The following is a 72,089-nucleotide window of genomic DNA, read 5'->3' as shown; positions in this document are numbered from 1 at the left end:
CTTGAAAGTCTTGTCACAATACAATTTAAAAAGAATCAAGGTGGCCTCATATAGAAACTATGACTGATCATTCAGTTTCATCAGCAATGTCCCTACTAAATTTGTATCCAATTAACTCACACATTTGTAATTTTATAAATGCTAAATATATTTCATGCATTTATATATTCATGGAGTATAAATATATTTATGTTAAATATATTTATACTAAATATGTTTCATGAATTTATATTCTGCCTGCCATCTAAAAATAAAAGTTTATTTGAGAATAGATGCTGAGTCTTCGCTTTCATTTGTGGTTATACACACTCAACATCAATCATTTATTTAATTACCATGTTGACTCACTGGTTTTATTTTACTTTTTACATTCTGTTTTACCACAGTTATGTTCTGTTTTACCACAATTCAGAATCTCTGTCCACTTTCTGTGTGTGTGCTTTAAAACAACAGAAATGTATTGTCTTACAAATGTATTTGTAAGACAAATGGAGGTTAGAAGTCCAAAATCAAGGTGTTGCCAGGGCCACGCTCCCTTTGAAATTTGTAGGAGGAAAATCAATCCTTCCTTGCCTCTCTCTCCCTTGCTTCTGGTGGTTTGCTGGCGATCTTTAGTTTCTTTATCCATTTTTTTTTTGATACTAAAAGATACTATATACTCTAAGACAATAGATGATTTTAGCATACATATAAATTACATTAAGTAAAATCACGGTTGATTCAATTCCATGGCTCAGTATATGAATAACAATTCTAGGACTAATGAACACATGATAATAGGACAAACTCAAGTTAATCAGGATGAAATTTTTAGTGCCAGGTCTGATTTAGCCATGGATATATACATTTATAGCCTTTTTAGCCAACCATAATTGAGCAACTTATGCTTGGAATTAAATCATAGAACCATTGTTGCTAGCTCATTTAATATTTGTTCACCAAATAAAGTCAGTTACAGCCATTAAGAAATATCATTACTGACATAAAAATGAACAACTTAAAGCATCATAGGTAGCTTATACCAATTGATATTTGTCTTTAAGTCTCCAAACTATTCACCAGTGTTAAAGGAGTAATTTGATTCAGTCTTGAGGAGCTCAAATGACCTGTTCTCCATTTTGTTACAGACAGTACAAAACTTACTGTTTTTCAGTAACATTTGTCATTACCAGATTAGTATACTGTTTTCTCTTGAAAATTACATTTTCTCTCCATTAAATAATACTCCAGTGACCTAAAAGCTGATATTCTCTTGTTCTTCAGACACTACCATACCCTGAAGTCTTGATGGAATTAAGGAAGAAAACCAGTGAAAATTAAAGCTGTTTCCTAAAAGGAGAATTTTTTTCTTCTTTTGTTGCTTCATTTCTTTATCTTGGTTTTATAATAAGTATGGGTAAAGATAAATTTTATGACATAAATGTAAAAGTATGAAAGCCTGATCAATTTTTCTTGATTTTCCTTTCTCACTCCCTATTAAAAATAAAATATATAGGTAGAAATGAGATAGATATGAAATATTTCACTTCCATGTTTTGTGAATTAGTCAAACTTTTTACCAGTAAGGTAAATGTTACTCCAAGTCATTAACTGACTTAACAAAAATATTCATTAAGTTTTTGTTGTGTGCATTGTATTGCTGAATATTGCTAAGAAAGTAACAAAGTACAGGTTAAGTTCCTGCCTTTGAAAATGCTATTAATCTGTTGGGAAGACAAGCTGTGCATATGAAAAGGTGTAATAATAATTCTAAGCAACAATATGTGATAATGGCGATGAATGATAAAAACTGAGTTCTATACTAGTTTTCTAGGGCTGCCATAAAAAAACACAGACTTGGTGGTTTAAATAACAGAAATTAATTTTCTCACAGTTCTGGAGGTTGAAGTCCAAGATCAAGGCACTTGCAGATTCAGTGTCTGGTAAGGGCCCATTTCCTAATTAGTGATGGATGCAGAATATGAACAAATTTCCCTTCTCATTTGCAAAATGGTGACAGACTCAATCATGTGCAGACTCTATAGACAGAAGAGATAGCAGTGCTGTCAGTGCACATTCCTTGGACATGACAAAGGGCCAATATAACCAGTAATATTGAGAATAGTTGCATAATCATACTAGACAAAAGTTTGACCAACAGCATCAATGCCCTTAGGCCCAAGGGGAAATTCTGGAAGGTAGGAGGTCATCATGCAATGATAACATGACTAGAACTCGTTGTCTATAATCTTACCGTTGGAAGGTGTCAGAAGAGAAAATGCAGATTTCTAGCTCTCCCACATGACAAAGAATCCTCACAAAAAGTCTTGGCATGATGAGAGCTAATGTACAGAAGTATGAAGTGCAGAGAATGCAGTGAAACAGATGACCAAAAGAGCAGAAACAAGAGTACAGAGAGCTTTTAGGGGCAAAGCACATTTGAATTGTCTAATTCTTTGAGCATCTGTCGAGCAGGCTGAAGGTATCAGATGCAATGCAGGGTGTGGGGAACATAGAGTTAAATTAGACATGGTCCTAGGAGTCAAAGATCTTACAGTTTAGTGGGGCAACGCTAAGTATATTATAGATTTAAAAGTGCTCTAGTTTCTATGTTAGAATTGTATAGAGGTACATCAAAGAAAGAGTGGTCAAGTTTAGGTATCGACAGAGACTCTCCCAACATGTTTTGTGTAAACGAAAAAGTATGCTGTTAAAAATTAAAGGATAGGGCTTCCCTGGTGGTGCAGTTGTTGAGAGTCCGCCTGCTGATGCAGGGGATGCGGGTTTGTGCCCCGGTCCGGGAAGATCCCACATGCCGTGGAGCAGCTCGGCCCGTGAGCCATGGCCGCTGTGTCTGTGCGTCCGGAGCCTGTGCTCTGCAACGGGAGAGGCCACAGCAGTGAGAGGCCTGTGTACTGAAAAAAAAAAAAAAAGAAAAGCATAAGCAAATGCTGTAAGAGTCTGAGAATCCTATGTATCAGAAAAAATATTGTGGCAGGAGGAAGGGCAGTGTATGGAACAGCAGGGCAGTTAAGGACTAGTACCAGAACCATGGCCAGATAGCGCAGGGGCTTAAAGCAGGAGATATGGAGACTGAATGGCTCCTGGAACTCTGGGTTTGCCATTTACCATGCTGGCAAACTTAGTCAACACCTCTGTGCCTCTGTTTCCTCATTTGTTAAATGCTTTCGTAAATATTAAATGATTTGATATTTATATGCCGTCACAGTAGAGTGACCGGTTAATCTGGGATTGCTCTTCTCAATGAGAACAGTCACTGTGGGACACAGAGGAGGAAGGTTCACTAAGACACCAGATAAACACTTCATTCCTTCTGGTGAGGCAAGTTTATTCAAATGTTGGGTAGTATGAAGTGAGGGAGTACTACAAGCTGCATAAGATTTAAACATAATGCAAAATTCTCTGGATAGTTGCCCATTCTCCTTAGCTCTAAGTATTTTTTTGTTGGAAAAAATAAAGAATCACAGCACTAACCATGTTCTGGAGAGACTGATTCTTAGTATAAAGGAACTGGCAGTCAAACAGGATCAGGGCTGTATAACAAACATTTAGTTATGACTACATTTACAAAAAAGCATATCTGTGTAGGACTTCCAGAGTCTTGTCTGGGATGCTGCATTATTTTCTGAAGTCTCAGATTAATGAATTCATCAGATACTTCAAACCAAAATTAACTAAATTTAATACAAGCAAATGTAGGGAATTTTTCCTGTTATTCTGGAAATTTCTGTTGAGCTCCAAAATTGTGATTATCAATAGTCACAAAATAACTCCACAGAATGTCAAGGAACTGCCAAAATACTTCATCTAGGATTACTAAAATGTAGCCAAGCTAAGCCCTTACACGTCACCCTTTCAACTACAAACCTTCAGCCTATATAAAGAAGAGGCTAGGAAGATAGCCATTAAATAAAAGCAACCGGAATGTTAATATTAACTCAGTGTTTATATGCACTGGTGGCAACAAAGCTCTAAGGCCATAGTTCACCTATTGTCCAGGACTGATTACAATGTGTTGTCACATCTCTGCAGGGAGTCTGATGTCAGTTTCTGAAGTATGCAAACGGATAGACTGGTGCTAGCTAGTGAACAAGGACAGACACCGGGATAATTTCAGAGAAACAAGGACAGGCACTGAGATAATGAAATGTAGAGATGGAGTCAGGGTCAGAATGAGAAGATAGAAAATTCAATGCCCTCTGTGGCTCCATAAAAATGTAAAATAGGGAAATAAAATTCATCCAACAGGGAAAGTTCTTAAGCGGTTTCATAATTTCTGTCTCGGTATTTAATCTGACCTAAAAGTTACTTAGATGGGATCTCACATTCAAAAATAATAGGCTAGACTGTCTGAGACTGTAGCTCATGCTGAGAATATTTCAATAAACTGGACAAAATATGTTTTTTAATCTCTTTGGAAGCCTCAGGAAATTATTAACAGTGAGAATATGCTGGGCTAAGAAGAGAAGAGAAGACGAGAGAAGTTAACTCAAACCTTGAGGCCACTTTTTCCCCTTAAGCAACTGCTGATTCTAAAAGTGAAATTGGTGTCAGAAAAGATAATAAACCAAGTGGAGTTTTTAGAGGTCTCATAGGGCTTGAGAGAAAAGTCAGAAGTCTGAGAAGGAGAAGGGCCTCTGGTAAAAATTGCAGGCTTCTAGTGGGAGCCCTAAAGGAATGAGGGTGAACCAGAAACAGACTAGCTGTCAGAAGGAGTAGAGTACGTAACCCTCTCAGTCCATCTGCGGACTGAGGATAATTCGCCTCGAGAAGTGTTTCAGGCCATAAACAAAAATCAATCTTCTCTCAAGGAAAATATTATTGATCAGACTTGCCAGGAAGTTTTACACATTTTATTAGTACATCCTCTCTTTTGTGTGTTTGATGCTGTTTCATTGATTGCTGCCTTTATTTATTTTTTTGGCTTTTTTTTTAAACTTAATTTGCTGGGATTATTTTTCTTAACTTCTTGAGATTGATGCTTAGATCACTGAATTTCATCTTTCTCCTTTTCTCATATATGCATGTAAAACTAAAAATTTTTCTCGAATCATGGATTAAGTTTAAATTTTCTGAGTGAAAGTTAAAAGTTCACTATGATATTTATAAACATATATATATACACATACAGTTAAAATCCAATAAATCATCTTTATTAATTATATAATTCTAAGCCTTTATGACTTTTCTTATTTCATACCTACTTGAATTGGCCAAATGTTGAGAGGAATATATTTAAATTTCCTCCAAAATTACTCTATACCTCTTGATTTCTCTTTTATATGTTATATAGTTTTTGCTTTACATATTTTGTTCTGGAATTACTCTTGCCAAAACTTTGTTGGCACCTATATTGCCATTGTTCATTTTGCTCTTGGTTATGATAAAGTGACTTTCTTTGTTTCATTGAATGTTTTGTACCTTGTAGACAAAAATTTTAATACTAATATCACAACTGTTAGCTTCTAATATTAAAGTATTTACTTGGGTTATTAGCCATGACTCCTACATTTGCAAGTACCAAAATAAGTCTAACTAGTTTAAGGATAAAAGAAAATTTCTTGGCCTAAAGAACTAGTGAAATTCACAGGATTGAGGAAGCAGCTATCAAAATGTAGACTTGGGGCTTCCGTGGTGGCGCAATGGTTGAGAGTCCGCCTGCCGATGCAGGGGACACGGGTTCGTGCCCCGTTCCGGGAAGATCCCACATCCCGCGGAGCGGCCAGGCCCGTGAGCCATGGCTTCTGAGCCTGTGTGTCCGGATCCTGTGCTCCCCAATGGGAGAGGCCACAACAGTGAGAGGCCTGCGTACTGCAAAAAAAAAAAAAAAAAAAAAAAATGTAGCCTTGATGACTAAACTAAGATTCAACTTAGCCAGTACTTCCTTATATCAACTTCAATCACTCCTTAGCCCTTCTTGGCTTTATTTCTTCTCATTTCAGGAGCTTTTTCCCACATGACAAGTAATATAACAGACCCCAAATCATATTCCTACAGCATGGACCGCAGAGGCCAAGCCCGCAAATCTGGACAGATAATGAAAGGGCAGAGCATTCCTGAGCCTGCCTTCCTGATATTGCCTGTAAATTTAATTTTTATAGTGTGGCTAAAAGAGCTAAAAAATTATGCCACATCCTTTTTAAAAATTTTAAACTGCCTAGAATTTACAACACTCTATTATGCCCTCACTGTGGATGTATAAAAATGTGAGATACCACTGACATTTTTATATTTGTAAATGATCTGTTTTTTCTGTCTAGGTGTTTATAGTATTCTTTTGTTTTTGTTTTAATGTTCAGTAAATTCATCAGGATGTCGTGTTGTTTGTGGTTTACTGTTCCTTTCATTTTTTCTCATTTCTAATACACATTAAACCCTTTAAATCTCCTGTAAAACTCCCTCCTAAGTTTGCAAAAAGTATTCTTCCATTATATATTTTAATATCTCTTTTTCATATTTTATTCTTGTTTTTAAAATTTTTTATGCATTAAATGTTTATATCATTGTCTGCCTTCCATGTATCATTTTCTCTACTTTCATTTTGAGCTTTTCGTACTTCTTTACTGAATTTTGACAGCTTTTTGATCTTTTCCCATTTTTCTCAAAGTTATCTTCTATGACTAACTTTATTTTTACCATGTGACTTTACATGTTGCTGCTCCTAATTTTTCTTTTATTTAATTTCTGGAATGGTTTTAATGTTTTCTTCGTTATGTTTAATTTGTACCACCAGCTATCATTTCATTCCATTGTCTTTTCATCTGTCCTTTTCTATTTTATTTTCTTTTATGTTTTGTTTTGTTTTACAAAGCCTGTATTATGTTAAAACTTATTTTAGAAAGTAGAAAAGTTTTAATCTAAAATTGTTGTTAATTTCCTAGACAAATTCTTCTTGCAAAGTAAATAATTTTTAGGCCTTTGATGCTATTATATTTCTCTACTTTTTATTCTGTGTGTGTGTTTTGTTTTAAAATGCGATTTATGATAGACCCCATTTTGGATTTATTTCTGAGCACTCTTTATCTTTTAATGGGGATGGCTATATCCAGATATGCTATTTTCTCTGTGACTTTATGTGTGTGTTCTACTTAAGTTCTATCTTCATTTATGGAAATGCTTTCTTAATTTTATCCTTGGAACTTGAGCAGGAAAGTGAGCACAGTTATCTGATCCTTCAGCATTGGAACTGGTGAGAAGATAGGGAGGGTTAAAGAGAAGAAGAAGGCAGAAGAAATATGATGTTTAATAATTGAATGTTCCCATGAAGTCTGATGAATACTCTGCGATTAGCCCTTCTGGTTCTATGTGAGAATACTTTTGGATTTCAATTCTGGTGCCAGCTTTAGAACAGAACCATTTTTAGTCTGTTGTTATAGGGAAGCTGATTTTAAAAAAACAAGTGGCATTGCATACTCCCCCTTCATCCTAGTATAGTATGACTGTCACTCTGCTCTCAGTAGTAACCTGACTCATTGTGAACCAAGTTTAAGAAAATTTAGTGGGACCTTTTTGTAGCCCTTTAATTCTGTTTCCAAAGGTATGCTGTGCTCAAGATATGAGATGGATGCCATCATCTTTTAGATCCAAATTTTGATCTATTTATGCATTTATTATATACAAGCTTGTTGTCATGCTCATACTCTCATTCTTAAAAAATTTTTAAAGATATTTTCATTTCTTTGAATGAAAAAAGCAACATAAACACCCTCATATTTCTACAAAACTAAGTATTTACTTTCTTATTCTTAGAATTCACAATTTTAATATATTTATAATTGCTTTTTTAATTTTCTTAAATTTTGCCATAAACATGGTGACCTTCAAACTAACGACCCGTATTACATTAGAAAAGCCTTTCCCCCCTATTTTAAGTTAGATCATTGTTTCTGTTACATTTTTTTCTTTTACTCTCTTATGAAAAATAAGGGAGTAAAGATTTAAAAAAAAATTACATGCATTTTGTTTTCTACTTTCTGTTTTACTTTTTCAATTTTTATGTTTTCCACAGTCTCTTATCTCTGTCTGTTGATTAAATATTGTAGGCATTCTTCTCAAGTTTGTTTTCTAAATCACTGATTACCTTTGGAACATTACTGATTCTATTTTATTTGGCTTCCAGCGATCTTTTAATTTAGGTAATAGGTGGGCTGTTTTCCTTAGAAACACCTGCTTATAGGGATGGCCCTTTGCTCCCTGGGACATTGGCTTTTGAACAGTTTTGGGCACTAAACACTTGCTTTCCTTTATGGGAGTATAGAATTGCAGTAGTTATGGTTGATTTTGTGTCTGTGTAACCAGCTCCCAGTGAAAACAATAGAATCAAACAGCTTTTTCCTGAGTAGAAACACGTGCATGTGTTAACTACATTTTGCTGCTGGAAGGGAGCATGCGCTCTGTGAGGCCCTCTCAGCGAGCGCTTGGGAAGTCGGCCGATGAATTCATCCAGACTTTGCCTGATGTGTCTTTTTCCCTTACTGAATCAGCTATGTATCCTTGCTGTGTCACTGCAATAAATCTTAGCCATTCAGTATTACTATATGCTGAGTCCTGTGAGCCTTTTAAGCAAAGCACTAAACCTGTGGCTGGTCATAGAGCCTCTGTCATAATTCTCACTCTAACAATTTTTATTTAGTTCATCCTGTTCTTTCTTCATAATATCATCTTAAATCTTTTCAGGAGCAAGGAACTAGTATTTCCTAAAATGTTCGATCCTTTCCTAAATGTATTTTAAAGAGAAGTTCAAATATTCCAGAACTTAAATAGTGTTTTGTCATCAGAGTAATGATTTATTGTTGTCATTGTTTTGTTATTGATGGGGGCAGTTCTTATGCTATGGTTCTTTGCCTATTCATCTTATAAAGAGAGATGAATGCCGGTCTAATGACCCTAAACTTTGTAAAAAAAAAAAAATTGGTGATAAAGAAATTTATTCTAGGACACTGAGCAAATTTAAGGTACATGACTAATAAATCATTATGCCAGTTCTGAGACTAGACCTCAAGGGGTCTAGAGCTCTTCTGTTCTTTCTTGGAACATTGCCTCTGCCATGAGAACAAACCCAGACTATTCTCCTAAAAGATGAGATGAATCAATCATCCCAACTGAAGTTCTCACTGTCCAGATGTCAGATGCATGAAGGAGGAAGTTTGGTGATCCAGCCCAGATCGGCAGAACAATACAGTCAATATGTAGCCTCGTAAGTAATGACAAGCACTGTTTTCTTCTTTTTATTTCTTTTGTCTCTTTGTTTTTTCTTCTTTTTATGTATTTTTTTCTTCTTTTCGTTGTTTTATTTCTTCATTTTCTTTGTTTATTGTAATTTAAATTTTAATATTGTTTCTCTTATTTTACTTGCTTAGTTGCTTTTTTTTTTTTTTTTTTTTACAGTACGCGGGCCTCTCACTGTTGTGGCCTCTCCCATTGCAGAGCACAGGCTCTGGACGCGCAGGCTCAGTGGCCATGGCTCATGGGCCCAGCCACTCCACGGCATGTGGGATCTTCCCGGACCGGGGCATGAACCCGCATCCCCTGCAACGGCAAGTGGACTCTCAACCACTGAGCCACCAGGGAAGCCCTAATTGCTTTTTTTTTTAAAAGCCACTAAGTTTTGGGTAGCACATTATAGCAATAACTAATATGGTCAGGAAAGGTATCAAACACATTATTGTGTCTAGAAGATTGACTAACAATTTTATGAACTGTAAGTCAAAGAAGTTAGTCAGAAATATGTTTTAAATTTGAGGTATTTTAAAAAAATTGAAGAACAATTATCAGTGCATCAAGTCAGGAATAAATCTCCAAAGAGTGGGGGTATAAACAATCTCACATATCACAAGTCCTCTCATTCCTCTTTATACTGGTATTTCAGCTGGCTTTACTAGTCTCAGTAATACACTACCTGAGTTAAACGACATATGTAAGTATGTCGGTGAGGAGTTCAGCTGAAATATTTGGACTTAAGATATAAATTCTGAAGTGGTAAGCATGTAATTAAGTCCATGGAGACAAGAACAGGAGACACAATTCCCTTTGAAATCAACTGAGGGTTTTTATCTGTTTCTTAGCAAAGTGGAACAATATGATAACATTGGAACTCTATTGTTTATACTTTCCTTTTATGAGCTTTACTGCAAGACACTTACTGTGAGAGAGGATAACAGTGGGTGAGGAGATCTGAGGACAACTTCTAATTCTGCAACAAACAACTTAACTGTTGAACGTGACACATCACATTGCTTAATCCAAGCCTCAATTTTTCTCATTACATTAAAATTTTCAAATCCTATCCTTTATTATTTAGGATGGCTTTGTGTGTAAGTAACAGAAAACCCAACCCAAATTGGCTTTAAAATTAGAAATTTGACTCTTTCATATAACGTGAAGTCCAGAGGGATAGAAGATCTCAGTTTCTGACTCTAGTTCCTATGATTTTATTGAGTTTGCTCTCTTTGCGTATTGGCTTTGTCCTCACATGGGTGATAAAATAACTGCAGCCATTTTGAGTCCCACTTTCATGTATAACACCATCCAGAAGAAGGAAAAATAGAGAGGATGCTTCAATCTCAGTGTTCCAATCAAGCATCCTTAACTTTATATGTTGCTCTGGCCATATGCCTCTACTGAACCTGTGACTTTAAGGTAATGCAATGATTAATTCGCTGAAACCATCTGAGGCTAACTCCTGGGGCTGATTTCCCCTGAGCCAAATAGATTCTGCATGAGAAGAGTAGAAATCCAGAAAAAGTCAGAGTTCTGTTAGGATGGAGGAATGGCATATGGGAGCTTAGTTGGTGAGCCAGAGTGCGCACTATATGGTTTATGTAATTAACACTCCATTTTTGCTTTAATACAGCTGTGATTGACTATATTGTGAAGTATTATGAAAACATCCTTCATATTTCAAAGACTGAGTCAGCTTTTAAAGAATTTCTTAAACAATGAAGAACATAATATTTTAGCTGTCACTGTTGTTACTGGACTTACGGAGGATAAAGAAAATGGTTGCCCTTTCAAACTCTGACCAACTCTCATACTGGATTTTTCCATCCCTTCTTTCCTGTGAAATGGTTTTGAAGAATAAGTATAAAGGCAACATATAAAGAAGGAATAAAAAGCAAGAAAAAAGGAAAGTGATAGAGAAAACTCCCTGTAATGGGTAGCATATGTTTAAAGTGGAAACCGATTTAAAAAGTAACAGAATAATGATAGTAATTCTCCTATTTCCCTATCCTCTAGTCACCCTGCATGAAATAATTTAATATTTGAAGTAGGCATGACTTTTTCCTTTTCACAGATGATAAATCTGAGACACAGAGAGGTTAAGAATTTCCCACTGACCCATAATTCTGGAAAATGTCACATGTATGTGATATACCATCCTTTCTCAATACATTTAAAAACTAATACAAAGCGCATATAATAATGTATAATTTTTTACCCAAATGAATATAGTCTCAGGAATTTTCCTTTTCAGACAATTAGAAGGTTTCTATAGTATTGGAAAAGTTTATAGGATCATCATAGTATACTACTGAATGTGAAACGTAGAGCAAAGTATTGGGTTGGCCAAAGAGTTCGTCCGGGTTTTTCTGTAACATCTTACGGAAAAACCCAAATGAACTCTTTGGCCAACCCAATGTATCATACTGATTTCACAAATAAGAATAACTGCTGTTGCAACATAATGTAGCAGTGTGTTCTTTAGCCCATTTGAATATTCAAATCAATCAATTTTTCTAAATATTTAGCATTTAGAAAAATTTACCTCAGACTCTGAAATTTATGTTAGGGAGTGGGGGGAGTGTAAATATTTTATCAGATGAGAATAGACTTCACTGGATATTTCAGGGTGTGTGTATGTGTGTGTGTGTGCCCCTATTGTGCCGGTTTCAGCCTATCAATAACATGCTGTGGTTGGACCAGCTCTTGCAGTTCTTATTATGATTGTGAGATGCCCTTCAGTAAGAACCATCAGGAAACTTTGAAAAACAAATTGAGATTTACTACTTACAAGACCTGGAAATTACAGAGCACACCTGGGACCACACAACAAAGTCAAGGGTAGAGAGAAAGAGAGCACATAGGTCTAGAGTTCTGCTTTTATTGGGGTCCAGGGTGGTGGTCTAGGGTTTCGTGACCTCACTCTTTATTGATGAATTTAAAACATAAGAGCGATGATTTAATGTGTGGGAAGAGAACCAAAAACAAGTAGCCCAAATGGTCTGTTAGTAAAACCAGCCAAGATCTCTAAAATAACAGAGGCTCAGATTGGGGAGGCAACCTGCCCTTTATCTAGTCCTGTAGCCGACAGGATGTTCAGTCTTTGAAGGGGCTGCCCCGTTGAACAGATGCATCTGCAATCAAAGCCTAAGTAAGGCACTTGTGTTACAAAAAAGAAAAAAAAAAAAAAAACTGTCAGGGGTTACGCTGCAGTGTGTGTGTTGGTTAGTTCTGGTAACAACATAATACCAACCATAATATCACCATAATACAATTGCTTTTCTTATCCTAGCAATATATCTGGGGAAAAAGCTAGAATGGGCTTGATCTTTTAAGTTTAATGGTTAAAATTCCCCTAGAAGATATTTCTAATTCGTACCTATGATAAGATCTTCTGATCATAAATATAGCATATGATAAAACATAAAAGAAAGGTAAAAGAAAATGGAGGGTAGTGCAGTAATATTAAGACCATCTTGGTCTCTTTGAGAAAAAGAAGGAATAATATAGATAGCTTATCAAAGCAATGGGCCTGATAAAATGAAATGTACTTATTCTCACCTCTGCCTTTAGGGAGCATTAGGAATTCAAAGACAGCCTGTGTAAAATGAGAAATATATTCAGGAGATCTAGGTTACCATTCCCTCACCAGCACAATTTTGAAACTTTTTTTTATGCTTTCTGATTCACCAATTAGCATCATTTTTGTCATCAAACAAACAATCATTACTTGAGATGGTTGAACGAATATCCTTGGATTCTGTTTTGGTTCACTAATAAACACCATGGACTATGTCTATGAAAGGCAAACAACACATTGCGAGGCACACACACAAAAAGATCTTAATATATACTTGTTGATTGACTGAAATATTTTTAACATTGCCATTTATTTGCCTCAAACCTCAGCACTTAATCCCCAACCACACACAAATACTACTGACAAATAGTGGAACACATGGTATTCCTGGCCAAATAATGATTCTGCCAGGCTATAACAATTATCTAGAATTCACTCACAAACACTTCAGATTTGAGATTTCTTATTTTACCACCAAGTTGAACAAGTGCAAGACACTGAATCATATACAGACACTCAATAATGTGTGTGGTTTAAAATTATTTCCTTCGAATTCCTTAGAGTCTGAAAAATTAAAAGATATTTATAATTATTTTGCCTCATTAATTCTAATTCTTTATTGAACAGTACAATTTGTATATTCAAATTCCTTAAATTCAACACACCTGCTACCTCAATGTCTTAAACCAAAATCATTCTTTTTACTGTCAAAGTAGTAACCCTTTAAGATTATTTCTCCTTTTGCCATAAGTCTCTTATTTTCTTAGGTTTTTAAATCTTGATATAACATCCCTTATCACATCCTTCTTACCCATCCTTTCCTTTCAATTCCCTCTTCAACCACTGCAGTCAAGCCTTCCAGTTTTGATGAAAACCATTACTTTGCCTCTCTAGCTCTTGAAATATACTCTTGTAGAATCACCTCTTCTTAATATTCTACTTTGCACTCATAATATGTACCTCATTCATTTATTAGTTCATTCATTCAACATATATATTTAATTGCTATAAACCAAAAAATAAAATATAGTAGCTTACAGGAGACCTGATGGTGAGGGAAGACTTTACATAAGAGATAATATTAGAGCCGAGATTTAAAGAATGTGTAGCAAATAAGTACAGGAACAATAGAATTAGAAAAGACCCAGAGACTCAAAGGGGCTTGAAAATGTTGAAGCACACTCAGAAAAAGAGAGAGTGATACACAATGAGGCTTCAGAGAAAGCAAGGAATTTCTGCTTCAGGTTTCCCCATTGCTTTGCAGATAAAACCAAATTCCTTAAACTGGAATCAAAGGATCTTCTACATTTTACCTTCTGGCTCTTTCTATTTGTACTAAGATAACATGGCATAGTTATGAAACAAAGGGGGATCTAACAGAGCTGGGCTTGAATTGTAATTTCAATACTTGCTGTGCAATTTGGGGCAAGTAAATTTACCTCTTTGATAATTAGCAAGTTACTTTACTTGATCCTAAACTGTAAAATGGAAATAATAATATTTTGCAAGGGAGCTGAGAGTATGGAATAATTCAGCATACTTAAGGTCTCTCACTTCTATTATTATTAAGTAAGATAATACATAAAATTAACAAAATTTCTGAAATAACAAAGCTCAATAGAGGTAATATAATTTTTACTCTATTTGCATTCAATGTCAGAGCACCAGAGAGCAATTTTAAAATAGTTCATGGTATTACAGTTGGAATGACCCACTAAGAACTTAGACACTGACATCAGACTCTACTCCTGATCTTGGAAATTTAACTGAAAAAATTAGAACCATAATCAAGGGTCCGTAAGCCCATACTTTAGCAATTTTTGAAAAGAAATTAATTGTATTCTCAATGAATTCTTTAGCTTACCTTTAAACATTTTCAAAAGGAAGCAATTCTATAATACTTAGCAATAATATTCAGATATAAAATGGCCTTAGAGAGGCAATGAATTTATTAAATTATGCTATTTCACACCACAGTTTTTCATAACACTGTCCTAAACTTATCATTTAATATTTTCCAAACAATCAGACTAACTACATAAAAACCAAGAATTTAGAACAATTTTATTTCTGTCATTTTAACAATTTTACTCAATATCAATTGGCTAAAATTAATTATTAGGGCTACATATGCAATTCTCTTTGTATCTGGAGAAGCATCCAACACGAAGCCCACGTAACAGACAATTTATTTAAAACATTATGGAAGAACATGTGGTAAAAGTTTAAACAGTATAGTTAATGTTGCAGTTTGAAGGCCATGATGGGGGGAAGCAATGTGATTAAGAAAGGCCTACCATCTGGCCGTGTCATGTTTCACAGGGTGGCATTACCTTGATGAAACCATTATGTCCAAATCTTGTTCTGGCCAAGCAAGGCCTACAAAAGTAAATCAATGCCAATAAAACCCACAAATAACTGCCACAAACCAAACCAAAACAAACCAGTAAATAAACACAAAACAAAATCTGAATTTTGTCATTTATACTTTGAATATTTCTTTCCTGTGGCTAGGTTACTTACAGCTGTTTTCCCAAGTGTGCATTCTGAGAATACCACACTTGTAAAGGCTAAGGACTTTGATAGCTGGAGTCAGATCAAAGGAAATAGTTAAAATATTTAAATTAATGACAGTTAGGCATAATTGCAAGGGAAAATTGTCTCTCACTACAAAGCATACACCATGAGCATATAATTTGTTGCTCTTTTGATTTGTAGATATGCCCAGACCCTAGAATAGTGCATTTTCTGGTGCCTGTTAAATATTTTAATCAATTAATAAGTATTTTAATTCCTGTAGGGCAAGCTTAATGGAATAATTGAGAGATAGTTTGTAAAATAACAAAAACAAAAAGCTTTATAGGTAACATTAAATTTTTAAAAATATTAAAGGAACATAAAAACAAGAGTGATGAAGAAATATTTTTATACAGTGATGACTCACTAAAGTATTGTAAACTTTGATTTAAAAATTTTTGAGTTTTTGATATACAATAATATACCATAGAGCCATGTTTCTGAAACAGTCTGTGCTATTGTCAATCCTCTCCATTTACATGCAGCCATATTTTGATTACACTGACAAACAGAAAGAAAATTAATCTCCCAAGAAAACCCTTTAAACCACTTTAGGAAATAGGTGAAGAAAGTAATAATCCTTACTTGCAAAAAATATTTTTAAAAACCTACCACATTTACCTTTATATTATATTCTTCAGTCATAGAAATAGAAAATAGACAAACATATTTGCAAAGTAAATACATATCATCCTCTTTGCCTTATTATATTTTAATCTTGCAAAATTGCTCTTCTGATATCACATTATTGGGATGAATAATTCCACTGGTATTCACTTACCCTTAACAATTCAGCAATATCTTTATGTGCTTTGGGATTCAGAAAAAATACTACCAAATGTAAAATAGATAGCTAGTGGGAAGCCGCTGCATAGCACAGGGAGATCAGCTTGGTGCTTTGTGACCACCTAGAGGGGTGGGATAGGGAGGGTGGGAGGGAGATGCAAGAGGGAGGAGATATGGGGATATATGTATACATATAGCTGATTCACTTTGTTATAAAGCAGACACTAACACAACATTGTAAAGCAATTATACTCCAATAAAGATGTTAAAAAAATATTTAAAAACAGTGAGAAAAGAAGAGCCATGGGTTTAATTCCTGGCCTGCAACTTACTGTATGTGTGATCTTGTGCAAATGATACCCTAATATCTCCTGGCCACCATTTTTTCTTCTCTGTAAAACTGGACAGTACTCAATTTAACAATTTACTGCGTGGATTGGATAAAATAATGTAAGAAAAACATGATATGGCTCACCATGTCCTCAGTAGAAAGCTTATAATCTCTCAATTTTCCTTCACATTATTAACAAGTCATGAAAGTTTCCAGCCATGCAACAGATGCTTCCTTTATTTTCCTTAATTTACTTCCCCCCTCTTAATATGATTTTGCTTTGTGTGTTTTTGAAATGCACTAGGTATTTTTAAAACTGTGATGCAACAATGCAAAATGGAATAGTAGCTATATGAAGAGATTTTCTATTGTGCTCCAAAATTGCAAAGTCATTACCACATCAATATTTTTATAAAGTACTTTTTTATTTTTCAATTTTAGATGCCCATTTTAATAATGCAAGTGAGGCTTTTTACAAGGCCTGCTTTTTCAAATCTATTAATTTTCAGAGAAAAAAATGAGATAATTTGCTTCCTACAGGGAAGATTAAACTGGTAACTATATTTTATTTCATTATTGATACCTTTTGTCAAAAAGAAGCATTATTTTTAATGCAAATCTCAAGATTTGGAAAATACTCAACTGAATTTATATGGTATTCCTCAAGAAATCATAATTATAACCCTGTCCTTAAGATTTTAATTACTTTTCTAGAACTTATGTAGTACTAACCTTGCTAAAATTTTGAATTAAAAAAAAAAGAGACTGATGAATATCCCTTTTGAGATTAACAACCACATTTTCTCCTCAGATGCATGCACACCTCACCTAATGGCTTTAGCAGTTAAGCCAACATGTAGTAATAAATTGTAAGACGGGAAGATGACATCAAGTCCTGAATGTATTAAACTTATACATAGACAAAAGGAGACAGACAAAAGTATGCAATAATATAGGTTCTGTTTTGAATTGGGATAAAAATAGAGGAAATACCTTCCTGTAATTTCTGTGTCAGAGTGTGCTAAGGCGTGAATAGCAGATAAAAGCATGCTTGGAAATTTGAATGGAAGACAGCTATGGATCACTGAGGAAAAAATATACATACTAGGAAATTTGCTCAACTCTAGAATACCTGGGGGTCTAAAGTTAAAGAGACCATGAATGCATGAGATACATTATGCATATCTTATCTTTGTTTATTTCTGTTAACTACTTATTTGACTCAAAATGTATTAACTGATACTTAATATTGATGAAAACTCATCAAACATCATACTATTATTTAAAGAATCCTGTAGATAATCCAATTTGACTAATCTTACCAGTTTCTAAAAGTATTATAGCAGCCAATTATTCTTTTTCATATTTGCTTCAGCACAGAGCACAAAGCATCTGCAGGGTGGGCGAGAAAGATGTCTAAGGTCTCTGAAAAGGTGGCCTTAGAATAGAGATTAGCATAATCACAAGTAATTATGATATAAACTATCAAATAATTGCCACAAAAAGGTAAAAAAAAAACAAAATAGTGCTTTACAGGAGGAGCCAGCAATTTTTTACTCTGATTAGATAGGAAAAAATCTGTGGAGTCAAATGGCAAATGAGTTGGTCTGGGAGACATATACAGGATTTGATTATCAGAGGCAGAGAGGGAAAGTCTGGGAACTTTAGGAAATCCTCTACTTTATACCCAACATATTCTTGAAACTCTGTCTGAAAGCCAAAAGTATAAAAGTTGAACAACAGATTTATATATTATAAAAATGAAACAAATATGTGTACATATATAATAGCATTTAACGTACTATTTTAACAAAATAATTCTGTTTCAGCAATATTTGAAATGGCTCGGCCAAACTTAAGCAATAAGGGCAGTGATCAGAAAGCATCCCCACTGGCTAGTCTTATAGATTCTGTTAACTATTCCAAAAAGGGGACAATCTCCCCTGATAGGACACCCACACTGCTTGGACATCCCTCTCCCTTAGTGAGGGTCCTTCTCCTTCCCTCTCTCCAGTCTGCCCTAGAAAAGGGATATGGCTGGGTACTGCTGGGATATAGGAGAAAAACAGATCATGGAAGATGTATATGATGAAGAACAGAAAAAAGAAAAAGAAGAAGACAGGAAGAGGAGAGTATGGGGAATGATATGACTTCCAATTTTGATGCAATCTTTTTTTTAATATCATCTCAAGGCAAAATACTTTTCCCTTTAAAATTCAATAATTACAAGTAAATTTATGAATGTGTGTATGTGTATGTTTGTTGTAGTGTAGCTTCTTTATCTGCACTAGGACAAAGGTCACAAACTGGCTGGACTCTGGAAGCATTTGTCTTGTAGATAAAGTTTGAACTGGCATGAACAATTATATGGATGGATGGCTAGGTAGATACAGAGGTAGAGAAGCAGAGATACTGAGACACAGAGCTATAAATTTAGATGGATCCTCCACTCTCCAATATGCCTTTGTTGCCAACACTCCATGTCATATCATACTGGTCTACTGCCCTCCATTATATTATTCTTCTTATCCTTGAAAACACTTGTGTTTGCGACCATTGATCTAAATAGTTTTAATATAAGGCCAAAAATTCCTGAGGTTTGAACCTATCTACTCAGTTTGCTGATGTGAATTTCTAGACCATTGTATGGAACTCCTTCAAGGCACAATTTTTTTGTTTTGGTTTTTTTGTTTGTTTGTTTTAATTTCCTTTAGTAAGGGAAACCTTACACAGAAGCCTGATATATAAGCTACATAAATATGCTCCTATCCCTTCAGGCCACTGGAATGTGGTCTGAACAGGAGAAAAATCTTTATTTTATTATGGTCTTGAAAATATTTTGAAGATCCAGTTTAAAAAATTCTGTAGAATTGTTTTTTTAAAAAGGAGAAAAAACCCAAAAACCTGAAAAACATAGGCATTCGGACTAACAGAAATTTACTGACCAGTAGTCTCTTTTAAACAACTCAAAATGATTGTTGGTCAGCTGACTTACAGAACGACTAGTTTTAAATTGACAAAGATTTAAACACCTTTTCACTTTTAATGTGATAAAGTAGGAATTGTACCAAATGTAAGAAAGTCAAGGACTACTTACCAACCAATTTAGTGAAAGTATCACTTTTGAAAGGGGCATTATAGGACATCAAGCTGGAGGAATGGGTAAAAGCAGGTTAGGGAAGGCCTTGAACATCAGACTAAGACATTTTCAGTAAGGGATGAAATATGGAGCAAAGACAGAAACTAGTACCGATTCACTGCTTTCAATGTGGCAACCAATTCATTTCCTTTTATCTTAACCTCACAAGAGGGACTTCCCTGGTGGTGCAAGTATTTAAGAATCTGCCTGCCAATGCAGGGGACACAGGTTCGAGCCCTGGCCCGGGAAGATCCCACATGCTGTGGAGCAACTAAGCCCGTGTGCCACAACTATTGAGCCTGCACTCCAAAGCCTGAGAGCCACAACTACTGAAGTTCACACACCTAGAGCCCGTGCTCTACAACAAGAGAAGCCACCGCAATAAGAAGCCCGTGCACCACAAGGAAGAGCAGACCCTGCTCCCTGCTACTAGAGAAAGCCCGCGCACAGCAACAAAGACCCAAGGCAGCCAAAAATAAATTAATTAGTTAATTTAAAAAAAAAACCTCACAAGAAAAATACGAAATTCGTGTTATCCCATTTTGCAACTAGAGAGAAATCAGAGACAAAGTTAAGCAACTTACCTAGAGATGTACATCTACCAAGTGGCCAAATCAAGATTTGTCCTCACGTGTATTTGTCTTCAAATCCTAGAATTCTTCCCACATTGGTGAAACTAGACTCATATGACACAATTCTTGTCACTATAACACTCTCTTGTGGATTAGTGCATATGCATACACATTACCTTAGATTTAATTTATCCATACACTTTCTCTTTTCCTTTATCTCTGACTTGATTTATTGTAAACTTTTATATCCAACAAATAAATTAACTTGTTTCAGAAAGATAGATCAATGGAACAGGATAGAAAGCCCAGAGATAAACCCATGCACATATGGTCACCTTATCTTTGATAAAGGAGGCAGTAATGTACAGTGGAGAAAGGACAGCCTCTTCAATAAGTGGTGCTGGGAAAACTGGACAGCTACATGTAAAAGTATGAAATTAGATCACTCCTTAACAACATACACAAAAATAAGCTCAAAATGGATTAAAGACCTAAATGTAAGGCCAGAAACTATCAAACTCTTAGAGGAAAACATAGGAAGAACACTCTATGACATAAATCACAGCAAGATCCTTTTTGACCCACCTCCTAGAGAAATGGAAATAAAAACAAAAATAAACAAATGGGATCTAATGAAACTTCAAAGCTTTTGCACAGCAAAGGAAACCATAAACAAGACCAAAAGACAACCCTCAGAATGGGAGAAAATATTTGCAAATGAAGTGACTGACAAAGGATTAATTTCCAAAATTTACCAGCAGCTCATGCAGCTCAATAACAAAAAAACAAACAACCCAATCCAAAAATGGGCAGAAGACCTAAATAGACATTTCTCCAAAGAAGATATACAGATTGCCAACACACATATGAAAGAATGCTCAGCGTCACTAATCATTAGAGAATTGCAAATCAAAACTACAATGAGATATCATCTCACACCAGTCAGAATGGCCATCATCAAAAAGTCTAGAAACAATAAATGCTGGAGAGGGTGTAGAGAAAAGGGAACACTCTTGCACTGCTGGTGGGAATGTGAATTGGTTCAGCCACTATGGAGAACAGTATGGAGGTTCCTTAAAAAACTACAAATAGAACTACCATATGACCCAGCAATCCCACTACTGGGCATATACCCTGAGAAAACCAAAATTCAAAAAGAGTCATGTACCAAAATGTTCATTGCAGCTCTATTTACAATAGCCCGGAGATGGAAACAACCTAAGAGCCCATCATCGGATGAATGGATAAAGAAGATGTGGCACGTATATACAATGGAATATTACTCAGCCATAAAAAGAAATGAAATTGAGCTATTTGTAATGAGGTGGATGGACCTAGAGTCTGTCATACAGAGTGAAGTCAGTCAGAAAGAGAAAGACAAATACTGTATGCTAACACATATATATGGAATTTAAGGGAAAGAAAATGTCATGAAGAACCTAGGGGTAAGACAGGAATAAAGACACAGACCTACTGGAGAACAGACTTGAGGACATGGGGAGGGGGAAGGGTGAGCTGTGACAAAGCGAGAGAGAGGCATGGACATATATACACTAACAAACGTAAGGTAGATAGCTAGTGGAAGCAGCCGCATAGCACAAGGATATCAGCTCGGTGCTTTGTGACCGCCTGGAGGGGTGGGATAGGGAGTGTGGGAGGGAGGAAGACTCAAGAGGGAAGAGATATGGGAACATATGTATATGTATAACTGATTCACTTTGTTATAAAGCAGAAACTAACACACGATTGTAAAGCAATTATACCCCAATAAAGATGTTAAAAAAAAAAATTAACTTCTTTCTTTGCCTGATACCAGAAAAGGATCCAGAGTCTTCAAATATAATTGGGAATTATATTTCATTTATACAGAGTAATCTTAAATCATGAGTTTCAGACTCGTGCACGTCATCTTTATATGTTGTATTCCCTTTACATTTAAGATTATTGCTCTCAAGTTTTTGTACTATTCATTAGTGTACTACATATAAGTTAATAGACTCAATATTGATTGTGTTCATAGGGTTTAGAGCTGGTCCTAAAAAATATGAATCAATATCTTCCACTCCATGTTCCCCTCCAGTGTGCTTTGTCTATATGCACTTTAGTATAAACAGCCACAGGCTGGTTATAAATCATTCTACCTATCTTCCTACTGACAGTCTGCAACCAGGTTGGTGGATTTCCCGAAGGGAAAAGAAAGCAGGGCAACTATCGGTCATGACATGCATTCCAACTGCAAGTGCTTACGGCTGGAATGTGCCTGCCTTTTAAGGAACATAAAGAAATGTCCACAGAGAGCTATTTTAAAAGATGCAATTCAATTTTAAATGTACTCATGCATTTCTGTTTAGGGACTTTAAATTAAATTGCCATTTAAAGTTAACATAGATATTAATGGCATTGAGATCATCAGCTTTTGAGTACTTAAAGAGCAGGCCAAGAATGTTTAAGCAAAGCAGTGTATATAATTGCAGTTGTGGGCAAATATAATTATACATGCCTATCACATCTCACTTGCTAAGAGTATATATTTTATCAATCCTCTAAGAAAGCAAGACATAATGATGATAAAAAGCTATTCTATAAATTGCAAGTGTTAATAAACATTAGGCTAACCAAATGTGCCATCTTTCAGATATGATATAACTTAAAATTGCATACAGCTTTTACTTTTTTTATTGGCCATACCACACGGCTTGCAGCATCTTAGTTCCCTGACCAAGGATTGAACCCAGGCTCACAGCAGTGAATGCACTGAATCCTAACCTCTGGACCACCAGGGAATTACCAGTTTTTACTTTTTTAAGTACTTTCACATCACTGGGACAAGTACTCTGGTTGTTTTAAAGGTGAAGTGCACTTTTGTCAACCTGGTCTGACCTTTGACATGCATCTTTAAGGATTAGGGATACCATCTCTCACTGAATAGCGTTTTCTTCTGGAGAAGCTAATAAGTCAAGAAAAGATCAGATGCAACCTTGATCTCAATATAACTACATTCTGAGTAATCTATCCTGACTGCATAATCTACTGTAATAGAAATATACTATGCAACTGCATCATTAATTAAATAATCAACCTATGCTAAGGTAATCCAGAACATCAACTTCCAGGAGAAAATGGTTTAAAATGTAGTATATGCAGAGATGAAGCTTACGGTAAACCAACTTTGACTACCTGGATTCAAATTCCTTCTCTGACATCATCTAAAGTAAGCTTGAACAAAATTTTTATTCTCTAAGTATTAGTTTCCTTATTTTCAAAACAAAGATAAAAATTTTATCTACCCAAGTTTGTGGTTGTGTAAGTTAAACATGAAAATGTAAAGCACTTAGCATAGGAACAAAGTTAATGTTCAATAAACGCGCTGCCATCGATGAATTTCCATGTTACATTTGTAAAGAATGAAAACCAAAATAAAGTTGGTGTTTTATTGTTTGTTTAGTTTAGATGGGACATATTTTGGTATCTTATTTAATGAGGGCTTTTGACTGTCAAAGGCTATCATGTGAATGCTTATTATCAAAGTTCCCGAGACTGCTGTCTTTCTCAAAGGCAGATGGTAAATCTGTCAGCAGTAGCATTCAGAACAGCAGCAACCCAGATGCTTCGAAGCACTGTGTGTGAAGCTGCTCCTCCCACGAAGAGTACATTGGGCAAGATGCCAAAGGAAGGTCCCCAAGGCAATTAGCTGCTTCTGAATCCAACTCTGGCTGTCTGGGAAGTCAAATGAATCCAGCCTGCTTAGCTATACACCATTTAATGCAAAGAGCATGCTCCTCATTTATAATCAAGCCAATCTTTCAACCAAGCTACATTCTGACAATCTACGTTCTGTACATTCTTTTGTACAGGAAAAGGGACTTGACCATGGCCACAGAGCTTAGCAAGTGCTAGAGGGGAATATTTGAATCCTGGGAGTTTTTTGTTCCAAAGACAGTACCCTTTTGATTATACCATCCAAAGAGGAAACAAGACATTCTTAACTTTCACAGTGACGTGTTTCTCACGTTTGAAGGCTGAGTTCATTAAAAAGAAGAAAAAAGAAAAAAAAAAAAAGACAATCAAGAAAACTAGCCTCATGCTGAAGCTGTGGGAAGAAGTCTGGAGGCATTAGAAGTAGACAACACAACTTTAATTACTGGCTCCGTGACGTCTCTAGAGTACTCTGTCCCCCTCTATGAAAAGAGATAAAGATACTTATTTTAGAGGGGTGTGGCAAGGACTAAAGAGGACAAGTAAGGGTTGTATGGTACCAGGAATATACAGATTGCTCAGAGGATTTAAGTAACTCAGTTATGGTCACATGTATTAGTAGCAGAGCTGCCTTCAAAGCCATATCTTCCAGGTGCCTTCAAACTGAGAAATTATGGAGGGTAATAGCAGATTATAAAACTTGAATATATTATAAACACATTAAACAGTATCCACTATCATAAGCATGACAATATTATTAAAAACAATAAAATAATAAAAGGAAACAATATCCCACAGAATAGTTAATAAAAGTATTATAATGTATGATATCACTTGTGCTATATGGGTACCATTATATAGCCAGTAGAGATATCATAGCAAAAGAAGAAAAAAAAAGAAGTCTGGAAAGACATACCACATTATAGCTTACTTTTATTTCTTTCGTATTTTTCTTATCTGTAGTTTGTATCCATATATTTTCCATAATGAAATCATATTACTTGGATTCTTGCTCAAGGAACATGATCTGAAAGTAGTTACATTCTGAATCTCAAATTCATTTCTCTAAATATGCTTTTTCATTACATCCTGCTCACTTTACTTTGAAAACACTGAAATGTTCTTAAACTTTTAATTTGCATTGCAAGTTAATTTTTTGTTGTTGCTTATGGTTGCCATTTACCAAAAAGATATTAAGGCAAAGCCTCGGAGTAACTCCTGCCATGCCCCAAGAAGGAAACTGAGGCCAGGACTTAGCTATGGAAATAAATTTTGCCTTCTACTATGCATGGCATTAATTCTCAAACTTTACTGTATGCAACACTCCTTTAAGGTATCAGTGAATATCAAGATTCAGAGACCTCCTCTCAGAGATTTTGATCTGGTAGATTCAGGGTGGATTGCAGACTCTGTAGTTTTTTAAAAGCTCCCAGATGATTCTGGTAAAAGGGTCCTCAAGTCTCTCAATTCTCCATAAGAATTGGCCTTCCAACTATTGTGGCATATCAGTGAATAAAACATTGTAATCATGTATCTGTCCATAAATAGATTGCTGTTCAAACAAGAAACAGGTAACTGAAGAAAGAGGCATGGAAAAAGATCTTTTACAAGAAGAAGAGTTTCTTGTTATATCAGGATGGACTTGGTTAATTTGCAGTAATAAACAACCCCATTATGTCAGTGACTTACAATAATTTTTTTTCCCCATTCATGGTATAGGCACAACATAGACCAGAATTAGGGCTATGCTTATTGTAGTCACTCAAAGGCTCAGACTGACGGAATTTTCCAAAATCACGTCAGCAGTGGTAAGAGAACATGACAGATCACAAACTGGCACTCAAGTCTTCTGTAAGAAGGGGCACCATAGCTTCTGCTTATGTTTTATGGCATAGGAAATCACATAGCCATGCTAAAATCAAGTGGGGTGGGAAAATTCAGTTGGCTCATGTGTCCACAAGGAAGACGGCTAGAATGATGAACATTTTAATGACTATCTCATATGCCCAACTCAAGCAGTTACAACAAAGTATAGTATAATAGTTACAAACCCTATATGGGGAGGCTTAAAGTTCGGGAATTAAATGCTACTTGTACCACACCCTGAATCTGGACAAGTCTCTTAACCTCCATAACCCTCATCTTCCTTATGCTTTTGAATCTCCCAGCTCAGAAACCAATGCAACAATGTGTATGGTGTAGTATGCTGCACAGAGCCTGATGTAGTACGAACTCATGATTATTAGTCTTATTCACAACTATAAGTTATAATAGATGCACAAAAATATCTATATTCTAAAGTAGGTTAGCATAATAATGTAAATGATACTCTTTATCACTAACACAATATATATTTATTTAGCTCTGACTATTCACAAGGCACTAGGTGAGGAAAAAGGAAGGATACAAAAACAAATAAAATATGGTCTCTGATGTGAAGAATCTTAAATCTATTTAGGAAGTCAGGAAATTAGGCAAAAACACTAGACAGATAGTCTAGTATGTGATATAATGGAGGAGCCATAGAGAAGTAAGGAGATGAAATAAGACTTGAGGAGATGGTAAGTCTTTTCTTGAAAGAGTGACATTTCTTTTAGTACTATGCAGCAAAACATTAAAAAACCTTTAACGATAAATTGGTAGCTAGTAGAGGCAAATGAAGAGACACTGAAAAGTTTTACAGGAGGTAATTCTAAGGAAAATAGATTTAGGTAAATAGATGATTGATAAGATATAGGTAGGTAGGTAGGTAGATAGATAGACAGACAGATAGATAGATGGATGGATGGATGGATGGATGGATGGATGGTAGGATGGATGGCTGTAGGATATAACCTGCAGACATTCTTATTGAGAGAATAGTTGGCTTAATTAACATCATGTCATAAAGAGGATTGCACTCACAACTTGGCTAGAATATCACCTACAGAAGCAGTAAAAACTCTAGATTTCCATATTCATCTTTGAGTATAAATAGATAACTGTTGCAAGTGCATTGTCTTCACTTTGTAATAGAGTTATTCTGTTTTCCAAATTCTATCAATATTTTCATGCTGAGTGGTGTCTTGTGCAGTCAGACCACACTCCCAGTGTTACTGTTTCTTTCTGCTGCACTCTCTGCACTTGAGTTAGGAGAAAGCGGTCCTGCGGAGGGATGGAAGTTGCAGGACAGTGTCTCAGGGATTCAGATGTGTGACAATTTCCACAGATGTCAAGCATGGCAATTTGCCACAGGGAGAAACGAGGTCATTTTGTGCACCATTATCAGGATGTGGTGCACAGACTGTGAACAGACAACTTAATGCTTCTCTGATTCAACCAGACATTCTTCTTGTCTTCTAATTGCTTTGTATTCAGTCATCGCTGAACTCTATGAAGTTCTTTGAATACACAGAAACTATTAAGTTACACTATCTCCTTTATTAAATTGAAAGATTGAAATCATTCAAATTCTACGCATAAATGTCTGCCAGCCAGGGAGCTATTTAACTTGATATATAACTTAAATGAGCCCAGACACTATCAGATATGAGATTGAAGCCTCAAGCTATCTAATGCAGGAAGATAAATTCCCCCTTTTCAGTAGGTGAGGTAGTAAATATAAAAATCTTTATTTTCAATTATGGCACTTGAGCTCCTGATTGAACCCTTTCTATTGCTGCCTAGGAGACATGCCAACCTTTCCTGTAATATAAGTCAATCAATTATATTTCATTTTGATGCTTTTTATTTCATGATTCTTGGGGTTCCTTAACAAGACATTCACATTATAAACTCCAGTATTCAAAGAGTGAACATTAAAAAAATAAGGCGAAGCAAAAATTCTGATTTAAAATGAAATGGAGGATAGGAATTGCAAAAATGTGGTGCACAAGACTTACTAATTGAAATAAGCATTTATAACTAAAATGTAACCATTTTTCTGTACTTTCATTTTTTCTGTAAACCTAAACTTCTCTAAAAAAAATAAAGTCTATTAATTTAAAAAACATGCAACCATCAATTGCCTACAATGCATATCTAGAACTGTCAGATCTAGAAAGTTAGCTGAAAAAAATGGCTACTCCTAACCTCCATATTGCAGGTTTACTTGTGCATACACACAAATGTTAAATATATTCATGGTGTCCGAAAAAAATGGAAGAAAATGGTGAGGAGAACTGGAAAAATATTAACAAAATGTTTCCTTCCTCATACATTTTAAGTAATTTGAGGATTTCTAATGCATCAGAAAAGTTTCAGGTCCAATTATCTTCCCCTCAAACTCAGATCTCTACCTTTGGTGATATTTGCATGTTTTATTAAAATAATGTGATTTATTGAAACAAATGAAATATCTAGCATTACTGAATATGGTATTCAGTAATGTATTTGCAAATATTTTCTGATACCTTCCTTTTGAAATTTTCTGCGGGGAAACAAAGATGAAAATGACATATTATGCACTTTAGACATTTATAATATAGGAGTTTAGATTAAAAAATGAACATCTGGGATTCCCTGGTGGTGCAGTGGTTAAGATTACAAGCTCCCAAAGCAGGGGGCCTGGGTTCCATCCCTGGTCAGGGAACTAGATCCCACATGCATGCTGCAACTAAGAGTTTGCATGCCACAACTAAGGAGCTCACCTGCCGCAACTAAGGAGCCCGCCTGCCAAAACTAAGACCCAGTGCAACCAAATAAATTAATTAAAAAAAAATGAACATCTAAGACTAAAGATGAATTTGTATATGGAAGCTTTAATGGTTAAGTGTCATGACAGTGGAATTCATAAGCACTGTTCAAAAGCAAATCCTAAACATGGCTGCTTCTCTCAATATTGAGCTTCAAAAATCACTGCTTCAATTTGAATTCCAGACAGTCTACACTGAAATGATCAATGTACAAGGAAAATTATGAAAGAGAGGAAAAGAACGTATTTTGCAAGACAAAATTCTTAATGGTTAAAGAGTCAGTACTGCCAGGAACTAAAAAATCCCAAGAGACCTGAAGTATGTTCATCATTTAAGTTGGAGGATACGGACATATGGCAATCAAATTCCTGATCAAAATGTTTAGAGGCACTTTGATGCCAAAAATATTATTTTGAGCATCATCTATTTAAACACTCATATGCCTCCAGAACATGTTGGCCAATGAAACATATTTCCATTTATGTCCTGCCAAGTCTCACTCATTAGCTAAAAATTCTCATTTTGCAGTTTTTATAAAAAGGATTTACAGTACCATGTTTCAAAGTTAAAATTTTTATGATTTTTGTTTTTACTTGCAATATTACCCAAAGTACTATAACTTAATTTTTAAACATTAATTTCATCCTTGTCCTTCACTAAATCTTTGATCACTGATGCTAATAAATTTTAAAAGATACTCACAGAGAATTTCTCTGGCACTGCTCACTTCTGATCATAGGCAATGATATAATCAGAAATCAGGAAGAGAGAAGAAAGAACTAGTACAAGGATAAGAAACAAATGGATCTGAATAATCCACCTATAGGTAAATCATAATAGAATTCAAATGTGTTTGAAAATAGTTTAATTACTTTGTTATTTGCACTAATTTTTTAATCTTACTTTATATTTTTACCCCAATTTTTGAAGTGTTGATTAAAAAATAAATTCAGGTCCTTCAGTTTTTCCCTTGTAAAGTGAGTGTCTGACCCAGTATAAGTTAAGACCCCTTTTTAAATTTCTAGGATGTTACATACTTCTAAGCAGGATAGATCCAGGCCTTTTATTCTCTCCTTTACTACATTTAAACACGTTCGAGATTGAACATAAAACTGGGAAATGACAGGGATAATGATTCCTTGAAGTGCCAAATTTCATTGAGTTTTTGTTACACTTTAGAAATGGGAATTATTAGAGAAAAGATACAATATTTGTGTTCCATTGCTGTGTAACAAGCTACCTCAAACCTAGTGACTTTAGACAAGTTACTCCAAAGTAGGGTTTAAAACAGCACCCATTTATTATCTCATATTTTTCTATGGATCAGAAGTCCAGATATGTTGTAACTGGGTTCTTTTTTCAAGGTGTCATTCTAGCTATATTTTCATCTGGAGCTCAGGATCCATTTCCAAGGTCATTGGTTATTGCCAGAATTTAGTTCCTTGTGGTTGTAAGACTGAGGTCTCTGTTTTCTTGCTAGATGTCAACTAGAGGACATTCTCAGGTCCTAGCCACATAGCCTTCTCCACAATATGGCAGTTTGCTCCTGTAAGGCCAGTAGGAGAATCTCACTTCAAATCTCTCTGATCACTTCTATGACCTGAGTTGAGTAGACCAGGTTACCCAGGATAATCTCCCTCTTGATTCACACAAAGTCAACTGATTAGGAACCTAAGTTACGTCTGCAAAATTTCATATGACCAAACATAATCACAAAGTGATTTGTCATTCTGCACAAATTCAAGGAAAGGTGATTACACAAAGGGGCAGGAAACTTGGGTCACCTTAGAATTCTGCCTACCACAGACACCAAAAAATAGGTATCATAATATGATAAGACTCTTCCAGTGTAAAAGTGAAAAAGATGTGAATTGAAGATAATTTTAGGCAAAGAAATTAGGAAATCTTTGACTATGGAAACACATTAGATCTCACGATTTTATTCTTCTCATGTAAATATAGAATTTAGAAAGATATAGTAAAGCTTAGTAATATCATAGCAATCTCCTTTTGTTTTACAGAACTCAACTGTAAATCCTATAACTTGATTAAAATCATGTCCTTCCAATAACAATGATTAAAAAGATGAAGCATCAGAAATCGGAAACCATCTTATCCTGACTTAGTATTTTTGTTTATTTGGCCATAGAGATAAGTAATTCTTAACTTCCCCTTATATTTAATTTGTGACTAATAAAATATGTTTATTTATGAAATTTCCACTTGGGCCCAGGATATATAGGTATATTATCAAACAAATGTATTTGTTTGGGAAGCATGCTGTTTAATTTACCTGAACTGTCTCTGGAGTCTTAATGCAGTAGTTTGGGTCCATTCTCTTACTTACTTCTAGATATAGATAAAATAGAATATCAGTATCTAGATTCAGGAATAGATTAGCCTCAGTTTGCCAGTGTCCATACAGCATAACTCTCAGATAACCACTGTGCCTGAAATTATAATTCTTTCTTGTCTTTGAATGTGTAAACAATATGTTTTATCTTCCCATTCATAACATTATACTTGGAAATATCACGCAATGGTTTTATCATGCCATACAGAGAAACAGCCTTAGGTGAATTAATTATTAAGATTTATAAGCTGCATATCTTTAATTTCAACACACATAAGATTATTAGCAGCTGAAAATGTTCATAAGGAATAATAAACTCAAGGAGACAACATGGAGACAAAATCAGGAGTTTAGGGCAAAAATAACACTTCAATTAGACATCAAAGGGATGGTCAAAGCCAACTTAATATGAAAAATGAAATTTTCATAGAGTTATATTTGTAGCTCAGTAGCATCAATAAGGTGGTAAATGCCACATAGCCCATAAGAGTTAATTCTCTGAATATGTTAAATAAAAGTAATGGTTTTGAAAAGTCTGGAATTCTTTAACAAAACATGCTATTTAAGAACCAAAATTGGGGGCTTCCCTGGTGGTGCAGTGGTTGAGAGTCCGCCTGCCGATACAGGGGACACGGGTTCATACCCCGGTCCGGGAAGATCCCACATGCCGTGGAGCAGCTAGGCCCATGAGCCATGGCCACTGAGCCTGCACGTCCGGAGCCTGTGCTCTGCAACGGGAGAGGCCACAACAGTGAGAGGCCCGCGTACCGTGAAAAAAAAAAAAAAAAAACCAAAATTGGGTCCTGACTAAGTTTGTGTTTTTTACAGAGTAAAGTATGTTTACAGTTTTTAAAATTACAGCAATTATAACATGCCTATTCTAGAATATGGGAATCACATGCTTAAGCATAAACTTTGATGAGTTATTCATTTAGAAACCAAGAATGAAATATAACAGGAATGTGGCTGGAACCAAGTAACATAGAAGGGTAAGATTCTATCTGTAATCCTAAATTCAAAATTATGCCAATCCAAACTTAATGAAGTAAAAGTTTCTTCACTATATATATTATACTGGCTTGTGTAATATCAATATAATAAACTGTGAAAACAAAAATGGTAGTAATAACCATTAGCTATGTGTGACACTATATAATTCTTGTAGTTCTTTCACATGCAGTGCTTCCTTTGACATCAGACCTAGAAATAAACGTCAATATTATTCTCATACACTTATCTATTCAACAAGTAATTAGTAAGACCCTAATATATGCCAGAATTTCTGGTGGTAAGTAGACATATCATGCCTGTAGGGGAGGAAAAGCTTTTCTTCTACTCTGTTAGGTTCTATAAATGGGGCCTTTGACTCATATTGATAAAAGACAGAATGACAGGAGAAAAGAATGCCAATTTTACTTAATGCTAATATATTTTTATGTGTACAGAGGCTTCACAAAAGTGAAAAACTCAAAGAAGTGGTCAGACATGACAGCTTATATATCTTTTAAACAAAGAATGATAAATTGTGGACAAGAGACTAGAAAAAGGAAAGGGGGGTTGGGTTTATCAGGGTAGTAAATTGTGGGAAGGTAAATATATGAGGGAAACTAATGGTGAATAAGGGTTATTTGGTATGGTTACTTCATGCAGGGTCATCTCCGTGCTGACCCCTCTCTGGTGATAAGAGCTGTTCCCCTCTTCTTGTTATGGGAGAGTGGAGGGCATCTTCACAAGGGGAATTGATGTCCTGTTTAGGCAGATGAGTGGAGGGTGTAGAGCTCTTCCTGTGTCTCAACTTCCGTCAGCTCAAAGTAATCCATATGCCAAAGCAGCAAATTTTAGTGTGACCCCCTGATCTCCTTCAACAAACAGACAAAATCTCTATAGAATGGGAGAAAAATCACATGTACTTTTAGACAAAGACCTTGAGGTCTTTGTACTTGCTCTTTTTTTCCTCCACAGACCACTCTTCATCCTCTTCATCCCAAGACTTGCATTTTTATTCTTTCATGTTTCATTTTACATGTCACCTTTGAGAGGTTTCTTTCTGACCAACGAAATTAAATTAGTTTCCTTGGGTTATTTTCCCTAATCATAGATTGTGTTTTCCTTCAAAACCATGTTAAGGAGTTAGCATTTGATTCTAAATTTTCTAAGCAGTGGATGAAGGTAGCCCTCAAATTTTAAATGAGAAAATAGAATCGCAAAGAATAAAGTGACACACTAAAAGTCAAAGCTAGTAAGTAGCAAAGTTGAGATTAAATTCTGGTATACAGACTAAAAACTCTTGTTTTCTAATATGCTATAATGTTTCAATAAATCCCTTAGAGCCATCTTCTTAATTGCATGTGGTTTTTCTCCCCAGAGGCCACTGGCATGGCTGGAGACACTTTTGGTTGTTACCACACAGTGTGTATGTGTGCGGAGTGGGGGTGGGGGGTTGCGGGGGAGGCTGTCCTACTGGCATCTAGTGAATACAGTATAAGGTTGCTGCTGATCATCCTACAAGGCACAGAACACCTTCCACAGCAAATACTACCCAGCCCAGAATAACAAAGGTATTGCTGTTAAGAAACCCAGCCTTAGAATGCTTGAAAGAATAAAAGCAATACTTAATCATGTCATAATGTATTTTTTTACATACAAAGGATATAAAAACACCCAAGTCCTTTCTATTACTTTCCAAAGACTAATCTACCCATATCATTCTATGTGAATTAACATCAACAAGATAAATTACAAAGACAACTCGAAGTCTCAAATTGAAGTCGTGGTTTGACTTGACAAGTATATGTTAACTCCTAGGTGTCAGAAAGTTTGGAATGTATACGTGCATTTTGTAACACTTTGCTAAAGGATTGTTCTGAGTGTCTAGCATCCTGAAAGTAATCTAAACACATATATCAGATCTTTATAGGAAAGCATATGTTGATTTTAAAATCAATTTCTAATTTTGCCATACAGAAGATTTGAAAATGAAATTGCCAGTCTTCATATCATAGTATAAGTGAGACATGTATTTTAAAATCAATCATCTATTATAAACTATCGTGTAAAAATCACACACATTTCAAGCCTAGGATGTGGCCCAGAAGCAATTCTAGTTTTTTTCCTATCATTTATTACTGTGAATAAGTGACCAAGTCATGTAAGAAATGGATGAAAAGATTCACCCAGAACGAACAGAAGGTTGGGTGGTGTAGGACATCTGTGCTCACTTTGAAAGGTGTAGTGGCTTATGCGCAAGCAAAGTCTCCTGTGTGCAGACTGCCTGAAGATGCTGAGAGCAGATAGGCAGCCCTGAAATCACCATCAGAACCGAGTGGTTCAATGCTCAAAGAAAGGTTCAGGACCACCAGAGTCAGAGAGGTGAAGGGTCAGCAACAGCAGACTCTCCATCCCACACTGTTCACTAGCAAAGCATAGTCCTTTTAGTTTTAGCAAGGAAAGCCTGGTTTGTACATTTCTCTTCACACATTCTCTCTAATTAGATTTACCTTATAACCTCTCAAAATCAGCCATCAGAGAGATGAAGAAATCAGCTGAAAGGCTTAGCATAATGGGATAATGGGAACCTAATAGATACGTGTGTGTGTGTGTGTGTGTGTGTGTGTGTATGTGTGTGTGTGTGTGTGTGTTCAAAGGACACAGGTGATTTATTTACTGGATTAAGCCAAATCAATTTGCACATATATATCCACTGCTATAGAAAGCTGCTATTAACACTTTAATTTTTTTCACTAAAAATATGATCCAGATACAGTCACATTCTGAGGTACTGGGGGTTGAGGCTTCAACATATTAATCATATTAATTTGGGGAGACACAATTCATCCCATAACAAAATCTATCACAAAGTGATTGCACTATCTGTGCAATATGCAGTTGTTATTCATGTGGCTGTTAGGCACATATCATTTCACTACTATACTCAAGTATCTGAAGTTTTGTAGATTAAATTTAGTAATGTATACTATACTAAGTGATTGCTTTCGTTTTATCAGTTTCATAATAAATAGTAACCATTCTTTTCACAGTGTCTAAAACAATAAGATCAACTATTAATTAAACTTAAAGCAAACAATGTAAGCTTTAAGAATTGGACTTCGGAAACCATGTGTGCTTAAATTTGCTGGAAATTTTTAGTTTATTATTTGGATATATATGTATATTATATATATAATATACAAACATTAGAGATTATAAAGCACAATGCCTAGAATAAATGATGGATGATTTAAGTAAATGTACCATGAATCTCATTAAACATGTAAAATATCTGATGCAATGCATAAGAGGAAAGTGCTTTATTTACCCACTTACAATCCTGTATTTATAGAAAATAAAAAACATTTGGCATTCATTATAAAAGACTATGATCACAATCTTAGATCATTTTTGGTGTTATAAAATCACAGACAGATATTAAACTTAAAGTATCTCCTTTTTTCAAAAGAAATTGTATTGTCTCAAAAAGACAACCAACTATATCTTTTGAAGATCATAGTTTTCAGACTTAGTGTCTTAAAATTTGAAATTTAAAAACTTGACACATTTAAAACTTTTAATTCTGGTGAATTTTTTTAAAGCTACCCCCCAAATGAGAGAAGAGTTAGTATTTATGGTTATCAAAGGAAATAAAAAGTTAGAAAAATGACATTACCTGAAAATACAGTGATAAATTATTTAGAGATGCCATAGTGATAATTTATAAAATTAGTAATAAAACTATATTCTCTATATGAACCATTTATAAACATACTTCCCAGAACAAAGATGAAACAAAGCGATACATTGTGTATAGCAGTCACTACTACACAGAAGAATCTAATTGTGGGTTAAATGAAAATGACACATATCATTTTATAGTTTACAATTACTTCCTGTAGCAGAAAGCATTCATTGTAATAATCCTCACATCCAAGTCTTAGCAGCATCCTTCTAAAAGCTCAGAAGATTTTCAACTGAATTTGTCAGTTGTGATCTAGGTTTAGGTTCCTTTAATTTAGCATTTTGGAAATGTTAAGAGAAAGATAATTGAGGATTTTAATGATCTAAAATTCATATGTTGAAGTCCTAATTCCCAGTACTTCAGAATGTGACTATATTTGAACATATGGGTGGGCACTAATTCAATATGACTTCTGTCCTTAAAGCAGAGAATAGATACAGAGTGAGGGAAGAGAGTGTAAAGACACAGAGAGAAAGCAGCCATCTGCAAGCCAAGGAGAGAGGTCTCAGAGGATACCAAACCTGCTGACATTTTGATTTCAGACTTCTAGCATCCGGAAACATCAGAAAATAAATTTTTGTCGTTTAAGTCACTCAGTCTGTGGTATTTTGTTATGCTAGCTCTACCAAACTAATAGAAGGACCTCTGAACCTACACTATAAAAACAAAAATACATGTATTTAAATATATAACTAAAGGAAGTATGAATATTTATAAACAAGGTAAAAGAAATATACAATATTGTTCTGATATTAAATTCTAATTGCTCCTTTACAAAGAGTTGTGGAGATTTTTATCCAGGTAATATCTTCATATCATTGTCTTGTTCTCCATCAGATTTTCTTTTTCGCAATCTACCTAGACATCATGCACAAACCTATGTCCACATTGTCTACAGCCCACACTAGCCCATACCAAAAGAATTCTTTAAAAAGACTATATATGAAATGATTACATTTCTATCAAATTCCAGAAAATGCAAACTAATCTGTTAGTGAGAGAAAGCAGAACACTGGTTGGCTGCATCTAGGAGGGCAGGGAGGTGCAGGGGGAGAGAAATTATAGCATGAGTTCTAATATCAATTGCAAATTATTGTTTTGCTATTATATCAGTCCTCCAAATTTGTTTTTTAAAAGATCCTTGATTAACTATTTCTCTGTAATTGATTTATGCATTCATATAATATTGGAATATAAACTTCTTTTTCAGTAGCACTGAAAATGCCTATACGTCTGTTTATTAACACACACACACACAGAGAGACACATACACACACTACAGGTTTTCTAACTCTGGGTCAAGGCTCTCTACTTCATACCATTATCCTTGTATATGCATTTCTTTCAATGCACTATTATGGGAAATAGAGCTTTATAGTATCTGATTTTGTTCTGATGGGACAAAAACAATTTTCACTTTAAGAAAAACAACTGCCAATAGTTTGGTTGGTACTTAGAAAATCATGTCACTATGCAGAAGTTTTTGAATTCTTTGATAAATTTTTGTACCTAATGTTCAAACCTCCCCAGAACAGAATTCACTGGACTTGTGTTTAACTTTTTAGGCTGCTTTCTTATGGCCTATACTATTAATGCCATTGTAGAATTTTTCCATATACTAAGTTTGTAAAGTGCAATTTGCTATTCCTATTTTACACTTCTCTGTAACACCTTCTGAGAGATTGTGACTTGCAGTAGCTTACCTGGAAATTATGGTAGTTAGCAAACTTGTCTAACATAATTTATTCTAATATACTTAATTTTTTTTTCTTACATCAGTTTATAATATTTACCACCCTTAACAAATGTTCTGATGTTCATTTCAGCAATCTGTGCTTAAGGTAGGTAATATATGTTGACAAAAAAAATTTTAAAGACCATTCAGATGTCTTTAAATTTTTTTACTCACAAATAATTATAATTGACATGATAGTTATTATGCCCTTGAATAATAGAATTTTTACTCTTTATCCTTATGCTTTGGGCCTTCATTTCCTGAAGAGGAACAGAATTTATTTTTGAACAAGGCTCTTAATTCCATAATGTGTACTGTGACTTCATAAATTTTGTAAATCTAGTAAGGGATATTCCATAAAAATCTATAATTCCCCAAAATAACTACATTGATTTCATAAAATTAATAATATATATGATGAACATTTCCACCATTATCCTTTTGTAGGGACATTAATATTTTATTCATTTCTAAGAGAGAGACTTAAAAATCAGGGTTTTTATCTTTTGTATTCTCAATAAAATGCTTTTTAACCATCTGAATAATAAACCTAGACAAGTCATGTTCTAGACAGAGGCCTCACTTCATTTGTACTTTAAAATTACATTTTTAATATCTATTCATACTTTATAATGTACCTCCAGGGGCTGAGTTCTCCAGAAGAAAAGCCAAGGACAAAATGGGCCCTTACTTCTTAAATATGCCTCATACATAGTTCATAGCTAATCTGACTTATCAAGGATTCAGAAATGGCAGGTGCTTTTTTTTAGAACATGCCATTCTAATTGTAATTCCATGAACTTTGGTTTAAAACATTCCAACCATCTCTATGAGTTAAACTGCCATTAGCATCATAACATATGAATATAACTTTTTTCAAAATCCAGAGAAGATCTGTGATTTAGAATATCTTTTCTTTGCTTCTCAGAGCCACAGAGTCCTTCTCACCTGATCTGAGATTAGCACCATTATTTTCCTTTTTGGTTAAGCAAAATCTAAGTCACAGTATTTTAAAAGATTCTCTGAAAAAACTTTTTTTTTGAATTTTATTTTTTTATACAGCAGGTTCTAATTAGTTATCCATTTTATACACATTAGTGTATATATGTCAATCCCAATCTCCCAATTCATCCCACCCCCCTGCCCCACCATGAAAAATATTTCTACCAAAAGGGGCATGGTGGTCTTTAGTGGCCACAGTAGCAGTGATGAATTTATCAGATGGTCAAGTCAAACTTTGAAAGGCTCAGAGGAAAAAGCTGTGTGCCCATGGCCAGGTGACTCAAAACACTCGAAGCCTCAGCTTCATCATCATCAAATTGAAAGTGGCACTAAGTAGCTTAGAGGCTGATAGGATGAGGTAAGATGATCTGTGAAAGCGCCCAAGAATACTTGGGACTTACTATTGTTGAATCTTAAACCTGGCATAGGCACACTGATAATGAAGCACTGGAGGCAGGGGAAATGAATTCAAGCCTAGATAGTGCTCACAGGTTCAAACTCGACATTGGGAGAGCAACATAATACCTGGAACAAAGCAGAGAAATCCTGGATGACAGGGTGACACGTGAGAAAGCAGAGGAGGCCTAATAACAAAATAATAAAGACACAGACTAGGGAATGTCAACTGAAAAATAATGCACAACCTAAAAGTTGAGAGTTTTATTTTATTCAGCAGACATACTGAGGACTTAAGTCCAGGAAATAGCCAATCAGATAGCTCTGAGGGACTGTTCCAAAGAGGTAAGGGAGGAGTCAGGATATATAGAGTTTTTGAAAACAAACAATCAAACAAAAAAACCAGTTAGTCAGAACATCAAAAGATTACTGTTAATTAAAGAAAAACCAGATATCTCAAGTTAACGCATTTACCACTTTTCTATGTAAGGGAAGATGCAAGAGTCTGGACTCATTGAAATCATTTCTTTGATATATACCGTAACTATCTACGACCACTATCCTGCTTTCTCCATCCTGAATCCCCTCCTGGGGTAGGGGGTGAGGGGCAGCATGGCTGCAGTGGCTGATGGCTTGATGGCTGCAACATCCTTTGTTTACTGATATGGCAGTGACATTCTTTGTCCAAAGGGGTCATCCAAAAGACACATTCTACCCAAATATAGTTTTTTTAACTTAAAACAAAAGTTTCTCTAAATATTGTTGTAAAGATTTTCTTGATAATCTGAAATATACATTATTAAAATCATATTATAATGTACTTAATTTTTATTTTATTACTGCTCAGTGGAAGCAACAAATAACTGTTGAAATCTGAATAATAATGCTATACACATAGAGAACTCTACATTAGAAACTATCCATGTGCTTTAATTTAATGTCACTCTTTCTAGTGTTAATTGTCAAGGTGTAGTATCCAAGAGATAAATCCAGCTTTAACATGTGTTAACCTGACATTTAGCCTTTGTAAACTGTATCTTTAATGGCTAAGGCACCAAGAGAAAACATTCAGTATGGAAAGTAGTGAGGAAACAGTGAAGAGATATTACTAGGAGAATATAAGCTATAATTAAAACTGCAGCTATTAGGGCAAAGGAGATTCATTGTTGTCATGGAAACATGGTTCTATTAATTCATGTCTTTCAACAGATAAAAATCAACTACTGCTCTGTAATTGTCAACATAGAAATGTAGGTTTTTTACATTGTTTAATATTTTTAACAATATTAGCATACAGTATAAACTGTTTTACATAATAGAATACCTCAAAGCTAATAATTGAGTTTGAGATGCAAAGGTGAGTTCATTTCCTGATGTTTCTGTATCAATAGACTTCTAAAATACCATACTACACTGCACATATATTATGAAAATAGAGTATCAAGTAGCTATGGTGAGGCAACAGCAAACCATAAATGGACCAAAAAATTGTCAATTACCCCACTACTCTTTCACTCTTTCCTGAAGTAAAAAGAAGCAAAGCCAAACATATTTGCCATGCTAGGAGAATCTAGATTTCAAATGTCTCATTGTCCTGACAAGTACTTCTCTGCTTAGTAAGTTATCTGTGACAATTACATGTTTGGAACACATGGATATTGTATATATATATGACAACTGCTACACTGATTTTCTTACTTTTAGGGTTATGTTTTCTATTGTAAAATAAAATGCTGTGTTTATATTCCCTTTATATTTCTGTCTAGTACTGTAAGCCCCCAAAGTCCCAAACTATCCTGAGGATCATTTGTTCTCAATGCCTATTGGGTGACATTTGGCAACATCTAGAGACATTTTTTGATTTTCACACTCTGTGGGACTGGCATCTATTGAGTAAAGATCAGGGATGATGCTGAACATCCTATAACACATAAGACTGCCTGCCACAATAAATAATTATTTGATTCCAAATATGAATAGTCCCATGCTTGAGAAATCGTGCTGCAGAGTAAACAGTTAAAAATGAAACAAAAATTATCATCATCAACAACAAAAGACATCTATTTTTTTTTTTTTTTTGCTTGGAGAATAGAATGAACAGGTCAGTTTTTAAGTTAAACAGTAATTAAGTTGCCCTGTTATTTAGGAATGGCAATGAGTTCTACTTCTTCCTTATTATCAAGATTTGAGATTGAAGAGGAAAGTCTTACCATCAAAAGTAATGAATAGAAATGAGGGAATGAAAAATGGCTATAACAGTGCTACACATGAAAATGTTTGGCATCAAAAGAATCTGTGACACACTTTATTCTTTGCTAAGTGTATGAAACTATTGCTTTATTTTTCAAGTGTCATTTGAGTTTAATTTTCTCTACATTTAAAGTTGATATCTTGAGATTGACAAAGCTTCCCAAATCAGGGAAAATTAGTTTTGTCCTTTATTTCATCCTCTGCAGAATCTATAGCTGCAAAATTCTGTCCTCTTTATCAGGAGCGGTTCTTAAAAGGTTTTACCATATTTATACAATGTTTAGACTTGGTAGCTGATGTAAATGATTATATTTTTCCCTCACAACCACACTGACATTTACTTAGCATTGGCTGCAGCTTTTAAATTTATATAATCATATATGCTAACAACTCACAAAGCTATAAAACCTCTTATACAAATCTCAAAGCAGGATACATTAAACATAAATATTATTTTTAGAATCATACAACCATTACAAATATACTCAAGTGAGGAACTAGCTGGGAATTTGCTTTCATGTATTTTGAGAATCTCAAGATATATTTTTAGAAACTGTAAAATACTAGGGAAAAATTGTTGCCAGATACACCAAAAGAAGAATAAAAAGTACAAAATAACTTTGAAAAGTTGCCCTTGAAATTCACATATATACAAGTTCAAAATTGGGACCTATCTCCAAAAAATATTCTAAAAGTTCAAAAATGTTATAAATTAATTCTTCTTGTCCTCTAATGTAAGTGGGAGCATTTTCTAGCATCTGCCTGTATGTTATTACAGTGGTTTCATGTGATTTTACATATGTTCACCAAATTTAAATCTATATATATCAGAGAAACATAACTGCCTTTACAGCATTTTAGATCCATTGAGTAATACATTGTTTCAAAAACATATTCCCCCATCTGTGAATAATAATATAAGCCCTATTAAAATAGGTATTGAGAAAATAATCCCCAACACACTAGCATAACAAAGGTCAAATGAATAACACTTTTAAATGAAGTTATATTAAATAAAAAACAAAGGAAGACTAAACTACACATATTCAAAATGTGCCAACACTGGGTCAGGCAATGCACTTGGTTCTACAGAGAAATGCAAAAGAAAGAAAAAAATTATTTAGACTTTAAGACAATGTCCATGCTGTTTACGTATCAGTATGCTGCCTAAAAATAAGTTGAGGCTCAAATGTCTTAGGGATTAAATGGTTAGGGGCTTGCTCTTTGCTAAGTGTGCATGGATCATGGCATAGGACATGCACTTAGCATGGCTCTCTAATTGCAAGATTATCATATTTCAGTATTGATTAATGGAATAACATCCAGAAGCAATTTCATGATATAAAGCAAGAAGACAGAGAATGAATAGTTAATTGCTACTATAAGGGAAAAAATAATTATTTCCAATCATCTTATTGTCAGAGCCCTAATACTAGGGCTCTAGTAAAGTTTTGTGAGTTGTTAACATATATGATTATATACATGTAAGAAGCTGCAGCCAATGCTAAGTCAATGTCAAACACCACCGTTACAATGCCAGAGGGTCTCTTGAAACTTCTTTGGCGGGACTCAAAAATCTGTGCAATCCTTTGACACTTTCATTGACTCTTACAGCTCTAAGAATATTGAGGCCTAAATATTACTGTTGCAGAACCAGCTAGTTTTAGCTGACCTTTCGTTTCTTAAACTCCAAATAAAGTTGTTCACTGGAGAAATCGTCAATAGAATGTTCAAGAAGGCAATGCTTCAAACTTTATTTTCCGTCCAAGGTACTCAATGATCTGTTTCTCTTTTAAGTCACATAGGAGTTTCTGTTAACCTACCTCAACTTTCACATATTTTATCTCACTTTTAAAGAAGGTGAAACAGCTAAACTGAGTGAAAGTGGGTCTGGGTCAACACTTTATTTTCAGAAAAAAAAAAAAAAAATTCCCTGCTGCCAAAACTTTTGTATATGTCAGAAATATTCTGCCAACTTTTCACATTTCCAGAGAAAAAGGATAGTATTTTTGATGGTGATGAACATCATCATCTTGGAAAAGTTATTCTTTTCTAAGCATTACTTGACTAGATGATTGACTTATTCAAAATCTAGGTAAGTTTGTTGTTCTAAAATCCCAAGTTTCTTGGCTCATGCTAAGGGACACAGTTGCTTCTTCCAAAGGTTTGATTTCTCCTGAGATGTTTATCACTTGAAATCCTCTTGAACTTGAAGAGTGCACACCACTCAGATTATCAAAGTCACTGCCCACATATTAAACTGAACCAAATATGGGAAAGTGGCATCCCTCACCCCATTCTATTTGGATCAGCAATCCACTTATATGTCATTTACTTCAAATTATCTCTTTTCATTCCTCCATTAGTTCTGCTAAAGCAGATGGCATCATGTAAGTGTGACTATTTGCTATTGGCATACTATATTCCCTTCTGATGACCAGATGTGTCTTTTGGGCTTCAGTTCTCAAACGTCTGCATGTTGTTATTCCTTATTCCCTGTATACTAACTAGGTTAAGAAGTCAAAACCACAGAATTAGCAAGAGAATTGTCCCTATCATGCTGTGGAGGAAAAATACAAGAGCTCTTTATATTTCACACAAATTGAAAAATACACCTTATAAAGAGTAAATATCCAGGTGGCTAAACAGAGATTTTTGTTGATCTGTTGACGTATGTCTAGAAAAGTTTTCAATGTTTTATTTTATCATTATTCTCCCCTGCCCCATGGACGTTGCCCACTGACTGTAAGAACAAAAAAGATAAGACCCACATTTACCAAAAGAATTTTTAAATTTCAAGTAGAATGTATTTTTTAGGGACAAAATAATGAAAAAGTCTTGCTCATAGAAGTCACTTAGTTGCATGCTCACATCTTGCCATGACTAAACTTTAGAAGCGTAAAAAGATGTATATTTTTGCAGAAAAATTAGCCTTGTCTCTTCAATAGTCATTTACATTAAAAAAAGCTTAATGTTAATTAAAAGGGATTTATCAGACATAAAAATCAGGAACAACAGGTGGCCCTGGATTAGAAACTGGCTTATGCAACTCATTCAAGTTTTATTTTGTTTTGTGTATTTTCTCTAAACAGAAACCAAAAAAACTAAAGGTGCTGGTAGTTGCAGAAGAATGTGTGCCTAAAAGAGGGTTGTCGTAGGATGAAAGAAATAACAAATGGTTCATATGCTCATAGGGATGATCCAATCAATGGGAAAGAAAAGTGGATGATTTAGGTTAGAGTAGGAAAAGTTGCTGAAGGGACACTCTTGTATAAGAGAGATCTGGTGCACATGTGAAAAGTTTGGTCTTAGCAGAATGGAGAGATCATCCATTCCATAGGTACAGAGAAAAAGATGAAGGTAAATTTCCATGTCTATTTTACCAGAATAAAAAACACAATTGGAAAGGTCAATATAATTTCATGAAAACAATTAATTTGAGAAAAAGAGTTGACATCTTGTAAAATTTAGTTTTCACACTAAGAAGAGAGTTCTATGGAAAGAAATTGGTTGGTGTGGCAGTGGAAACGCAAATCATTTCTCTTCTTTACTTTTCAATGAAAGAGAAAGCTTAGTCATCACTTGGAACCATGGATGAGAAGGCAATACTGGATGCTGGAAGGGAGAGAAGTTTTTTGAGAGAGCGGCAAAGTGCCTGGACCAGGCAATGTTATAGGACTCTTGGGCAGCACAAAAGACTGACTTGAGTTTAGTGAACCTGAATTTAGAATGATTCTTGTCATCATGGCCAGATGATTTTCAACCACCACACTCAAAAAAAAAATGTGATGGATTATAATTTAGGTAAGAAAGACTATACAAAACTAAAATAGGCAGATCCACACTCAGAAATATGGCCTTTGCCTTATCTAAATGGAGTGGTGAGTAAATGCCCATGTGTATGTTTTCATTAAAATGTTTAAATATAGGTGCATTATTTTTAAGATCTCTTGTTTTAACTAAAGTTTTCAGTTGATGACCATATAACATTGAGAATTTTCTTGAATAAACAAGCTTCAGGAAAATTCAAGATATATAAGTTTAAAATATAAAACTTAATGAGTAGTCAGACAAGAATAATCTTTAATTTATACTACCAATAGACTACTAGAAGCTGTATTTTAAAATATTATTTATATTAGTAATATAAGTGTAAAAGGGATTGGAATAGACTCAATAAAAGAAATATTGGGGAAACTACTATAAAACTTCAATAACAAAACTAAATTCAATGTCAAATGAGATAGAATTCTCCTTAGTGTGAAAACTAATTTTACAACATGTCAACTCTTTTTCTTAAATTAATTGCTTTCATGAAATTCTATTGGAGTTTCCAACTGTGTTTTTTACTATTTTTTTTATTGTGGTAAGATATACCACAATATATATAACAGAAATTTTACCACTTTAATCATTTTTATGTGTACAGTTCTGTGGCATTAAGCTCATTCACAATGTTGTGCAACCATCACCATAATTCATCTACAGAACTTTTACGTATTCCTCAACTGAAACTCTGTCCTGAAGTCCCTGGAAACCATCTTTCTCTATCTGTCTCTATGAGTTTGACTACTCTAGGTACCTCATATAATTGGAATCATACAATTCTTTTGTGATTGGTTTATTTCATTTACCATCATGTCTTCAAGACTCAGCCATGTTGTAGCATGTGCCATATTTCCTTCTTTTTAACAGCTGAATAATATTCCATTTTATGTGTATACCTCATTTTCTTTATCCATTCATCAACTGATAGACATTTGGGTTGCTTCCACCTTTTGGCTATTGTGAAGAGTGCTTCTACTAACATGGGTGTACAAATACTCAAGTTCCTGCTTTTGTTTCTTTTGGATAAGTACTTGGAAGTAGAATTGGCAATTGTGTTTTTCAAACCATAAGAAATAGTTCTAATGTTAATGTAAAACAATTAAGAAACAAGGATGTACACACAAGAAATGTGTATAAAAAGAGTTATACTGGAAACTGGAAATAAACATTAAAGCATATTATAGAACTATAGTAATTAATCAAAATATATATCAGGGGCAAGGAAAGACATATCAATGTGGCAGAATAATAGAAATAGAATATAAACTTTAAACACAACTTTTTAGCAATCAGGGAAATGCAAATCAAACCATGATGAGATACCACTTGACACCTGCAATGATGGCTATAACAAAAAACACACATAATAACAAGTATTTGCAAGGATGTAAAGAAATAGGAACCCTGATATCCTGCTGGTGGGAACATAAAATGGTGCAGTCACTTTGAAAAACTAACACCTCGTTAAAAGGTTACACATAGAGTAACCATATGAGCCTGCAATTTCACACTTTGGTATATCCCAAGTAAAACAAAAACATATTTTCACCCCAAAAATTGTACAGGAATATCTATAAGAAGCATTATACTAGTAGTCAAAAGGTAGAAAACCTCCAAATGTTCATCAACTGATGAGTAGATAAATAAATGTGTTATACTTCTATAAAGGAAGATTATTTGGTAATAAAAAGTAATGAAGTACTGATTCATGCTACAACATGGATGTACCTCAAAAACATTCTAAGAAGCCAGTCACAACATAACGTATCATTCCATTCATATGAAATATAAAGAATAAGGCAATCTCTAGAGACAGAAAATGGATTAGTGGTTGCTAAGGGCTAGTTGAGGTTTGGGGGAAATGATGAGTGACTGTTGAAGGGTATGGGGTTTCTTGTTGGGGTAGCGAAAATATTTTATTGATTGTGGTGTTGGTTGCACAACATTGTGAGTATATTCAAAACCACTGAATTGTTCAAGTATGGGATGTGAATTATCTTTCTTTAAAGCTGTTAATCAAAAAAATAACTTTAATATTTGTAAAATGAAATACCTAATCAAAAGGGAAAACTAACTTATATTCCTAGGTAATTGATTTTTTAAATTTGAAATAAACATTATTTTGAATTGTTCCTTTTCACAAACAAATAGATGGCCATGAAGTATTAGACCAAATCTGAGGTGAAGGGGTAAATGACAGGGAAATACATTTTAAATTAATGTCTGGAGAAAGTCACAAAGAAAATTATCAATAAATTTGACCTTGGGCTTCGCTGGTGGTGCAGTGGTTGGGAGTCCGCCTGCCGATGCAGGGAACGCGGGTTCGTGCCCCGGTCCAGGAGGATGCCACATGCTGCAGAGCAGCTGGGCCCATGAGCCATGGCCGCTGAGCCTGTGCGTCCGGAGCCTGTGCTCCACAGCGGGAGAGGCCACAACAGTGAGAGGCCCACGTAAAAAAAATAAAATAAAATAAAAAATAATAAATAAATAAATTTGACCATATGGACTTTGTAAAAGTCTTCTTTGAAGTATTATGTTGACATATATCAAGAACCTTTAATCATCCATATCATATTATCCCAGTAATTCTACTTCTAGTTGTAAATTCTAATAAAAGAATATAACTCATAAGCAAAAATACATGCAAGCTCATTTTCATTATGTAATTATTTGTGATGGTAAAATAGTAAAAAAATAAACTTACCCGTGAGTTATTTAAGCAAATTATCTCATATTTACTTACTTAATATATTATTATTATTTAATAGATTACTAAGTAGCTACTAGAAGTCATACTTAAGTTTTAAGGACATGGGCTAAAACTGACATTTTAATGATAAGTGGAAAAGTACACAACTGTATATAAACTATTTATTTTGCAAAGATAGAAAATGAAAAAATTATAACAGTGAAAACAGTAGTTGATTTTAATAGGATTTAGCTAAAAAGTTTTCCCCTACTTTATTCTACTTTTCTATCGTTTCTAAGTTTTTACAATAAACAATGAAATAAATAAATAAAACATTATTTATAATTTTTAGAATTAACTAGAATCATGCCAGCACATGGTAAACATATAAGATTCTAATGTAATTTTGATTACAAAAAATTTATTTAGGCAGCAATATACAAGAAAAGAAGAAAAAGAGGATGATGATCAGGGGTATCTTCAACAGGTTTAAGAATTTTTTTTGTTTTTGCGGTACGTGGGCCTCTCACTGTTGTGGCCTCTCCCGTTGCAGAGCACAGGCTCCGGACGCGCAGGCTTAGCAGCCATGGCTCACGGGTCCAGCCGCTCCACAGCATGTGGGATCCTCCCAGACCCGGGCATGAACCCGTGTCCCCTGAATCGGCAGGCGGACTCTCAACCACTGTGCCACCAGGGAAGCCCCAGGTTTAAGAATTTTTATACAATCTTTTTTCAATTTCATCTAATTTTCTAAAAGTTTTAAATTAAGTGTATCAATTTTCATATTTTACCTTAAGATGTAAATTTTATTTAGAAAAATTAAAATATGTGCTTAGCCCATGGTAGGAAGGAAAACAAAAATGGACGAGTGATTCATTTTTTCCTCTATATTTTCCATATTTGCCAAGAAAGACCTCTCTTCTGAGGTTTATATTGCCTAAATGTCTAAGATGTGAATGACTGTATCTAATTATTTGCCATAGAAAGAATTCTATGACCCATGAGTAGTAAAATCACAGGGGAATGCTTGTAGATAGAGGCGTAAAAGACAGAAATAGCAAAGAAATTGAAGAAGATACCTTATACCAGAGAATATAGGCACCATCAAGATCAAACAGTTTATCAAAGGGAGATGTATAAGTGCCCAAGACAGACCTCACCTACTTTAGTTTCACCCTAATATATCCCACTTAATACAGACTTGTTAAGCAAAGATCATGATCATAACACCTGAGAAATCATTATAGTGAATGGGAGCATAATATATTCGGAATAACACTTCATAATAGAAAATGATAATGACCAAAAATTAGCATGGATTTGGCATAGATAAAACCTATAATGATCATTTTAATTAAGCAGGTACAGCATAGCTTATAGTTTTAAATTTCCTTAAGGGATGCCCCCAAGGATCCTTGGAATAGTATAATAAACAACAGAGGTCTCCTTTTAGTCATAATTTTAGAAAGCATAATTTACTAATCCCTAAATTAAATGGCTAGCCACATGGGCGAAGAGTGGACAAATGGACAAATTGGTTGGGTGCATTTTTACTGTATATTAAAGCCTCCTGTCAATATGTACATAGGTGGAGTTTTTATAGACATAGGCAAAATTACAATTTTTATTACACTTTAAAGCATGAGTACCAGGACAAGTAGACAGTTTAATGACTTCCCAATCTACATCAAAATTACTAAAACTACTATGATTTTGAAATAATACAACCTCTCAGGAAGAAAGGCAGAATAAGGGGGCATGTGTTTCCATCCCTGAGGAACTCTCAAATATCCAATTATACTGTCTTCTACTAGAATGATAAAGATATAAAAGAAAGAAACAATGTCTGGTCTATTTACCATCAAGTGTTAACAAATGTTCAATAGCCAGAAAAATTTTTCAGATAAAATATGAGCACAATATAATATCGTATGGCAAATGTATTTTACTGCACAGATGGCTCGTAGAAGATTACTGAAGATGGTTTGGAGATTTACTATACACATGTAAGTTAGGGTCTTTAAAATGAGGCAATGCAAGAGAAGAAATTAAACAATAAAATGAACAAAGTAGATATAGAAAAACATGCTATCATAAAGAAAATGAGAGTAGACATGAAACAGGAGAACAATATAATTTGAAGCATCTAATTCTAAAATAATGATGACCCATATTACTACGACTTAGGTTGACAATATTGAAGCTATATTAATAGATAACAGCAAATGAAGATTAATGAGTAAGTAATCATTCAGCTTATTAAATTAATATATTGCTACATCATGGTATGATCACTAAGAATGATTTAATGATACAGATCTATTTAACCACATTGGATATAGTGCTTCAAATATGTGGTAGAAGTTTTACTGTCTTAAACACAGCTGTCTTTTTTAAATTAAGTAATTGTCTTGAGAAATTAAGAAACATGTTCCATTTAAGATGACAAAGCCGTACAAAAAGTCCCTAATAAAGATCACAGGTAATATCCTAGTGATTACGAGGCAAATAGTCACACAGGCATCCTATTTAAGGTCCTCTGATAAAAAGTAACTATATAGTCTTTTAAAAATTTATTGAAAATGATTTGGTGCTTTCCACCTGCTTCATTGTTTGCATTGTCAATTTAAAATCATATTCATTATGTATTCAAGCATTCCTATTTACCAGCTGTCTGGCTAACAAATTTCTGTATAATTATGGGGGGGGTTTTGTTGTTGTATTGTACACAGCAAAATTGAAACCAAATCATTATGTAGTTAATGCATACAAACCCAGATATTTAAGGACCCTAACTACACAGAAAAGGTTGATATGTAATTTTAATGTTTAATTGTTTAAAGTAGATCAATTTAGTTAATGGAATACATATTCATAGGAAATTAAAAGAGTGTAGATGTGCATTGAAGGAAAAGCAATAGTCAATTTCTTGATTCACTGTACTCACACACCTAACCGTTTCCATCTCCCATAGGTAACAACTGCTAACAATATCTTATGCAGACTTTGACTTATATATGTATATTTAGAGGAATAAAAATCATATAATTATTTTCATTTACTGTAGTTTATTGTACCCTATGGTTATATAATAATTGGTTTAACTGCTTTCTTAGAGTTTTAGATAAACCCAGTTTTGCATTATAAGTAATGCTTCAATGAACATCTTGCTATAAATTTCTTTGGATAATTGTGTGACTTCATCTGTAAAGGAGTTAAAATGGAATTTCTTCAACAACTTTTATGCATTTATAAACATTTTATATGCACTGCCAAACCACCTTCCAAAATGATTGTACCAATTTTTATTCTTATCATTTTTCCAAACCCTTAAAATTTTCTCTGCTTTCACTCTCCAATTTTCATATGACACAGTGACCACTTTAAAATGTAAATCTGTCACTTCCCTACTTAAAATCTTCCAATATTTCCCTACTGTATTAGTTTGTGGGGCTGCCAACAGAATATTACAGACTGGGTGGCTTAAACAACAGAAATTTATTTTCTCATAGTTCTGGCGGCTGAATGTCCAAGAAGAATTTCTGGCAGCACTGGTTTCTGGTGAAACCTTTCTTCTTGGCTTGTTGAAGGTCACCTTCTCATTTTGTCCTCATATGGACTTCCCTCTGTGTGTGCATGAGAGATCTTTGGTGTCCTTTCCTCTTCTTAAAAGGAGACCAATCCTATTAGATTACAGTCCCACTCTTACGACTTCATTAATCTTAATGACCTCCTTAAACTTCAGTTATATAACTAGTAAGTCCTGGGATGTAAGGTGACTGTACTTAACAATGCTGGTGCATGGTGACTGTACTTAACAATGCTGTATTATATATTTGAAAGTTGCTAACACAGTAGATCTTAAAAGTTCTCATCACAAGAAAAAAACGTATGACTCTATGTGATGATGGTTGTTAATTAACTTTATTGTGGCAATCATTGTGCAATATATACATATATTGAGTCATTATATTGGACACCTAAACTACTACAATGTTATATCTATTATATCTAAGTAAAAATCAACGTACAATACAACTATTCTGAGGCTGTGAGGAAGCCAAAGCCATAAGAAGGAACCATACATAGGCATTTCAGTTAATAGTTCCAGCTGAGCCTAGCCTTCAAGCATTCCCAGCCGAGGCACCAGACATGTGAATGAAGAAACCTACAGATGATTCTCCAGCTGTGAGAGTCTCCTCTAGCTATCTGAGAATTGGCAGCTGATGCCCTAGACATCGTGAATCAGAGATAAACCATCTCTTCTGTATTTTGTCTAAATCCTGATGCAGAGAATCCATAATGATAGTAAAACAGTTGTCCTTTTATGTGACAAAATTTTGGAATGGTTTACACACAAATTTGGATTGTTAACTAAAATGCTTTAAATACAGTTTCATTTTACTTTTTAACTTAGATCACTCTAGATCATTGGCTGCAATGGCAGATGAGGAAGGCCTTGATCTCACCTTCTCCAACAGGCACACCAAAATTATAAGTATTTATGGAGTAGCTATTAAAAAGTTTCTTTTAAAGAAACAAGGGCTCCGAGACCACCTCAGGCTCTCCAGCCCCAGGATCCTGAACCAGGAAGATGAGACCCAGAATGTTTGGTTTTCTAGGACAGTGGAGCTTACTTTTCAGAGACACAGATGGCTGTGGTAAATAGACATGCCACTGTTAAAGGGCACATGCAATATTGCAAATGCTCCAGGACCCAGGGCAGAAACAATAATTTCAAAGGTGGCTGGCTCAGGCCCACCTGTGATCTTAGAGAACCTCCTGAAAAGGCAGGAGGCAGTAGGGACTCATCCCAGGGACATAGACACTGGCAGCAGCCATTTCGGGGAGCTCAGCTCACTATGGGGACGCTGCTGTGGGCAAGTGCATTTTGGAAATCCTCTCTCTACCTTATTAGTGCTGGGACACAGACACGCCCACCAGCCAGGCAGCACCAGTCCTGGGTCACCCCAGGCCAAGTAGTTAGCAAGGCAGGAAACAGCCTCACCCACAGCAAGCCAGCTGCTGTTGGACCTCCTAGGCACAAGCAGACCCAGGCCATGGACCTGCCTACCAGCAGGTCATCACTAGTCCAAGGACCCAGCCTCACCCATTAGTGGGCAGGCACCAGCCCTGGGGACCCCCTGGGCACTGGCTCCACCCACCAATGGGTCAACAGTAACTCCAGAACCATCTCAGCCACACAGTAAGCCATGTCAAGACCAGGCAAGACACACCAGTAAGCTGGAACTAGCTCCAGGACACCTGGACCTGAAGCCCATCACCCAGGATCTTGTCCCACCTACCAGTGGGCCAGAACTATTCCCAGGAAATTCAGGGGCTCCACAGCCAGTTGCCTCATGACCTGGCTCTGCCCACCAGTAGCCAGGGCCTGGCAACCAACAGGACCAGGAGCCAGCCACACCTAATAGCATGCCCACAGTAGTGAGCCCACACAACAGAAGGACACATGTAGCCCACATAGAGGGCATGCTTAGAGCATGTAGCTCTGGTAACCAGAGGGCAGTGTGCTGCTGGGCCCCATAGGATGTCTCCTAAAAAAGGAAACTTCTCCAAGATCAGGAAACATAAACACCCTACCAAATATGTAGAAATAAAAACAACAAATTAGGCAAAACGTGTTCAAAGGAACAAGATAAAACCCCAAAAGAAGGGCTTCCCTGGTGGCGCAGTGGTTGAGAGTCCGCCTGCCGTTGCAGGGGACACGGGTTCGTGCCCCGGTCCGGGAAGATCCCACATGCTGCGGAGCGGCTGGGCCCGTGAGCCATGGCCCCTGAGCCTGTGCGTCCGGAGCCTGTGCTCCGCAACGGGAGAGGCCACAACAGTGAGAGGCCTGTGTACCGCAAAACACACACACACAGAATAACTTATTTGAGGAATAGAATAAACCATTCATGGAGAAAATAAAGACAAACTTAAATGTAAAATTACGTATAAACTATATTCAGAGGAAGATTCAGACTGAAATAGTTAAGTGGAAAATCCAGCAATTTAAATTTCTGAATTGTACCCCTATTCTATCTTGGGCTTGAGACAGAACTTCCCTTGGACTTATTAGTTATTTCAAAAATATTTATTGAGTGTCTTTTTAGATGCTCCAGTGAATACAATAGGAAAATCAGTGAACAAATGAAGCAAGAGGGCAGATTCCTGACCTCATGGAATTCCTATTCAAATCGGTTTAAGAAGTAGTAATCAATAAGCAGAAAAAAGTAAAGTTAATTAGTGCATTAGAACAGAGAAGTATAAATAAGAAGATTAAAGAATAAGTGGTGTATAATGGGGTGGAGGGCAAAATAAATACTATGGGAGGGAAATAAACAATTTTTATGACATAACACCTTTTGTGGATCACTCTGAGGCAAGTTCTCATCACAGTGTCCCTAGAACTTGGGGAGTTCTTTGGTGTGGCTGCTATTCCAGTGATACAGGGAATCACAGATTTTGTCTGAAGGTTGGAAAAAAGTACCTGTGAAGAGTGGCTGTAGGAATATACCAGCCTGAATAATAAGAAAAGGTGACATCTGTTGAGTGCTCATTATGCAACATTGTGCAAAGTTCTGTGAATTATTTTTAAAAATACTTAAAACAATCCTATGACATAGGCAAATAATACATGCATTTTGCAGATGAGTAAAAGGAGGCCAATGGAATCAATGGGGTTACCCAAGGTCAGAAACTTAGTATGTAGAAGAGGAAAGTTTCCTGAGCCATAATGCCTGACACCAAGTTTTTAACTACTATTACTTCTCATCTAGATGGGTATATATCTTTATACCCCAGAACCTCTAAGACTCAAGTAAAGAAAGAAATTATTTAGATCTCTATCTAATTATATTATGCTGAAGTGGATGTGGTGATATATGTTTCAGCAGAAGAAGTGTAAATGTAAAAGTTGTAGGGCCTTAGTCTTGAACCTTCCTTCCTTAATGTGATAGCGGCAGTGGAAGTTACTTTAGCAGTAATGGAACCAGAGTGGTGGTGGGGTAGAAGTAGTAAGGGGTCCTTTTTTTTCTCTGAGTACTTCTTTTATTTTTAATCAGGTAATGGTGAACAATAGTACTTCTTAAACAAAATAGTTTGTGTCTCTGCCCATGTGCTTATTTCATTCTATAAGTAGTGTAATAATATTTCAAAATTTATATATGGCATAAGTTTGGCTTAACAAGCAGGCTGAAAATAGAAGTTCAAAGCTGTTTGCATAGGGAAAAAATCAGTAATTTGCATCAAACACAAGGATATGTTTGTTGGAGAATATGGTCTCTTCATTGTCCTAAGATTAGAGTGTGTAGTTTAGAAAGTTCCTCAAATAATTTTCAGGTTGAAATTTGGTGTACGTGTAAGTTTGATGCTCTATCCAAGATGTCTAGGCCAACATCTTGTTATAGATAAATCACTTCATGTTTTTCTTTCAATAAAACTTTTTCCATTCGTGAAAAGAAATATATCATCTTCAGATAAAATTTATCAAAATAAGATTATTAGTACATGAAAATAGTTAATAATTTCCTAGAGTAGGAAATGCTCTAGGAGTCAAAAGTACCCCCAACCCACCTCCCCTCCAGGCACTGGCACAGTATGGCAGTACAATGGAGTAAGATTAATCTCTATAACTTGGCACAAAAATCAGTGTCAGAGTCTAACATTTCTAAAACAAACCAGCTCATTCTTATTATTTTAACTATAATTTTTCTTTGTTTTAGGAATTTGTTTTGGAATTTAATTTCTGCTAAATTAAATGATTTTCTGAGTATTTTCATAAGGATATGTAGGATACTCTTAAGAAGAATAATATCAGGAGTGGGAGGATAACAGGAGTGGGAGGGCTGCTTCCATTTTTTTATTCACCTTATCTAAATTTTAAATTCAAGAATATATATTTATTATATAATACAAACACTTTATTAAAAGTAAAAGGCTTTTGGATGGAAAACATAGCTCTGACCTGAATTTCTATACCATTATATACAAGAGATTATCATTACTGTGGCTGCCAAGAGTTTCTTAATAAGCAAAGTATATTTAAGATGTTATTATTAGCAACATCTCTGCTGCTCAAGATTCTACTGGCTGAGAAATTAAAGCTTTCTCAGCACCTTTGGCAATGACATAGCATGCTGTTCTTCATGTTCTTGGCCCTTCACGAGTAGAACATATGCCTTGACATGTGTTTCTATAAATGTGGTAAGTTGTGCTGTTAGCTACACTAGTGTCTTTTTAAAACTCACATTATATAAAGAGGATTTATCTGGGTTGCAGATGCATTTATTTTTCCAGTTTAAGCATCACAATCTCAAACCCACCTTTCCAGCTCACTCTCTCTAACACCCAAATTTGAACAATTTTTCAACTCCATCAAGAACTAAAATCCATTAATCCTACAACTTTTCACTATTTTTACAGAACATTTCCCTCCTTTCCAGAATAAATCATAGGCATTTATTTTATTAATCTTCCTGCAGTCATCTTCAACTCCCTTGAACCTGTTACTTGCAAACCTGGTTCTATTCAGATTTCTATTTTGTACCTGCCCTTTCTGGACTAGTTAGATATAGCTGGACAATCGTACAAAGTAATGCTAACTCTCTTATTATAAATTCACTTATGTCATGTAGTCTCTTCCTGTTCGTACATTCATGCTCCATTTCTTAGATGACACTCTTACCTCTACTTTTTATGCAACCCTATAATACCTCCAACTCGAGGACGCTTGTCCTAGGAATAACTAGTGTATGCTAAAAATACTTGTTGATGAATGAAACTATATGTTGATCATTTTATGTTTGTTTTGATTTTTGAGTTGTCTTTTCACATTGAATTATCCAAAAAGATAAAAAAATTTTGAAGATATATTTAAAAAAATATTTTGTGTTTTTCAAATGTTTATTTTTATTTTATTCATTTTATAAATTATCTTATGATTTAGTTGAGTCTGATTTATCTTCTTTCTATTCTATTGTTTTGTTTATGTTGTTATGGCTTTACTCAGTCAAGAGTTTAAGTCAATATTTTCAAAGCTTCTAAAAAATGTTATTTTTATAATGTTATGGTCTTAATTGAGAGCCAATTCTTTATTTCAGATAGCATTTATAGGCATGTGACACTCGTTAAACACATTAGGCAAATTCACATACAGCCATGATGAAAAAAAAAATTCTTTCTTTTTTTAATAAGGTAATGCTGAGTGAGAATAGGAGGTTATTACAGAATGGCAAACATTTGTAAAGATAAGTTCCAGGAAAGGAGACCACTTAATTGTCTTTTGACTCATCTACTGAAATAAAGACAAAGAATGTATCTTGAAAGTGGGTGATAATTTTTAAAAATACAATTTATTCTATCATTTCCACTTAGTGGCAAATAAGAAAATAATTCTGATAAAAGCTAGGAAGTGATAACTTACTTTTAACTGTTATGTCTTCCATTGTTACTTATCTCTGTGCTATCAAATTGCTTCCTTAAACATTGCCAATAACACAATGGAAAAAAGGGAGAATTTTTCCAACAAATAGTTCTCATTTTGCTTTCTGACTTTTCTTCAGAATAAAACAATACGATCTCAGAGTAAATTACAAAATAGTTCCCAGAAAAATAATATGTCCTATTCAGCTGTAGGCAAATTTTTCTTTTAACTTTGTGTTTAATATACCATAAAGTGCCACAAAATTTGAGAATGCCTGTATAATCTCCCATTTATAGATGCATTTTCCTTTAGAAAAATTGCTATATTACATGCATCTTATTTGTATTTTATGTTTTTTTCTAAATGGAAATTGATGAAAATAACACTTTTCACATTTTACTATTTCATTTGTTGAAAGTCATACTTATCAGGTATTGATAATTTGTTAATAATTTTAAGAGCCCACTATAATAAAAAGAAATTACATAATCAAATCTTTGTGCATGCCACATGAATATACTTTGTATAACATATCTTCAAAGTCTCATAATATATGTTAGAGTAAATATAACAACTCTAAAGGCAAACTGATATAAAACCATGAGAAAGTGACAAGTTATTATTCGTCATTTTTACTTAGCACTGAGATGTATTGGTTATAGGCATGATTGCTGTAAGCAGGGGGAACTAAATCCTAGAGCAGAAAAGAACTGAGTCATCTAATGTTATAATCTGTAAACTTTTAAAGGACATTTGATAAAATGCTATCTTATGTCAAATGTGAACAAACAGACAAAACGAATATCTGCTATCATGGAAACTTTTCAGTTCAGCTCTGAGTTTAAAAATATTGATTTAACAGCTCTCCTTCTGATTCATGAATATCATCTACAATAAACTTGATAATTGGCTATTGCTTTGACTCCCCCTAATAGGGAACTCCTTTTTCCCATGATAGTTTTCCTTCACCTTGCTAATTACTCTTCATTAGATCTACTAGAGTTTGACTATACTCACTTAAAGTGATATATTTCAAATGTGGTCTCACTGGATTAAAATAGATTTTTTTTCTCACTATCCTGAAGACTCTATGTCAATTAATGCAGCCTATACAATCTAAGCATACTTTAACTTTTTGCCAACCACCAAATAATTTATTAAAGCTATGTATCAAAAAATATCCTAATAGTCATAAGGATATTAAGTAAATGTCCCCATCTTCCTTACCTTTTTCCATACTACCCCCGCCCCTATTTTGTTTCATACACTTATATCTAAGTAGACATGGATATAGATTTACATATAGATATGATGTAGTAAATAATCTTTGGAGTAGCTGCCAAAGTCATGATTCATGCCTTTCTGGAATCATTCTGAAACTAAAGATGGGGCTCTCGGTGTCCACGTCTGTACTGCTTGACCACACCTCCCTGTGCACAATCAATGATCCATGAGTAAACACTTCACTTAGTTGAGACTCTCGGGATTCTTGACCAGTACTTTTAAGGCAGGATTTGGAAAAGAAGGCTGGCCTCTCTCTGGTGTATCTGCCATGTGATTTCATTCCCGACCCTCTGGGGGAAAGTCATGTCTGGAGGTTTTCTTTTTGGGTGGGAGGACTTAAAATTCTGCTCTAGGGAGGAACAGTGGCCAGCACAGAGGTTTCCAAACATCTGACTGTATGTATTCCCCAACGTGAGTTTTTAGTAAAAGCAGCCCAGAGTCACCATTGGAAAAGAAGAACAATGCCACTCTCTTGAACCAGTCTCGGCTCTGCAGCTCATTTGTTAGAAGCAGGATTGAGTGTCAGGTTGGAAAATCCTGCTCTTAATATTTTATGATTCACTGACTCAAGTTCCACGAAGTCCTTGGAAACGACCCTCCTAATGTAAAAGACCTTGAGCATAATAAATATGAGATTAAAAAAAGCAAGCTTTGGACCTGAGTGTAACAGGTTCATTACCTTCCAAAGGGGAGCATGTGAGAGGTATTGGGAGACTTCCAGGCTGCCAAGATTTGGGGTTGGAGAGGGGAAATGTAAAGCAAGTCCTGGAATCTTTTAGTACTTTTGCCCTGAAGCAAACAGAGCTGTTGGTGGCTTTTTTTTTTTTTTTTTTTGCGGTACGAGGGCCTCTCACTGTTGTGGCTTCTCCCGTTGCGGAGCACAGGCTCCGGACGCACAGGCTCAGCGGCCATGGCTCACGGGCCCAGCCGCTCCGTGGCATGTGGGGTCTTCCCAGACTGGGGCACGAACCCGTGTCCCCTGCATCGGCAGGTGGACTGTCAACCACTGCGCCACCAGGGAAGCCCCTGTTGGTGGTTTGAATGCTTTTTTTTGTTTGTTTGTTTTTGTTTTTAGCTTTTGCATAAAGGATGGAAATCCAGATTTGATAACATAAAGACAGTCAATTTCCCAACTGAAGAGTAATGAAACACAATCTTTCTCAATGATTTATTGAGATGCTTATACACCTCAATAGCAAAAAAAACAAGCAATCCGATAAAAAAACAGGCAGAGGACCAGAACAGACATCTCTCCAAAGCAGACACACAGATGGCCAACAGGCACACGAAAAGGTGCTCAATATCACCAACCATCAGAGAAATGCAAACCAAAACCACAATGAGATACAACCCTCACACCCATCAGAACAGCCACCATCAAAAAGACAACAAACAACAAATACTGGTGAGGATGTGGAGAAAAGGGAATCCCCGGTACTGCTGGTGGGAAAGCAAACTGGTGGAGCCACCACGGAAAACAGCATGGAGGTTCCTCAAAAAATCAAAAACAGAACCGCTGTATGATCCAGCAATTCCACTCCTGGGCATCTACTCTAAACGCTAATTCGAAAAGATACATGCACCCCAACGTTCACAACGGCACCACCTACGATGGTTAAAACACAGAAGCAAGCCAAATGTCCATCAACAGATGAATGGATAAAGAAGATGCAGCACATATACACATACATAAATACATACAGACAGTGGAAATACCACTGAGCCATAAAAAAGAAGGAAATCTTGCCACCTGCGACAACATGGATGGATCTCAAGGGCAACATGCCAAGTGAAATAAGTCATAGCGAGAAAGACAAATACTGCGTGACCTCACTTCTGTATGGAATCCAGAAAACCCAACTCATAGAGAACAGATTGGTGGTTGCCAGAGGCAGGAGTGGGGGCTGTGAGTGAAATGGGTGACAGGGGTCAAAAGACACAAACTTCTAGTTAGAGCAGCGGTCCCCAACCTTTATGGCACCAGGGACCGGTTTCATGGAAGACAGTTTTTCCACGGGCCTGGGCACGGGGAGGTGTGGGGATGGTTCAGGCAGGAAGGCAAACGATGAGGGGGATGGTTCAGGCGGTAATGTGAGCAATGGGGAGCGATGGGGAACGGCTGATGAAGCTTCGCTCACTAGCCCGCCACTCACCTCCTGCTTTGCGACCGGGTTTCTAACAGGCTGTGGAGCGGTACCAGGGTTGGGGACCCCTGGGTTAGACCATAAATAAGTGCTGGGGGTTATCGTGTACAGCATAGGACTATAGTTAATAATGTATTATATTTCTACAGGTTGCTAAGAGAGTGGATCTTAAAAGTTCTCATCACAAGAAAAGAACTTGAATTCTGTGTGGTGGTGGACATTAACTAGACTGATTTTGGAGGTCCCTTCATGATACACCCAGGCATCAAATCAGCACGTTGCACACCTGAAACTAATGTCCTATGTCAGCTACACCTCGATGAAAAGCAAAACTGGCCCATCACCTCATATTGCTCCAGCTGAAGTCTGAGTTGATCAAGAGAGTTGTTGACAACCATGATATGAACTAACAGTGACAGGTGATCTTCAGTAGGAAAGAATCAAGTGGTTTTGCAGATGGAAGCCGACAAAAGAGAGAGAGAGAACTGAATATCTGGTTCTACATGTCCATAGCAATGAAGCAGATTCATGCCTTGCCTTTGGTTTAGTTATTACATGAGAAAATCAAATAGACTTTCAATAAAATTCCTTCTCTTATTTCAGGAAGCTCAAGTCAGCCTTCAGACATTTAGGATCAAATGAGAAATGCCTAATATTATGTATATTTGTTTGTTCTCTTTATACAGAATATTCATACTACACATATGTATTCTGTTTCCTATTTTTTTCAAATTTAACAGTGTGTCCTGGATATTATTCTAGGTAGTTGAGTTTTTTGGCATTTATTTTTAGTAGGCTTCTATCTCATCAGAGCCTGCCCCTCCTGTCACATTCACCTCCTTCCCTTATCTTTATCACCCACAGTTAGTTGTTACAGTGTTGTTCCTGAAAGAAAGAAATGCATTTACTATATGACAAGAGTGTATATTCTTAACATATACATATTTTAATTTTTACCAAAACCTTCTAAGTTAGGTATTATTTTCCTTATTTTACATTAGGAAACCAGCTCTAACAAGACTGTATTTCTTGTTCTGGGATATTATGACAGATACAGAATTCAAACGAATGTTTTTCTGACTACAAATGTTTACTGAAAGAATGTACAGTGAATTAACATATAAGGCAGCAGACATCTCTGAGATAAATTATAGATGGCAATTTAAAATTCATGTTTTGTAATAAATCCAATGTAGGGTGATAAATTCAATTAAAAATAAGTTAAAATCAGACTATTTGCCTCTGTTTGGAATTCAAACTAATTCCTAAATTAACTCAATTGGCATCCTTTTCATTTGCATGGATTTCAGAACTCCATGGGTAACTTCTTTTATTCTGTTTTTAAAATTGTAAATTATGATCATTAGGGATGTCTCAATTCTCAAAAAAATAACTGTAATATTAAAGTAATGCCTAAAATAATGTTTAGAATGGAGGAAGTACATTGTGGAAATAAGGGACAATATAAGAAAACTAAGTGAATAGTGTACATTTTTCTGGTCGACAAAATCAGACATAGTAACATGAAAAAGACTGAGTGTGAACAATGTGGTAAACTGAGAGACAGACTGTAGTACAGAAGTCTCCATTTGCAAAGAATTTCCCACTCTATCTTCCCCATTCAACTCCTTTCTCTCTGTCTCCCTTTCTCTCTCTCTGTCATGCACACACTCATTACTATAAACTGTTTCAGAGGCAGCTCATGAAATTCAGTCTCCAAAAAAATCAGTAAATAAGGCAGTTCACTGAAATTGTTGTAGTACCAAAGCAGAAATATAGTCAACATGATAGCTTTAGGTTTTGAACCTAAATTGTTTATATCACCACTTTCAGATATTTGAAATTAATGTTTTTGCTGTTTCAAAATTTACTAGAACATTTGTGTCTCTTTCGCCATACTTAAATCTTATATATGCATGAGATGGTACGGGAGAACATTTCAAGTAATAATTGACTCTAAGGAGAAATATTCTGCAATGCATTTGAAAATTACAAAAGACATCGTCACGTGTGAAAAACACGTTTGGCGTTTGAAAAACTGGATAACTTTGGCTTCAAATGCTGGTTTGACCACTTGCTGTCAATGGGATTTGGGCAGGTGAATTAAATTCTATGAACCTTGGTTTGCTCATGTGTAGAATGTAACTTACAATCAAGTATAATACTGTTAGAAGGACTGAATGCGATAAGGTAGATAAAGAACAGAGCCAGGGAATTCCAGAAAACATGATAGCTAAAAAGTCAACAATTATTAAGTTCTTACTACATACTTGTTATAATAAACTCAGTATATGAATGGACATATTTAATCTTCAAAACAATACCATAAATTAGTTACTATCATTATCCCCATTTAAAAGATATAAAAACTGAGACATAGAGAGTTTAATAACCATTCTAAATCACAAAGCCAGGATTTGAACTCAGACGGTCTGCCTGAGAGTGTAAAATCATAACCAAAATGAAAAAAATTGACATTTATTTTATACTAAAGAACATGAAATCAACAAATATACTCAGCAAATAAAATATAATTAAAACAGAAAAATTTCACGTGTTTATAACTACTCATATACAAGATTAATTGCCACATATTAAATGTGGACATAACCAAAACAAGATTTTCATATTGAATCACACTTCCCAGCTTAGAAGCACAGTGAGTCATGGCGGATTGGAAAATAAAATAAATTCTTAAGATTCCTACAATAATAACAAGATTGCCAGGACAGAGCTGAAGATGTGTTGAATATGTTGGTTATATGAAGATCTGTAAACCTCTCTTTTGGAGCTAATTATTCCACTGCAGTTGTCAGAGAAAGAAGCCTCAGAGAAGAAATTGCTCAACTAGTATGTTTTTCTCTCCTCCCGAATCAGTTTCCTGACTGGGAGGGGTGAGCTGTGCACACAATTCTGCTTTTCTCCTGCAGAAAAGAGGCATCCGTGCAATGAAAATTATGTACTGAACTACAAACAGTACAGCCCATGAGCTGCAAGACTGTCACTATCACCAGACCCAACCAATCTAACAAAATTGGTTGTTATCCCTCAGCAAGAGACCAAACCAAACCCAAGTGGAATTTCCCATGCCTCAGAGAACAGGTTAAGCTTCCCACCTGGAGGAGCAGGCCCCAAGCTTAAGGTTCAACAAAAACTCAAATAACAAACAAAGAACAGAAGAGGACACAAAGTTCTCACACAATTCTTCTCTCTCTCCTGACAATTTTTTTGATACTGGCATTATTGAGTTTCACTGGGAAAAAAAACAAAGAAACCCTGAAACTATCCAGCTAGAAATATAAGCTCATTTCAAAATGATAAAAAAGTAGAGTTTGGGATAACTTTAACTGAAAAGAAGAAAATAAAACAACATCCATATTGTTTGCAGTGCAAAAGGCACCAAGAATTATAAACGCAACCAAATTCCTAATGAAGTAAAAATTATTCTGATATAAAAGGAGAAAACTTTCCTGAAATAAAGGAATATACCAGGAGCAGATTTTGAGACGAGGAACGTATGCAAAGGATTATCAGTGTTTCCAAGATAAAAACAGCAGGGTAGTGGAGAAATGGGCACAGGAATGGAAGGAAGCTAAACAGTGGTATGATACCTAGTAAAATACCAGAAGGGGGAAACATGAACACAATCCCACTTGACAGCTCAGGAGACAGTATAGCTCATTTCTGAGAGTTGTCCCAGTCAGAGGCAAGGGAATTGCATTATTTAGACCCTTGCATGCTTCAGTCATTGTTTAACAGCTAATCCCAGGCCAGGTGGGGATATAAATTCTCAGGGCCCTTAGTCTTTCAAGAGCAGGTGCAATGAGGTTGGTAGCCTGAGGACAGGTCCTCCAAAAGAGACCCTGGTGCTCACCGTTGTGAGTGAGAACACACTGGGAGTTGGTGTGCATGAAAACGATAAAGGGAACTGAAATGATATAGGTGAAACACAGCATTTGCTGCCACCTGCATCTTTAGACTGAAAGGAAACCAAGTTCCAAGAAACCTTGGTACAGGATGATCAACAAGATGATATAATCTCTTATTGCTTTTTTCCGTTTCAAAGACAAAGAAAAAGTCTATGGTCTCTAAGTACAAAAAGTCAACCACTTATTAGTGAAAACAACAACAAAAATAACAATCTGAGTTAAAAACTTTTACAAAGGATTCATTGGTCAATACTAGAAAATACATTTACCAGATCTAAAAACTTTGAGACATAAGGTATGACTGAATAGTTTTACTCCCAGCCAAGTTATTATCAATTTAAAATGTAAATTAATAAAACCTTGTGGTTAAAATTCAGTCAACTAGGGATATATCAAAATAATAATAATAATACCTCATTTTTTGAGAAACTGTGGTAAAAAGAATGACAATGAACATGAAAGTCATTTAAATAGAAAACTATAACTAAATATTTCTGGGAATTTTATGTACAGAGCAGAATGCAAATGTCTTAAATCTTGACAATATAAAAATAATAAGTGAGACTATCTGGAAAGAGGTGGTAAAAGGGAAATGACAGAACTACGTAAGTGTACCAACTTCCTTACTTTTTTAGAGGAATCAACAAAATTTGTCTGAAATCAGAAAGTCATAAAATAGAGAATTATGTATTTTAAAATAGAAATATCTCTATGCTATATTATTAAGTTAAAGTCCCAAAGTACAGAATCATGTGAAAAAGAAACCTAATAAAATTTTCTTGAAGGGTCAAAGAACTTGTGGAGGGTGGTTACTTTTTAGCAGCGGGGCGAGTTGAAGTCATGGTGCAGAAGAAAGAGGCATTTAATTTTCACTTTATCTCCATTACTATGTAGATTTTAACATATGCATGCATTACTTTAAAAAGAAAAAAGTTGTAGATACATTTATTAAAAATAATCTTCATTACTGTGTCATGATGACATTATACATTAAAAATACTAGAGTATTTTGGAATTTTTCTTTCAAAAACTCATTGCTACTGGCAATATTATTGCTTAGAGTTTTGGGGAATCTTCTTAGTAATCTGATTAATTCTCAGCATTACTAAAAGTTTCTGAAAGAAGTCAATTTTGAGTACCCAGAGCATTCTATTTTACTCAAAGATTATTTAATTGTTTTCGTGAAACAGTTATTTTTGACTTTCCAAGTTACAACATTATACATAGGAGTTTTCGGCACCTCTAAGCTTTATTAAGGATTAGATTAAATCATATACACTGAATCTTGATTGACAAAGGCCTTAGAATACTATATAACTTATGTGAAAAATTTGCAGTTGTTTCACATAACTGCAATAGTTTTATCAACAAACTTCATGTTTACACATAGAAATTATGCCTTCAGTGAAACTGTAGAAGTTTCCATTAAAGAATGGACTTCTTACTCTCAAAAACTTCTAAGAAAAAAGCAATTTTAGTATTTAAAGTTTATTATGACAAATATACAAAAAAACCAAGTAAACTCGTATTATTTTAAATAACTTAGGCTATACTAAATATTAGTCCCTAATAGGTAATAGTTTAATATAAAGTAAGTTTATAATTTACTCACATGCAGTTTAGGATTGCTTCAGGAAGGCAGGATAGGTGTGGCGATAAGGGGTAGATGGGGATGCTCTGTTTACACAGTTATTCAGAAACTTAGGCTGAAGAAAGTTTGATTTTCATTACCTGGTTTCATGCCACCTTACGTATTGCAACCTCGATGAACTGGAAGGGAAAAAACATGCCAAATCATCCATGGGAGGTGTTCTTGGTTATGTCTGAAGATGGCCATCACTTCATCTTAATATTTCTCAGGCTGGAACTCAGTCATATGGCCACATTCAAATAGATTAGAGGGTGGAAAAGCTAGAATTAATTATATACCTATGTTAGATCTAAAACTGTCTACACATTTCTGCAGTCTCTTTCATCAAGGAGGGGGGGCTTTTTTCCCCACACCTTGAATCAGATCTTGTCCAAATGAGTTGCTTTAACCAAAAGATCTGATGTAACTTGTGCACATTTTGAACCTATGACTGAAAAGGCTTGCTGTTTCTGCTCTTTTTCTCTTGCAATATCGCCAAGATTGGAAATCAATCTAAAGTGGATTGAATGACCACATGGAGGAGAACCTGGCCAATAGCCTGCCAGCCATCAGATATGTGAATGAGGCCATCCAGCCCCAGTAGGTCTATCAGCTGACTGCAGGTGCCTTAGTAAGCCAAGCCTGGCGCATAAAAACTTCTCAGCTGAATCTAGTACAAATTGCTGACTCACAGACTTAGGAACACGAAGGAAAAAAAAGATTGTTAATTTGAACCATTAACTCTGCCATGTATTGTTAGATAGCACGGGCTAACTGATTCAGTGCCCATGAAGAAAAGGAAAAGTTAAACAGATTGTGGCGAAAAGCTAGCACCTTTGTGATACTCATCAGAGGAGAAAGATCTAAAATTGTCTAGAATTTCAGGATTTTCCAAGTTTCTTTGTGGTAAAAATTAGCAGTTTCTTACTTATGATTTTCAGGTTCTATCAAATACTAGAGGAAATTATATAAAGAAATATTGTGATGCTTCTTAATTTACAAGATTCACAAATCTATACTCTGCAATGTAAAGGATGTTAAAAGCTGATGCATACATAACTTGCTATTTGCAAAATTTCTTATTTTCTGCCTTACATTTTTATATTTTAGTAAGAATCAGAGGCAATCCACTCAGTGCCTAGATTTAACTGTAAAATATTTTAGAGACAAAATGCTTTTAATTGAAGGGAATATATTCAGAATATTCTTTTAATTGAAGGGAACATACTCAGAATATGCACACTTGGCAAAATATATTCAATTTGAAATTCACAAAACAAGGATAACTTAACCAAGAAGATGTAAGTATAAAAAGAGAGAGAGTGGGATGTAAAGAAAAAGAAAGCTGACAATAATATTCCTAAATCTTTACCAATTACCCCTAGATACTTAGCACTATATGGTGGCAACATTTTCCAAACCAAATATCAGATATACAAATGTATGAATAAGGACTATTGGAAAGAATATTTGGATTCAGGAAAATACAAGATAGAGGCTCTTAGATTAAAAATTTTTTGGATTATTCCATGTAATGTATGATTCATATTCATATCTTGTTTTGAGCCACACAATATACAGAATTGATATCTCACAGTACAATTTCTAACTGATCTATGGTATGACCTCAATTGAGGGCACTAAAAACAGTTTCTTTCTTACCTAATATAAACGAATATGTAATTTCTAGACTAAAAATAAGATGCATCGCTTTCAATTTATATTTATACATATATTATAATAACTCTGGAGACAAATATTTATAAACGCAAGTAAAATTTTCCTTGTTTTAGTAAATGATTAGGTTTTGCAAATGATTTATGTTGCAACAAAATAAAATCTGTAGCATTCTGTGGGCTACCTTGTTTTATTTATAGAATTGTCTCATTTCTCTGGACCTTTTCATATAAACGTGGTTTCAGTAAACATAAACAACTGTGATTTTACAGGAGAAAGTTTATTCACTAAATCTATGCCCTAAGTTTAGCACTAAAAAGTTCAGCCAGACAATGGGGTGTATATGTATGTATGTATGTGTCTGTGTGTATCCTATTGGTTATGTGTTTCTGGAGAAGCCTGACAAATACAGATATGCTTTATATTTACTTAAAAATAAATTATTAGATAAGCAGAGAGACAGTGAGCTCTTGATGTATTCTGACTATATCTACCTTGCTTTTCTCAATTACGGTGTGAACAAACAATTCCCTCTTAGCACTTTAGCTCTAGCACCATATTTCAATCAGAGATTTTAAGGAAATTTTCTTCCTAGCAGAAACCAGCTTAAATCTCCCTGTTAGAAGCTTGTAGATATTTGAATCTGCTATGGCTGTTGGGGTTATGGGGTAGAGGTGTAACTTTTACTTATTTGGTTTTACATTTTTAAAACTTGAGGTAGGTAGATATTAGTGTTAATATTAATATTCTTATCATTTCCATTTTAAAGATAAAGAGGTAGAGTTTATGGAAATTAATTACCTTGCCCATTTATAGCAAAACATTGCCCAAGTCAGAATTTTAACCAAGGTCTATGTGGTTACACAGGTAGTATTCTTAACAGTCACACCAAATTAATAAAAACAAGTAAAGAATGGTGCCACATATCTGTACGTCATCAAGAAACAAAACTCCCCCATTTTGATTGTGCTTCTTAGTTAACAAAAAGGAATGGGATATTTCTTTCTTAAGTGCAATTACAAGAAAATATGCCATTTTAACAGTTGTCCTCATTTGCTCTGAAATGAGGAGATAAGGTTTTATAATCTTATAAATGTCATTGGATTCATGAAGATTAAATGAAATGAAACTTTAAAATTTATATCCAGGTTTTAATATTAACTCTTTATTATGTGAGGGCTATTATGAACTTAATTTAGGAAAAATGGCATATTTCACTTTGTTTAGAAAATATTCATTATAATGGAATTATTATCATAGAAGAATGCTTCTAATGGAGTTATAATACATACATTCTCATATAGATATTAGCTAAAGCATTTTAAAACATTATTTCATTAGCTTTACTTCAAAAGAAAAATGAAATATGAATGTATATATACACACACACATACACAGAAGGAAGTGGTACAACTAACTTACTGTACTCCAGTTTTTCATTGGTATTTGACATGGCATTTGGGAAATTTGGGATTTTTTTTTTGTTATTGCGATTTTTCAAATCAGAGAATTCTGGTAATATAATTAACATTTCATTTTTATTTTTCTCCTGTAATGTATCTTCCTGAGCTCAGAACACTAAAGTGTGTTGAGTTTCTTCAATCGCCCCTCCAGATCTACATTACACCTTTTCCCACTCTGATATCTAACCAGGATGTAGACATTTATAAATTACATCACTGTAATCTGTACCATCTGCCTTCAGTTTGAGTTGTGTCAATAGGACACTGATCAGAACACCTGGGAAGGAGGCGAGAGAAGTCAGGTAGTCCCCCCTTTTCATCTGAAGATCCATTTCAAAACCCCCAGGGGATGCCTGAAACCACGGATAGTACCAAACCCTATATATAATATGTTTTTTTCCTAGGGATACATATATATGATAAAGCTTAATTTATATATTAGGCATAAGAGATTAACAACAATAATGAATAATAAAATAGAACAATTATAACAATATACGTAATAAAAGCTCTGGGAATGTGGTCTCTCTTTTTCTCTCTCTCAAAATATCTTATACACACTTAATACTCTTTCCATCTTAACTAACCGCTTACCTCTCACTGTGGCCATAACTTTTGCAGTTTGGGTTGCGGCAGCAGAAGTAGCACAAATTTCTTTTTCCTTCTTCACAGTTTCACGGATAGAAGATTTGTTCTTATGGTAGATCTTGGCGGCCGCAGCATACAATTTTTTTCTTTCCTTAAGTCAACAACTTTCACCTTTTCACTTAAAAGGAAGCACTTTATGGCTTCTCTTTGGTATCTCTGAATTGCCAGCACCATTACCCTTGTGCTTCGCGACCGTTATTAAGTAAAGAAAGGGTGACGAACACAAGCACCGTGCGACCCTGCACTCTATCTGAGAACGAAGATGGCCACTAAGCGACTAATGGGCAAAATCTGGACAAAGGGGTGATTCCCGTCCTGGGTGGAAACAGCGCGAGATTTCATCATGCTACTCAGAATGGTACATAACTACACAATTTAAAACGTATGAATTATTTCTGAATTTTCTATTTAATATTTTCAGACTGTGGTAGACTTCGGGTAACTGAAACCTCGGATGAGGGGGGCTACTGTATTTATTTCCTGTTTCCTTGTCACCAGGACCGACTTTTCTCAAAGGGAGGATCACTTCTGCTCTCAGTGAGGTCAGCTGTATGTGGACTTCCTTCCTTCTGGTTTCCAGTAATATCTCTCCCCTTGCCCTTTGGGCCTAGGAGTGATGTCAGCCCATTGCTGCTAGCTCTGTGTTTCTGTACTATCCCTTTCACTTCCTCTGTACTCTATTCACACCTGTGTAATTAATTTCTTATCCATAAACTCTCTTCTAACTATCCTAATGTGAGAATGTCAGCTGTTTCCATTTTGTTTCCTTATAGACTAACAAAAGCAAAGCAACTAAACTCAACTAAGATGTAATTTAGAAACTATATGCTTTTCCTTAATATTTTGAACCTAGCAGATATTACCAAGATTAATTCCTCCAGAATATTGTGGAATTGGAGGTATTAATTTTGATTCTTTGAGTCACTTCATCCAAAATATTAACAAGTATTAATTATGGTATAGTTTATGAATAGCAAGCATAAGTGTAGTTCCAAAGGCAATATGCTTTTGGTAAGAAATCACCTATTATTCATCCATATTTTGCAGACAGAAGAGTATGAAACAACAGATGTTGAAATTATTAACAGTATTCTGACAATGTCAAAATTTCGGCCTTTTATTTAATTTGGCTGGAGACCATGAGCTCAGATTTTATCTGAACCTTGTCTGAACTAAAGCAAAACTTACAGGATTTGGTTCACAGAGATGGAGCCGAAGCTTTTCTTTGTGTGTGAATTCATTTTGCCATCCATGAGTTTTGCTTAGAAGTTTGGGTTTGCCTCCACAATGATTTTCAAAAATTACTTCTAAAACCTTAGAAACTTTAAGCTTCTATCAATAGCACACACAAAAATACTGAACATAATAGTCTTTAAAAGAAAATATAGATTATTGCCTTTTAAACATTTTATAAATTTTATTATGAAACTTTTCCATTTATTTTCTAATTATCGACTTGATTACCTCTTTCACTCATGCATTATGTGAGCCGAGCATAATAATCCAGGATTGTTTCAATTCTAATTTAACTTTTTAAACATACTAAGTTAAATATTACTGTTATTGTTTTATATGATCAGTATTTAGTTTACTCACGGGTTAAGCATTTTATGTGATAACCATCCATTTTTGTATCTTGGTCCTATCTTTAGGAATTGCCCAGAGCCAAGTTCTAGGTGGGTGCGCCCCCTTTCTATGGAGCAAGTTCCTTGCTAATGTACCCACTAAAACTGTTACGCACAGAACTTGACTTTTTGTAAGTGATTTTGTGTGAAACTCCCTTTTTCCTGCTGACCCCCGCCCTGCACACACATACCCCAGGTGCCAAGCTTTGACCCTGTACTAGGTTCATTTGGTTAATCAAAGGCACATTTTAGTGCTCCAGAAATAGGTAGATTCCCCCAGGCTGACACTGTTTCCAAAGTTTTCTTAATCCTATGGATTTGTGCTTTCTTGTCATTTTTGACTTCAGTAAATATTCTTTGTTTACCTCCACATAACTGGAGACTAGAAACCGTGTTTAAAACTGTATTTTAAAACTAAAGAGGATTATAAAAACAAAAACAAGCCCATATATATATATATATATATATTTTTTTTTTTTTTTTTTTTTTGCGGTATGCGAGCCTCTCACTGTTGTGGCCTCTCCCATTGCGGATCACAGGCCCCGGACGCGCAGGCTCAGCGGCCATGGCTCACGGGCCCAGCCGCTCCGCGGCATGTGGGATCTTCCCGGACCGGGGCACGAACCCGTGTTCCCTGCCTCCGCAGGCGGACTCTCAATCACTGCACCACCAGGGAAGCCCTAGCCCCTATATTTTAATATATTTTT

The sequence above is a fragment of the Phocoena sinus genome, chromosome 10 (genome assembly GCF_008692025.1).
Source record: "Phocoena sinus isolate mPhoSin1 chromosome 10, mPhoSin1.pri, whole genome shotgun sequence".
Classification (NCBI taxonomy): domain Eukaryota; kingdom Metazoa; phylum Chordata; class Mammalia; order Artiodactyla; family Phocoenidae; genus Phocoena; species Phocoena sinus.
The sequence above is the reverse complement of the archived record's forward strand: the minus strand, read 5'-3'. Positions refer to the sequence as shown.